General features: G+C 44.3%; 1 protein-coding gene and 2 long non-coding RNA genes across 4 annotated transcripts; 1 reads left to right on the forward strand and 2 right to left on the reverse strand.

The window, feature by feature from the left end:
• Window positions 1–21,309: 21,309 nt before the first annotated feature.
• On the reverse strand, window positions 21,310–38,985 carry LOC109769301 (disease resistance protein RPM1-like). Of its 2 annotated transcripts, XM_045232515.1 has the most exons (3): window positions 38,886–38,985; window positions 23,341–26,180; window positions 21,310–21,777 (listed from the first exon to the last, which is right to left on the reverse strand). In XM_045232515.1, coding segments are annotated over exons 2-3 (2,772 nt in total). In that variant the 5' UTR covers window positions 26,111–26,180; window positions 38,886–38,985; the 3' UTR covers window positions 21,310–21,775. The 2 variants fall into 2 exon arrangements, with proteins under 2 accessions (XP_045088450.1, XP_020183642.2); XM_020328053.4 differs by lacking the exon at window positions 21,310–21,777 and having other exon boundaries at window positions 23,027–26,180.
• Window positions 38,986–39,086: 101 nt separating this feature from the next.
• On the reverse strand, window positions 39,087–40,931 carry LOC123496988 (uncharacterized). The gene is made up of 3 exons (XR_006669205.1): window positions 40,862–40,931; window positions 40,684–40,758; window positions 39,087–39,894 (listed from the first exon to the last, which is right to left on the reverse strand). It is a non-coding gene; the product is annotated as an uncharacterized lncRNA (long non-coding RNA).
• Window positions 40,932–66,692: 25,761 nt separating this feature from the next.
• Window positions 66,693–68,315, forward strand: LOC123497312 (uncharacterized). The gene is made up of 3 exons (XR_006670975.2): window positions 66,693–66,918; window positions 67,762–67,822; window positions 67,932–68,315. It is a non-coding gene; the product is annotated as an uncharacterized lncRNA (long non-coding RNA).
• Window positions 68,316–72,089: the final 3,774 nt, after the last annotated feature.

A 72,089-nucleotide genomic window follows, 5' to 3' on the forward strand; every position in this document is an offset into this window, starting at 1 on the left:
GAGCGTCTTTTGCATTTAGTTTTCATTTTTCTTTTACGCACCATGCTGGTATGAGATAGTACTTGGTTGATTTATAGAATGCTCTTTGCACTTCGCTTATATCTTTTGAGTATGGCTTTATAGAATGCTTCATGTGCTTCACTTATATCATTTGAAGTTTGGATTGCCTGTTTCTCTTCACATAGCAAACCGCCATCTGTAGAATGCTCTTTTGCTTCACTTATATTTGTTAGAGCGTGGGCATATCTTTTGTAGAAAGAATTAAACTCTCTTGCTTCACTTATATCTATTTAGAGAGATGACAGGAACTGGTCATTCACATGGTTAGTCATAAAATCCTACATAAAACTTTTAGATCACTGAATATGATATGTTTGATTCCTTGCAATAGTTTTGCGATATAAAGATGGTGATATTAGAGTCATGCTAGTGGGCAGTTGTGGATTAGTAGAAATACTTGTGTTGAGGTTTGTGATTCCCGTAGCATGCACGTATGGTGAACCGTTATGTAACGAAGTCGGAGCATGAGGTATTTATTGATTGTCTTCCTTATGAGTGGCGGTCGGGGACGAGCGATGGTCTTTTCCTACCAATCTATCCCCCTAGGGGCATGAGTAGTAGTACTTTGCTTCGAGGGCTAACAAACTTTTGCAATAAGTATATGAGTTCTTTATGACTAATGTGAGTCCATGGATTATACGCACTCTCACCCTTCCATCATTGCTAGCCTCTTCGGTACCGTGCATTGCCCTTTCTCACCTCGAGAGTTGGTGCAAACTTCGCCGGTGCATCCAAACCCCGTGATACGATACACTCTATCACACATAAGCCTCATTATATCTTCCTCAAAACAACCACCATACATACCTATTATGGCATATCCATAGCCATTCCGAGATATATTGCCATGCAACTTCCATCATCATCATATACATGACTTGAGCATTTATTGTCATATTGCTTTGCATGATCGTAAGATAGCTAGCATGATGTGTCATTGCTACGCTAGATCATTGCACATCCCGATACACCGCCGGAGGCATTCATATCGAGTCATATCTTTGTTCTAGTATCGAGTTGTAATATTGAGTTGTAAGTAAATAAAAGTGTGATGATCATCATTATTAGAGCATTGCCCACAAAAAAGAGAGGCCAAAGAAGCCTAAATAAGAAAAAGGGGGGCAAAGAAGCCCGCAAAAAAGAGAGAAAAAGGGGCAATGTTACTATCCTTTTACCACACTTGTGCTTCAAAGTAGCACCATGTTCTTCATATAGAGAGTCTTTTGAGTTATCACTTTCATATACTAGTGGGAATTTTCATTATAGAACTTGGCTTGTATATTCCAACAATGGGCTTCCTCAAATGCCCTAGGTCTTCATGAGCAAGCAAGTTGGATGCACACCCACTTAGTTTCAGTTTGAGCTTTCATATACTTATAGCTCTTAGTGCATCCGTTGCATGGCAATCCCTACTCCTCACATTGACATCAATTGATGGGCATCTCCATAGCCCGTTGATTAGCCGCGTCGATGTGAGACTTTCTCCTTTTTTGTCTTCTCCACTAACCCCCATCATCATATTCTATTCCACCTATAGTGCTATATCCATGGCTTGCGCTCATGTATTGCGTGAGGGTTTAAAAAGCTGAAGCGCGTTAAAAAGTATGAACCAATCGCTCGGCTTGTCATCGGGGTTGTGCATGATGTGAATATTTTGTGTGGTGAAGATGGAGCATAGCCAGACTATATGATTTTGTAGGGATAACTTTCTTTGGCCTTGTTATTTTGAAAAGACATGATTCCTTTACTAGTAGGCTTGAAATATTATTGTTTTTATGTCAAATGATAGACTATTGCTTTGAATCACTCATATCTTAATATTCATCCCATGATTAGATACATGATCAAGATTATGCTAGGTAGCATTCCACATAAAAAATTATCTTTTTTATCATTTACCTGCTCAAGGACGAGTAGGAATTAAGCTTGGGGATGCTGATACGTCTCCGTCGTATCTATAATTTTTGATTGTTCCATGCCAATATTATACAACTTTCATATATTTTTGGCAACTTTTTATACTATTTTTGGGGACTAACATATTGATCCAGTGCCCAGTACCAGTTCCTGTTTGTTGCATGTTTTTGTTTCGCAGAAACCCCATATCAAACGGAATCCAAATGGGATAAAAACGGACGGAGAATATTTTTGGAATATTTGGAGAATACGAGAAGAAGAATCAACGCAAGACGGTGCCCGAGGTGGCCACGAGGCAGGGGGGCGCGCCCCTGACCCTCGTGGGCCACCCGTAAGGCGGTTGCTGCTCTTCTTTGGCCGCAAGAAAGCTAATTTTCGGAAAAAAATCACGGCGAAGGTTTCAATCCTATCGGAGTGACGGATCTCCATATATACACGAAATGGTGAAAGGGCAGCGACCAGAACACAGAAACAGAGAGAGACAGATCCAATCTTGGAGGGGCTCTCGCCCCTCCCACGCCATGGAGTCCAAGGACCAGAGGGGAAACCCTTCTCCCATCTAGGGAGGAGGTCAAGGAAGAAGAAGACGAAGGGGCCACCTCTCCCCTTCTCTTCCGGTGGCGCCGGAACGCCGCCGTGGCCATCATCATCACCGCAATCTTCACCAACAACTTCACCGCCATCATCACCAACTCTTCCCCCCTCTATGCAGCGGTGTAACGTCTCTCTTACCCGCTGTAATCTCTACTTAAACATGGTGCTCAACGCTATATATTATTTCCCAATGATGTCTGGCTATCCTATGATGTTTGAGTAGATCCGTTTTGTCCTATGGGTTATTTGATGATCAAGATTGGTTTGAGTTGCATGTTTTATTATTGGTGCTGTCCTATGGTACTCTCCGTGTCGCGCAAGCGTGAGGGATTCCCGCAATAGGGTTTGCAATATGTTCATGATTTGCTTATGGTGGGTGGCGTGAGTGACAGAAGCACATACCCGAGTAAGTAGGTTGTTTGCGTATGGGATAAAGGGGACTTGATGCTTTAATGCTATGGTTGGGTTTTACCTTAATGATCTTTAGTAGTTGCGGATACTTGCTAGAGTTCCAATCATAAGTGCATATGATCCAAGTAGAGAAAGTATGTTAGCTTATGCCTCTCCCTCAAATAAAATTGCAATAATGATTACCGGTCTAGTTATCGATTGCCTAGGGACAAATAACTTTCTCGTGACAAAAAGCTCTTTATTAAAACTAATTTAGTTGTGTCTTTACCTAAGCAGCCCCTAGATTTTATTTACGCGCTCTTTATTATTTTGCAAACCTATCCAAAAACACCTACAAAGTACTTCTAGTTTCATACTTGTTTTAGGTAAAGCGAACGTTAAGCGTGCGTAGAGTTGTATCGGTGGTCAATAGAACTTGAGGGAATATTTGTTCTACCTTTAGCTCCTCGTTGGGTTCGACACTCTTACTTATCGAAAGAGGCTACAATTGATCCCCTATACTTGTGGGTTATCAGATCTCATCCGGGACTCCGAACTATCTTCGGTCATGAAATCACATAACTCTTTAATACAAATCGTCATCAAACGTTAAGCGTGCGGACCCTATGGGTTCAAGAATTATGTAGACATGACCGAGACACATCTTGAGTCAATAACCAATAGCGGAACCTAGATGCTCATATTGGCTCCCACATATTCTACGAAGATCTTTATCAGTCAAACCGCATAACAACATACGTTGTTCCCTTTGTCATCGGTATGTTACTTGCCCGAGATTCAATCGTTGGTATCTGAATACCTAGTTCAATCTCGTTACCGGCAAGTCTCTTTACTCGTTCCGTAATACATCATCCCGCAACTAACTCATTAGTCACATTGCTTGCAAGGCTTATAGTGATGTGCATTACCGAGAGGGCCCAGAGATACCTCTCCGATACACGGAGTGACAAATCCTAATCTTGATCTATGCCAACTCAAAAAACACCTTCGGAGACACCTGTAGAGCATCTTTATAATCACCCAGTACGTTGTGATTTTTGATAGCACACAAGGTGTTCCTCCGGTATTCGGGAGTTGCATAATCTCATAGTCAGAGGAACATGTATAAGTCATGAAGAAAGCAATTGCAATAAAACTAAACGATCATTATGCCAAGCTAACGGATGGGTCTTGTCCATCACATCATTCTTCTAATGATGTGATCCCGTTCATCAAATGACAACACATTTCTATGGTCAGGAAACATTACCATCTTTGATAAACAAGCTAGTCAAGTAGAGGCATATTAGGGACACTCTGTTTTGTCTATGTATTCACACATGTACTAAGTTTCCGGTTAATACAATTCTAGCATGAATAATAAACATTTATCATGATATGAGGAAATATAAATAACAACTTTATTATTGCTTCTAGGGCATATTTCCTTCAGTCTCCCACTTGCACTAGAGTCAATAATCTAGTTCACATCGCCATGTGATTTAACATCAATAGTTCACATCACCATGTGATTAACACCCATAGTTCACATCGCAATGTGACCAATACTCAAAGGGTTTACTAGAGTTAGTCATCTAGTTCACATCGCCATGTGATTAACACCAAAAGAGTACTAAGGTGTGATCATGTTTTGCTTGTGAGAGAAGTTTAGTCAACGGGTCTGCCACATTCAGAGCCGTATGTATTTAGCAAATTTACTATGTCTACAATGCTCTGCATGGAGCTACTTTAGCTAATTACTCCCACTTTCAATATGTATCCAGATTGAGACTCAGAGTCATCCGGATCGGTGTAAAATCTTGCATCGACGTAACTCTTTACGACGAACTCTTTATCACCTCCATAACCGAGAAATATTTCTTTATCCACTAAGGATAATTTTGACCGCTGTCCAGTCATTTACTCCTAGATCACTATTGTACGCTCTTACCAAACTCATAGTGAGGTACACAATAGGTCTGGTACACATCATAGCATAATTTATAGAACCTCTGACTGAGGCATAGGGAATGACTTTTCATTCTTTTTCTATTTTCTGCCGTGGTCGGTGTTTGAGTCTTTACTCAACTTCACACCTTGCAACACAGGCAAGAACTCCTTCTTTGACTGTTCCATTTTGAACTTACTTCAAAAACTTGTCAAGGTATGTACTCATTGAAAAAACTTATCAAGCGTCTTGATCTATGTCTATAGATCTTGATGCTCAATATGTAAGCAGCTTCACCGAAGTATTCCTTTGAAAAACACCTTTCAAACACTCCTTTATGCTTTCCAGAAAATTCTACATCATTTCCGATCAACAATATGTCATTCACATATACTTATCAGAAAGGCTGTAGTGCTCCCACTTACTTTCTTGTAAATACAGGCTTCACCGCAAGTCTGTATAAAACTATATGCTTTGATCACACTATCAAAGCGTACATTCCAACTCCGAGATGCTTGAACGAGTCCATAAATGGATCACTGGTGCTTACATGCTTTGTTAGCATCTTTCGGATTGACAAAACCTTCTGGTTGCATCATATACAACTCTTCTTTAAGAAATCCATTAAGCAATGCAGTTTTGACATCCATTTGCCAAATTTCATAAAATGCGGCAATTGCTAACATGATTCGGCTAGACTTTAAGCATAGATACGAGTGAGAAACTCTCATCGTAGTCAACACCTTGAACTTGTCGAAAACCTTTTGCGACAATTCTAGCTTTGTAGATAGTAACACTACTATCAGCGTCCGTCTTCCTCTTGAAGATCCATTTAATCTCAATGGCTCGCCAATCATCGGGCAAGCCAATCAAAGTCCACACTTTGTTCTCATACATGGATCCCATCTCAGATTTCATGGCCTCAAGCCATTTCGCGGAATCTGGGCTCACCATCGCTTCCTCATAGTTCGTAGGTTCGTCATGGTCTAGTAACATGACTTCTAGAACGGGATTACCATACCACTCTAGTGCGGAACGTGCTCCGATTGACCTACAACGTTCGGTAGTAACTTGATCTGAAGTTTAATGATCATCATCATTAGCTTCCTCACTAATTGGTGTAGGAATCACTGGAACTGATTTCTGTGATGAACTACTTTCCAATTCGGGAGCAGGTACAATTACTGCTACCTCTTGAGCACTGCGTTGGTTTTCCCTTGAAGAGGAAAGGGTGATGCAGTAAAGCAGCGTAAGTATTTCCCTCAGTTTTTGAGAACCAAGGTATCAATCCAGTAGGAGGCCACGCTCAAGTCCCTCACACCTACACAAACAAATAAATCCTCGCAACCAACGCAATAAAGGGGTTGTCAATACCTTCACGGTCACTTACGAGAGTGAGATCTGATAGATATGATAAGATAATATTTTTGGTATTTTTATGATAAAGATGCAAAGTAAAATAAAAGCAAAATAAAAGGCGCAAGAAATAGCTGAGTGTTGGAAGATTAATATAATAGAAGATAGACTCGGGGGCCATAGGTTTCACTAGTGGCTTCTCTCGAGAGCATAAGTATTACGGTGGGTTAACAAATTACTGTTGAGCAATTGACAGAATTGAGCATAGTTATGAGAATATCTAGGTATGATCATGTATATAGGCATCATGTCCGAGACAAGTAGACCGACTCCTGCCTGCATCTACTACTATTACTCCACACATTGACCGCTATCCAGCATGCATCTAGAGTATTAAGTTCATGAAGAACAGAGTAACGCATTAAGAAAGATGACATGATGTAGAGGGATAAACTCATGCAATATGAAATAAACCCCATCTTTTTATCCTCGATGGCAACAATACAATACATGCATTGCTGCCCCTACTGTCACTGGGAAAGGACACCACAAGATTGAACCCAAAGCTAAGCACTTCTCCTATTGCAAGAAAGATTAATCTAGTAGGCCAAACCAAACTGATAATTCGAAGAGACTTGCAAAGATAACCAATCATACATAAAAGAATTTAGAGGAGATTCAAATATTGTTCATAGATAATCTTGATCATAAACCCACAATTCATCGGTCTCAACAAACACACCGCAAAAGAAGATTACATCGAATAGATCTCCACAAGAGAGGTGGAGAACATTGTATTGAGATCCAAAAAGAGAGAAGAAGCCATCTAGCTAATAACTATGGACCCGAAGGTCTGAGGTAAACTACTCACACTTCATCGGAGAGGCCTTGGAGATGATGTAGAGGCCCTCCGTGATCGATGCCCGGCCCCAAGATGGGATCTCACGGGTACAGAAAGTTGCGGCGGTGGAATTAGGTTTTTGGCTCCGTATCTGGTAGTTTGGGGATACGTAGGTATATATAGGAGGAAGAAGTACGTCAGTGGAGCAACGTGGGGCCCACGAGGGTGGAGGGCGCGCCCAGGGGGTTGGCGCACCCCCTACCTCATGCCCACCTGGTTGATGTCTTGACGCAGGGTCCAAGTCCTCTAGATCACGTTCGTTCCGAAAATCACGTTCCCGAAGGTTTCATTCCGTTTGAACTCCGTTTGATATTCTTTTTCTGCGAAACTCTGAAATAGGCAAAAACAACAATTCTGGGCTGGGCCTCCGGTTAATAGGTTAGTCCCAAAAATAATATAAAAGTGTATAACAAAGCCCATTAATCATCCAAAACAGAGTATAATATAGCATGAAGCAATCAAAAATTATAGATACGTTGGAGACGTATCAAGCATCCCCAAGCTTAATTCATGCTCGTCCTCGAGTAGGTAAATGATAAAAATAGAATTTTTGATGCGGAATGCTACTTGGCATAATTTTTAATGTAACCCTCTTAATTGCGGTATGAATATTCAGATCCGAAAGATTCAAGATAAAAGTTTATTGACAGAAAATTATTAATACTTCAAGCATACTAACTAAGCAATTATGTCTTCTCAAAATAACATGGCCAAAGAAAGTTCATCCCTACAAAATCATATAGTTTAGTCATGCTCCATTTTCGTCACACAAGAATGCTCTCATCATGCACAACCCCGATGACAAGCCAAGCAATTGTTTCATACTTTAGTAATCTCAAACTTTTTCAATCTTCACGCAATACATGAGCGTGAGCCATCGACATAGCACTATGGGTGGAATAGAATATAATGATGGGGGTTATGTGGAGAAGACAAAAAAATGAGAAAGTCTCACATCAACGGGCTATGAAGATGCCCATTGATTGATGTTAATGCAAGGAGTAGGGATTGCCATGCAATGGATGCACTAGAGCTATAAATGCATGAAATCTCAACAAAAGAAACTAAGTGGGTGTGCATCCAACTTGCTTGCTCACGAAGACCTAGGGCATTTGAGGAAGCCCATTGTTGGAATATACAAGTCAAGTTCTATAATGAAATTTCCCACTAGTATATGAAAGTGACAAAACAAGAGACTCTCTATCATGAAGACTATGGTGCTACTTTGAAGCAGAAGTGTGGAAAAAGGATAGTAGCATTGTCGCCTTTTTTTGGGCCTTCTCTTTATTTATTTATTTGGCCTTTCTATCCCTTTTTTGGGACAATGCTCTATGAATGATGATCATCACACTTTTATTTATTTACAACTCAATGATTACAACTCGATACTAGAACAAAGTATGACTCTATATGAATGCCTCCGGCGGTGTACCGGGAATGCAATGAATCAAGAGTGACATGTATGAAAAATTATGAACGGTGGCTTTCCCACGAATACTATGTCAACTACATGATCAAGCAAAGCAATATGACAATGATGAATGTGTCATGATAAACGGAACGGTGGAAAGTTGCATGGCAATATATCTCGGAATGGCTATGGAAATGCCATAATAGGTAGGTATGGTGGCTGTTTTGAGGAAGATATAAGGAGGTTTATGTGTGATAGAGCGTATCATATCACGGGGTTTGGATGCACCGGCGAAGTTCGCACCAACTCTCAATCTGAGAAAGGGCAATGCACGGTACCGAAGAGGCTAGCAATGATGGAAGGGTAAGAGTGCGTATAATCCATGGACTCAACATTAGTCATAAAGAACTCATATACTTATTGCAAAAATCTACAAGTCATCAAAAACCAAGCACTACGCGCATGCCCCTAGGGGGATAGATTGATAGGAAAAGACCATCGCTCGTCCCCGACCGCCACTCATAAGGAAGACAATCAAAGAACACCTCATGTTTCAACTTTGTTACATAACGTTTACCATATGTGCATGCTACGGGACTTGCAAACTTCAACACAAGTATTTCTCAATTTCACAACTACTCAACTAGCACAACTTTAATATCACTACCTCCATATCTCAAAACAATCATCAAGCATCAAACTTCTCTTAGTATTCAACACACTCATAAGAAAGTTTTTTTTACTAATCTTGAATACCTAACATATTAGGATCAATTTCCCAATTTAAGCAAATTACCATGCTGTTTAAGACTCTCAAAATAATATAAGTGAAGCATGAGAGAATAATAGTTTCTATAAAACAAAACCACCGCCGTGCTCTAAAAGATATAAGTGAAGCACTAGAGCAAAAACTATATAGCTCAAAAGATATAAGCGAAGCGCATAGAGTGTTCTAATAAATTCCGAATCATGTGTGTCTCTCTCAAAAGGTGTGTAAAGCAAAGATGATTGTGGTAAAATAAAAAGCAAAGACTCAAATTATACAAGACGCTCCAAGCAAAACACATATCATGTGGTGAATAAAAATATAGCTCCAAGTAAAGTTACCGGTGGAAGTAGACGAAAGAGGGGATGCCTTCCGGGGCATCCCCAAGCGTTGGCTTTTTGGTGTCCTTAGATTATCTTGGTGTGCCATGGGCATCCCCAAGCTTAGGCTCTTGCCACTCCTTGTTCCATAATCCATCAAATCTTTTACCCAAAACTTGAAAACTTCACAACACAAAACTTAACAAAAATTCTCGTGAGCTCCGTTAGCGAAAGAAAACAAAACACCACTTCAAGGTTCTGTAATGAACTCATTATTTATTTATATTGGTGTTAAACCTACTGTATTCCAACTTCTTTATGGTTTATAAACTATTTTATTAGCCATAGATTCATCAAAATAAGCAAACAACACACGAAAAACAGAATCTGTCAAAAACAGAACAGTCTGTAGTAATCTGTAACTAACGCAAACTTCTGGAACTCAAAAAACTTCAAACAAAATAGGAAGACCTAGAAAATTTGTTTATTGATCAGCAGCAATTGGAATCAATATTTTATCACGTTTTGGTGATTTTTAACAATTATTTTCGTGAACAGAAAGTTTCTGGAATTTTCAGCAAGATCAAATAACTATCATCCAAGAAGATCCTATAGGTTTAACTTGGCACAAACACTAATTAAAACATAAAAACAAATCTAACCAGAGGCCAGATCAAATATTTATTCCTAAACAGAAGCAAAAAACAAAAAAAAATTGGGTTGCCTCCCAACAAGCGCTATCGTTTAACGCCCCTAGCTAGGCATAGATAATTTTAATGATGCTCACATGAAGACAAGATTTGAAGTGCAAAGAGAGCATCATAAAACACGTGACAAACACATCTAAGTCTAACATACTTCCTATGCATAGGCATATTATAAGCAAACAAATTTGCAAGGCAAGCAAAAACTAGTATATGCAAGGAAGAAGAAAGTGACCATAGCAATCTCAACATGAAGAGAGGTAATTTAGTAACATGAAAACTTCTACAACCATATTTTCCTCCCTCATAATAATTACATGTAGGATCATAGGCAAATTCAACAAAATATCTATCACATAACATATTCTCAACACGATCCACATGCAAGCGAAGTTGACACTCTTCCAGAATAGTGGGATTATCATTAACTAAAGTCATGACCTCTCCAAACCCACTTTTATCAAAAATACCATAAGATTGAACATTCTCCAAATATGTGGGATCTAAAGTTGACACTCTTCCAAACCCACTTTGAATATTATTGCAAACACTATTATCAATCGCATATTCATCATGGAGCTTAAATAAATTTTTAAGATCATAAGAAGAATCACCCCAATCATGATCATTGCAACAAGTAGTAGACATAGCAAAACTAGCATCCCCAAGCTTAGGGTTTTGCATATTATTAGCACAATTGACATTAAGAAAATTTATAGTAAAATTATTGCAATCATGCTTTTCATTGAAGGAACTACCAAGTATGGGTGCAATAGCAACGATCTCATGTTTAACGTAAGGAATTATAGGAAATTCATCGTCATAAATATTGGCATCATGGCCACAAGGATAGCAAGCATCATGTTCATCAAGGGATATTTCAATCAAATCACCGGAATCATAATTATCTATAGATTCGTGCATATCATTATTTTCTTTAGAAGCAACGGTCATTCTTTCAATAAATTCTTTGACATAGACAATATGAGCATAGTTTTCATAGCAATATTCAAGTATGTCAAGATTTTCAGATTCGTAAAGTGTAGTATCATACTTTTCAAACAAAGAAGCAACTTCATAAGAACCCTTAAAAGCAACAAATTCTTCAATTTGTTCAATATCATAGTAGCTATAAACACCCTTAGCATAAGAAGATAAGATTTTATTTTCGTTAAACTCACATAGGTAGGGAAGGTGTTTTTTAGGGTTCTTAGAGCAACAAGTAATATCACAAATTTCACAAAGATTCCAAGCATAACACATCAATTTGTTTATTTGATTCCATAAGAGTTTCCCTTTTTCAGACAAACGGTGACGCACAAAATGAGCATGCTCATCTAAAGATTTCCCATCAACTAGTTGGGGTTTCAGCACGAGCGCATAAGGATCAAAGATGATCCAAGTAGAACACTTTAAGTGGATCCATATCAATAGATTTCTAGCAAGCAAAGATGCAAGCAAATAGAAGGCACGTGGAAACACAAACAAAAAGGCATACGGGAAGAAGGCGAATAAAACGGCAAGGGTGAAGTGGGGCAGAGGAAAACGAGAGGCAAATGGCAAATAATGTAATGCGGGAAATAAGGGTTTGTGATGGGTACTTGGTATGTTGACTTTTGCGTAGACTCCCCGGCAACGGCGCCAGAAATGGCTCGTTGTCGGGAGTCAAGTCTTGACTTGACTTCGCGTAAGCCTCCCCGGCAACGGTGCCAGAAATCCTTCTTGCTACCTCTTGAGCACTGCGTTGGTTTTCCCTTGAAGAGGAAAGGGTGATGCAGTAAAGCAGCGTAAGTATTTCCCTCAGTTTTTGAGAACCAAGGTATCAATCCAGTAGGAGGCCACGCTCAAGTCCCTCGCACCTACACAAACAAATAAATCCTCGCAACCAACGCAAAAGGGGTTGTCAATCCCTTCACGGTCACTTACGAGAGTGAGATCTGATAGATATGATAAGATAATATTTTTGGTATTTTTATGATAAAGATGCAAAGTAAAATAAAAGCAAAATAAAAGGCGCAAGAAATAGCTAAGTGTTGGAAGATTAATATAATAGAAGATAGACCCGGGGGCCATAGGTTTCACTAGTGGCTTCTCTCGAGAGCATAAGTATTACGGTGGGTGAACAAATTACTGTTGAGCAATTGACAGAATTGAGCATAGTTATGAGAATATCTAGGTATGATCATGTATATAGGCATCACGTCCGAGACAAGTAGACCGACTCCTGCCTGCATCTACTACTATTACTCCACACTTCGACCGCTATCCAGCATGCATCTAGAGTATTAAGTTCATGAAGAACAGAGTAACGCATTAAGAACGATGACATGATGTAGAGGGCTAAACTCATGCAATATGAAATAAACCCCATATTTTTATCCTCGATGGCAACAATACAATACGTGCCTTGCTGCCCCTACTGTCACTGGGAAAGGACACGGCAAGATTGAACCCAAAGCTAAGCACTTCTCCTATTGCAAGAAAGATCAATCTAGTAGGCCAAACCAAACTGATAATTCGAAGAGACTTGCAAAGATAACCAATCATACATAAAAGAATTCAGAGGACATTCAAATATTGTTCATAGATAATCTTGATCATAAACCCACAATTCATCGGTCTCAACAAACACAACGCAAAAGAAGATTACATCGAATAGATCTCCACAAGAGAGGGGGGAACATTGTATTGAGATCCAAAAAGAGAGAAGAAGCCATCTAGCTAATAACTATGGACCCGAAGGTCTGAGGTAAACTACTCACACTTCATCGGAGAGGCCTTGGAGATGATGTAGAGGCCCTCCGTGATCGATGCCCCCTCCGGCGGAGCTCCGGAAAGGCCCCCAAGATGGGATCTCACGGGTACAGAAAGTTGCGGCGGTGTAATTAGGTTTTTGGCTCCGTGTCTGGTAGCTTGGGGATACGTAGGTATATATAGGAGGAAGAAGTACGTCGGTGAGCAACGTGGGGCCCACGAGGGTGGAGGGCGCGCCCAGGAGGGGTAGGCGCGCCCCCTACCTCGTGCCCACCTGGTTGATGTCTTGACGTAGGGTCCAAGTCCTCTGGATCACGTTCGTTCCGAAAATCACATTCCCGAAGGTTTCATTCCTTTTGGACTCCGTTTGATATTCTTTTTCTGCGAAACTCTGAAATAGGCAAAAACAGCAATTCTGGGCTGGGCCTCCGGTTAATAGGTTAGTCCCAAAAATAATATAAAAGTGTATAACAAAGCCCATTAATCATCCAAAACAGAATATAATATAGCATGAAGCAATCAAAAATTATAGATATGTTGGAGACGTATCAATTACCTCATCAAGTTCTACTTTCCTCCCACTCACTTCTTTCGAGAGAAACTTCTTCTCTAGAAAGAATCCATTCTTAGCAACAAAGATCTTGCCTTCAGATCTATGATAGAAGGTTTACCACTATTGGAATCAGCAGATTTGCCGTCTGCCGACTCTTTGCCGTCAGCCAGCGGACGACAAAGGAAGGCTTTGCCATCAGCCACCAGAAAGCGGACGGAAAAGAGGCAGCGGACGGCAAAGATAGGGTTTGCCATCAGCCGTATCTTTGCCGTCTGCTAGCGGACGGCAAAGAAGCTTTGCCGTCTGCTAGCTGACGGCAAAGAGGGTGGGTGGCGGGCTTACGAGGACAACCTAATGGCCAGTTTCTTTGCCGTCTGTTGGCGGACGGCAAAAATTATTTGCCGTCCGCTAGCGCACGGCAAAGAGAAAGCACACCACGCGGATCGATCACACGGATCGATGACATGGCATGATCTGCTCCACACATGCATCTCCACAACGCAAAACTGATGCGGCCCATCCCACGCCCCCACCACCCACCTCTCTCCCCCTTATCCTCCTGAGAGCCACCCCCACCACGATCTGTCTCCCTTCTCTCTCGTACGCCTCTCCTCCCCGCCTCTCGTCGCCCCAGCCGGCTGCCGTCCCCGGCTCCTGTCGCCCCCTTCCAGCCACCACCTTGCCCGCCGGCACAGCCCCTTCTCTCTTCTCCCCCGACGCCGCCGTGCCCGGCCCCATCCCCGTTTGCCCCCGCCGGCCCCGGCCCCCATCGCCCCCTTCCGGCCACCACCTCGCCCGCCGGCGCAGGCCCCTTCTCTCTTTGCCCCCGACGCCGCCGTGCCCGGCCCCGTCCCCTTTTGCCCCCACCGGCCCCGGCCCCCATTGCCCCTTCCGGCCACCACCTCGCCCGCTGGCGCCGGCCCCTTCTCTCTTCGCCCTCGACGCCGCCATGCCTGGCCCGGTCCCCGTTTGCCCCTGCCGGCCCGATACCTCGACGCCGCACCACCTCCCACCTCGAGCAGCGGCGGCCTGCGGCAGCTCTGCCCGCAACCAAGGGTGCTGGGTGCTGGCCCTCATCGAAGGGAGGGGTCGCAACCGGATCCAGCGCCCAGATGAGTGTGGTGAGCTCCGGCGCAGCCGCGGGCGGATTGGAGCTCCTCGTTAAATCAAATCTCTTGTAATTTGTTCGTGTATACTGTAGTGTTTGTGGGTAATGTATTGTGAAATTCATTCGTCTATTCTTGGAGCAAGTGTTGATGGTACTGTAGTGTTTATCGTCATCCGTTCATTCCTCTCGTCGGTTTGTATTGTTGGAGTACTGCTCGCCGGGCACCGGACACGCCAAACGCAGGACGCCGGACAGGCTGCTCACCGAACGTTTTTTTTTTAATATTTACTAAGTTCTTTGCCGTCCGTGATTTTACGAGGCTGACGACAAAGATTGCGTTTGGCAGACGGCAAAGGGAGGGCATCTTTGCCGTCCGCCGCTGATGGCAAAGGCCCCTTTGCCGTCCGCTTCAAAAAGCAGACGACAAAGAAGCTCTTTACCGTAGCCTACTTTGCGGGAGCCTTTTGCCGTCCACAGCAGACGGCAAAGTAGCTGATTCTTGTAGTGTACCCAACATTTTCTTTTGGGTATCCTATGAAGACGCACTTCTCCGATTTGGGTTCAAGCTTATCAGGTTGAAACTTTTTCACATAAGCATCGCAACCCCAAACTTTAAGAAACGACAGCTTAGGTTTCTTGCCAAACCATAGTTCATACGGTGTCGTCTCAACGGATTTAGATGGTGCCCTATTTAACGTGAATGTAGCTGTCTCTAATGCATAACCCCAAAACGATAGTGGTAAATCGGTAAGAGACATCATATATTGCACTATATCCAATAAAGTACGGTTATAACGTTCGGACACACCATTAAGCTGTGGTGTTCCAGGTGGCATGAGTTTGTGAAACTATTCCACATTGTTTTAATTGAAGGCCAAACTCGTAACTCAAATATTTGCCTCTGCGATCAGATCATAGAAACTTTATTTTCTTGTTACGATGATTCTCTACTTCACTCTGAAAATCTTTGAACTTTTCAAGTGTTTCAGACTTGTGTTTCATCAAGTAGATATACACATATCTGCTCAAATTATGTGTGAAGGTGAAAAAACAATGATACCCGCCGTGAGACTCAACACTCATTGGACTGCATACATCGGTATGTATTATTTCCAGTAAGTCAGTGGCTCGCTCCATTGTTCCGGAGAACGGAGTCTTAGTCATCTTGCCCATGAGGCATGGTTCGCAAGCATCAAGTGATTCCAAAAGCCCATCAGCATGGAGTTTCTTCATGCGCTTTACACCAATATGACCTAAATGGCAGTGCTACAAATATGTTGCACTATCATTATCAACTTTGCATCTTTTGGCATCAATATTATGAATATGTGTATCACTATGATCAAGAGATTCAATAAACCATTAACCTTGGGTGTATGACCACAGAAGGTTTTATTCATGTAAACAGAATAACAATTATTCCTTGACTTAAATCAATAACCGTATTGCAGTAAACATGGTCCAATCATATTCATGCTTAACACAAACACCAAATAACATTTATTTTAAGTTCAACACTAATCCCGAAGGTAAAAGGGAGTGTGCGATGGTGATCTTATCAACCTTGGAATCACTTCCAACTCACATCATCACCTCGCCCTTAACTAGTCTCTGTTTATTTTGCAACTCTCGTTTCGAGTTACTACTCTTAGCAATTGAACCAGTATCAAATACAGAGGGGTTGCTATAAACACTAGTAAAGTGCACACCAATAACATGTATATCAAATATACCTTTGTTCAGTTTGCCATCCTTCTTATCCGCCAAATATCTAGGGCAGTTCCACTTCTAGTAACCATTTCCTTTGCAGTAGAAGCACTCAGTTTCAGGCTTGGGTCTAGCTTTGGGCTTCTTCATGGGAGTGGCATCTTTCTTGCCATTCTTATTGAAGTTCCCTTTCTTTCCCTTGCCCTTTTACTTGAAACTAGTGGTCTTGTCAACCATCAACACTTGATGCTTTTTTTTGATTTCTACCTTCGCCGATTTCACCATCGCGAAGAGCTTGGGAATCGTTTCCGTTATCCCTTGCATATTATAGTTCATCACGAAGTTCTAGTAACTTGGTGATAGTGACTAGAGAACTTTGTCAATTACTATCTTATCTGGAAGATTAACTCTCACTTGATTCAAGCAATTGTAGTACCCAGACAATCTGAGCACATGCTCACTGGTTGAGCTATTCTCCTCCATCTTGTAGGCAAAGTACTGTCAGAGGTCTCATACCTCTCGACATGGGCATGAGTATGAAATACCAATTTCAACTCTTAGAACATCTTTATATGCTCCGTGGAGTTCAAAACATTTTTGAAGTCCCGGTTCTAAGCCGTAAAGCATGGTGCACTAAACTATCAAGTAGTCATCATACCGAGCTTTGCCATAGGTTCATAACGTCTGCATCTTCTCTTGCAATAGGTCCGTCACCTAGCGGTGCATCAAGGACATAATTCTTCTGTGCAACAATGAGGATAATCCTCAGATCACGGAGCTAGTCCGCATCTTTGCTACTAACATCTTTCAACTTAGTTTTCTCTAGGAACATATCAAAAATAAACGGGGAGCTTACATCGCGAGCTATTGATCTACAACATAGTTATGCAAATACTATCAAGACTAAGTTCATGATAAATTAAAGTTTAATTAATCATATTACTTAAGAACTCCCACTTAGATAGACATCCCTCTAGTCATCTAAATGATCACGTGATCCATATCAACTAAACCATGTCCGTTCATCACGTGAGATGGAGTAGTTTTCAATGGTGAACATCACTATCTTGATCATATCTACTATATGATTCACGCACGACCTTTCGGTCTCAGTGTTCCGAGGCCATATCTGCATATGCTAGGCTCGTCAAGTTTAACCCGAGTATTCTACATGTGCAAAATTGGCTTGCATCCGTTGTATGTGAACGTAGAGCTTATCACACCCGATCATCACGTGGTGTCTCGGCACAACGAACTGTCGCAACGGTGCATACTCAGGGAGAACACTTATACCTTGAAATTTAGTGAGAGATCATCTTATAATGCTACCGCCTTACTAAGCAAAATAAGATGCGTAAAATATAAACATCACATGCAATCAAAATATGTGACATGATATGGCCATGATCATCTTGTGCCTTTGATCTCCATCTCCAAAGTACCGTCATGATCTCCATCATCACCGGCATGACACCATGATCTCCATCATCTTGATCTTTATCAATGTGTCGTGACATGGTCGTCTCGCCAACTATTGCTTTTGCAACTATTGCTATCGCATAGCGATAAAGTAAAGCAATTATATGGCGCTTGCATCTTATGCAATAAAGAGACAACCATAAGGCTCCTGCCAGTTGCCGATAACTTTAACAAAACATGATCATCTCATACAACAATTTATATCTCATCACGTCTTGACCATATCATAGCACAACATGCCCTGCAAAAACAAGTTAGACGTCCTCTACTTTGTTGTTGCAAGTTTTACGTGGCTGCTACGGGCTTAGCAAGAACCGTTCTTACCTACGCATCAAAATCACAACGATTTTTCATCAAGTATGTTCTGTTTTAACCTTCAACAAGGACCGGGCGTAGCCACACTCGATTCAACTAAAGTTGGAGAAACTGACGCCCGCCAGCCACTTGTGTGCGAAGCACATCGGTAGAACCAGTCTCGCGTAAGCGTACACGTAATGTCGGTTCGGGCCGCTTCATCCAACAATACCGCCGAATCAAAGTATGACATGCTGGTAAGCATGTATGACTATTATCGCTCACAACTCATTTGTGTTCTACTCGTGCATATAACATCTACGCATAAACCTGGATCGGATGCCACTGTTGGGGAACGTAGTAATTTCAAAAAAATTCCTACGCATACACAAGATCATGGTGATGCATAGCAACGAGAGGGGAGAGTGTTGTCTACGTACCCTGGTAGACCGTAAGCGGAAGCGTTATGACAACGCGGTTGATGTAGTCGTACGTCTTCACGATCTGACCGATCCAAGTACCGAACGCACGGCACCTCCGAGTTCAGCACACGCTCAACTCGATGACGTCCCTCGTACTCTTGATCTAGTTGAGGCCGAGGGAGAGTTCCGTCAGCACGACGGCGTGGTGACGGTGATGATGAAGTTACCGACGCAGGGCTTCGCCTAAGCATTACGACGATATGACCGAGGTGTGTAACTATGAAGGGGGGCACCACACACGGCTAAGAAATCAACTTGCGTGTCTATGGGGTGCCCCCTGGCCACGTATATAAAGGATAGAGGGAGGAGGAGGCCGGCCCTCATAGGGGGCGCCCAAAGTGTGGAGTCCTACTAGGACTCCCTAATCCTAGTAGGATTCCACCTCCCACATGGAATAGGAAAAGGGGAAGGGAGAAGGAGGAAGGAAGGGGGCGCCCCCTTTCCCTAGTCCAATTCGAACCAGTCCATGGGCAAGGAGCGCGGCCACCCTTGAGGCTTTTCTCTCCTTTCCCGTATGGCCCATTAAGGCCCAAAACGAATTCCCGTAACTCTCCGGTACTCTGAAAAATACCCGAATCACTCGGAACCTTTACGATGTCCGAATATAGCCTTCCAATATATCGATCTTTACGTCTCGACCATTTCGAGACTCCTCGTCATGTCCATGATCTCATCCGGGACTCCGAACTATCTTCTGTCATCAAATCACATAACTCTTTAATACAAATCATAATCAAACGTTAAGCGTGCGGACCCTACGGGTTCGAGAATTATGTAGACATGACCGAGACACATCTCGAGTCAATAACCAATAGCGGAACCTAGATGCTCATATTGGCTCCCACATATTCTACGAAGATCTTTATCGGTCAAACCGCATAACAACATACGTTGTTCCCTTTGTCATTGGTATGTTATTTGCCCGAGATTCGATCGTCGGTATCTAAATACCTAGTTCAATCTCGTTACCGGCAAGTCTCTTTACTCGTTCCGTAATACATCATCCCACAACTAACTCATTAGTCACATTGCTTGCAAGGCTTATAGTGATGTGCATTACCGAGAGGGCCCAGAGATACCTCTCCGATAGACGGAGTGACAAATCCTAATCTTGATCTATGCCAACTCAACAAACACCTTCGGAGACACCTGTAGAGCATCTTTATAATCACCCAGTTACGTTGTGATGTTTGATAGCACACAAGGTGTTCCTCCGGTATTCGGGAGTTGCATAATCTCATAGTCAGTGGAACAAATATAAGTCATGAAGAAAGCAATAACAATAAAACTAAACGATCATTATGCCAAGCTAACGGATGGGTCTTGTCCATCACGTCATTCTTCTAATGATGTGATCCCGTTCATCAAATGACAACACATGTCTATGGTCAGGAAACATGACCATCTTTGATAAACAAGCTAGTCAAGCAGATGCATACTAGGGACACTCTGTTTTGTCTATGTATTCACACATGTACTAAGTTTCCGGTTAATACAATTCTAGCATGAATAATAAACATTTATCATGATATGAGGAAATATAAATAACAACTTTATTATTGCCTCTAGGGCATATTTCCTTCAGCAGCCCGACAGCAGGACCGAGCTCGTCTCGCGCCCAGCAGCAGTACCGAGCTCGTCTCGCACCCGGCGGCAGGACCATGCTCGTCTTGCGCCCGACGGTAGGACCGAGCTCGTCTCGCGCCTGGTGCCGCAGGACGGGTCGATGGCGGCCAGTTTTGGCTGACCTTTGGGTCTCGACACTGGGGGTAGCCCAGGGGTGCGAAAGGAGGGTCATTTCCGCTCGTATCTTTGGTTGGGGTAGCGGCGGGTCTCGGCTGAGGTGGTGTCAAGGTCTTGGATGCCGGGGCGGCGACCCTGATGGTGGGTCCGCGGTGCTCATGGGTAGAGCTCATGGCTTGGTGCTGCCCGGTTGCCACGGCCGTGTGGGACGGCATGGTTGCCGGGGTGTGGCGTTCGGTGGCGGTGAGTGGTGGCCGGAGTGAAAACCTGCTCTATCTTCGGACGGACCGGCGGCGGCGAAGCTCGTTCCCTTCTTGAAGCCGTTGTCGCGGCTCTCATTGCCCATCGTGTTGCTCTAGGGGAAACTCTGATCCTCGGATCGGGCGGTGGCGGCACTCCGGTGTCGTTCCCTTCCTGAAGGCGCCGCCTTGGAGCCCACGGTTCGTCATATGCAGCTTCACTTCTTTGCGGTGGCGTGCTCACGGCTGTAGCCCCCTGCTGCTCTTGTAGTGCTAGGGATGGTGTTGCTGCGCTCAGCGCCTATGTATTCTACCTTGGGTGTGTGTGCGCGTGTGTTGTGGGGTGTGTGTTTGTATCAGGTGCTGTTGATCGTTGTTTTATATATAAAGCGGGACAAAAACCATTTTGGGTAATAGGCCCACCTCAACTCAACATGCAATTATGCATAGGAAATAAACCCGCTTCAACATGCAAACATGCATGAGAATTTCCATTCTGCATGCTATTTATGTTTAATAAATATTTCAAAACTATAAAATAATCAAACTTTAAGTTTCAGCTCTCAAATTATTATATCAAATATTCATGTTCCGTACAATCAAATATCACTGAAACATATTGCAAAGTACTCCCGCAACAAGTGCGGGCAGATATACCTTAATTTTTAATCTTTTTACCAAGATGAAAAACATACAAGCAGTAATAAAACATTCAGTACACCATGTTCACTGAATGATACAATACTTGGCTGTAACATTGAAGGGCAATTCGCTCCATGAATGATTCAACAGTCGTTGGAACAGTATATGCCAGTGGGGTGCCATACCCACCAAATTATTAATTTAATTCAAACCAAAATATGAACATTTTTATTCTGCACGCAGAATACACCAAGAACTTAAGATAATAGGAACCCCGCAATTATTTCATATTGTTCATGCACCAATATTGGAAAGGATCATCGAGGCAGTTGACAAGTGGCCGTATGCAGGATGCTGTAGCCCAGACTTACGCAATAATGGTGTTCTGCTTGAGGAGACCAGGTTAATCCTGAGAAGAAGAATTGTTAATACTTTCATATTGACTAATCATAAAAATAAATGGAGGACCATCGAAATTTTTCTCTGCATATTCCACGGGAAGGATTTACATATACTCCATCCGTTCCAAAATAAGTGTGGCTTTGTACTAAATCAACGGCACTTATTTTGGTACAGAGGGAGTACATTGGAAAATTTCTCTTAAGTTTATCACACATCTTTTTTTTAGAAAAGGAGGATGACCCCTGGCCTCTGCATCTGGGCGATGCATACGACCACTTTATTAATTATTCTCACAAGACCTTACAAAGTCATACAACAGTAAGACTAAAGCCGCCGTCTAAGCAACAAACTATCGCTACACCTATCTAGTTGATGAAGGGGCGCAGATAGCCTGGGCGTAATACCAAACAGACATCGCAGACAAGCCTAACATCTAAGACCTGAGACCCCAACCTAGCCACTTGCCGGGTCTGGGGCACACACTGCTCCGGCGTGCTCTCAGAGGCCGCCGCCGCCAACTGCCACCGCTCCATCTTCAGAACTGTACTGATGCATCAACCTTGCTCGGTCTAGCGATCGTCGACGCCACCACGGCGTCCAACGGCACCTCCTCCCTGCGCGCAGACAGCTGAGCACGTCGCAGTCGCCACTGATACACCTCAGCGCCATGCTGCCAAGTACCACCAGCCAACACAGCTTGAAGTCCTTGAAAGGTCTATCTTGCGTAGCACCTGCCGACCAGGCATGACAAAGCGTAGCACCTGTCGGTCAGGCATGACTTGACATCTCCACCAAAGCTCCGTGCAAGACAAAGCCGCTCCACCTTCTGCCTCTGACTTCCAGCGCTGCTTCACAAACGATGCTCCCAAAAGAGAAACGACACCGCAGTGCCGCCATCGTCCGATCTGGAACACCAGATCCTAGGGTTTCCCCCGGAGCAGCACGAGTGGGTCGACAGTAGTTACACGACGATGCCTCCATCAAGGTAACGGCGAGAACGCCGCCATCGCCTGCCGTCGGCTCGGTTTTCACCGGCAACCATGTCTCCCCTACTCGCAGCCGGGACTAGATGATGGATCTCGAGATCCGATCACCAAGCCTCTAGCCGGCCATCTCTGGAAGAAGATGACCACCACGTCCACCAGCGTCACCACGCCGGGCACTCGTCGGCGCCGGCATACCCATGGTGCCTAGAGGCCGACAAGCCCCGACGAACACCACGCCACATCTGTTGCAGAGAAGTTTCAGTATCGCTATTTTTTTTTTATTGAACGGGAACCATGGACATACTGAGCAAAGGTTCTAGTGAAGTTTCAATTAATGATGTTTGGCGGTATTTCTGTTACCCTGAAGGAAGCAATTTTGTGTGTGGATATTCTCTACCTTAGATCCTAAGCTACTTGATTTATTTATTACTCCCTCTATATCAAAATGCAAGACGTTTTTTTTTGGTTTAGATCGAGACTAAAAAACATGAAACATTTTGTTACAGAGACAATACAAGATTTGCTGTTATAACAAAATGTGCTGTAAAAAACTGTAGAGACTAACTAGTTGATGAGTGACTTACATTTCCTTGTCACAGGCTGATCTTCTATAGAATACCACACCGGGATCTCCTTAATCCCAGAATATTCATTCAGCAACACAAGGAACTCTTCAGTGATATGGAGAAAACTTAGACTTTGGAGGGTTGTAAGAAACTCAAGGCCAGCTGGAACATCCTTCAATTTTCTCAGGTTCACTAGCTGCAAAATATGGAGGCTTGCCATGGCACCTTTCTTTATCTTTAGCTTATTTAGAGAAGGCAAGTCACGCAGTTTCAGAGACTTCAAATTGGGGAACCATCCCTTATTGAATGTTAATTTTTTCCCGACGAATGCTTCTGTAAGATGCAGCTCTGTCAGGTTATCCAATCCTGAGATGGATGGGAGGGGATCTTCTGGCAGACACGACCAAACAAGATATAGTCCACATAGCTTCTTTCCTCCTTTCTGGAAAAGAGGAGACTGAAATGTCTCTTCTGCCAATCTCCCTCTTAGAATGAGTTTCTGAAGGTTGAGGGGTGGGGTTTTCAGCTCATTCAACTGAAGAATTCCATCCTTGTCACTCATGGTAATATGTAATTGATTCAAGAGTTGCATCTTCAAGAGGGACTTGCAAAAAAGCGCACAGTGGGTTTCCTTCAGGTTACTTATCCTCAAGCTCCTTAGTTGCTTCAGCTCCCCCAGCTCTTTAATAGAATCTTCTCGTGCTTCAATTGTATTCAGCGTCTGCAAATTAGTCAAATTTGATAGACCCTTCTGGATGCGCATACCATGGCGACATATAAAAGCTCGATGTGACGGATCTACAATTCTCTCAACAAGTAAGTGCCTTAAGTTCTTCAGCTTGACAATCCCATGAGGCAATTCTTGTATCATATTGTTGAAAATATCCAATGTCAACAAGTTGGAGAGCTTCTCGATAGACTTTGGGAGGATCTTCACCTTTGAATCGCGCAATCCAAAATAACGCAGATTAAAAAGACACCCAACAGCACTTGGTACTTGCTCAATGGACGACAAGCCACGTAGTTCCAGGACTACAATGTACTTAGACTTATCTGCTACAGAATCAAGTATTCTGGATGATGGCATGGCCTTATCAAATATGATGCAAGATCTAAGACGAGGTAGCTGTAAATGTGACAAAATATCAGTGCTGCATTTAGATACAACCAAGCGACGAGTGTTTGTGTCCAGGATACCATGATTCCCATACTCATATGCAAGACCAAAACTTCCTTTCTGGGATAAATCAATTGCCAACTCACGAACAATGTCATGCATTTTGAAAGATCTTATTCTGCCAAATGAGTTGCATTCCAGAGGCTGCAGCATATTTCTGTGGACAAGCTCGTTCAAATAGCCTTCTGCAACTTCTTCCAATGTACTATGACCCCTTTCCTCAATGAACCCCTCTGCAATCCATAGTCTGATGAGCACCTTCCTGTGAAAAGTGCAGTCCTCTGGAAACAAGGCACAGTACAGAAAACAACTCTTCAGGTATGTAGGAAGGTATATGAAGCTCAAATACAAAGTATTCCTCACATCATCAAGCCCTGGGTTATGCGCTAGCTCCCAACCTAGCTGGTCATGGATTCGTTTCCATTCTGTTGGATTCTTCTCGCGCACAAACAAGAGACTTCCAACCGAGACAATAGCAAGGGGCAAACCATTACATTTATCCACTATCTCCTTTGTGTGGACCTCCAGCTCGGCAGGGCAATCATCCATCCGAAAAGCTTTTTTACAGAAGAGTAACCTTGACTCATCATATGGCAAGCATTCACTTTTTAGTGCACGTCCTTCGGACGCCAGCTTAGCTATATCGTCATTGCGCGTCGTAATGACTATTCTGCTTCCTTTAGTATTTGGGGCAAGTCCTCCTAGCAAATCATTGAATGCTTCCTGTTTCCAGACATCGTCCAGCACAATCAGGTATTTCTTTTGCTCTAGAAACTTGCTGAGTTTACCTTTTATATAGATCAAGTCCATTGTATTGATCTCGGTCGGAGCAGTTTCCCCATCACGATGAAGTTCCTTAAATAGTTTCCACAAGAGATCTATTGGCGAATATGTTTGTGAGACAGATACCCATGCATGACAGTCATAGTTTTCTCTCTGCTGTTTATACACATTTGCAGCTAGAGCAGTTTTGCCAAGGCCTCCCATGCCATACAGTACTACTGTAGAGCCTTCCATCTCATTATCTGTTACTGTTAGCCACTCCAGTAGGTCTTTTTTGTTTTTCTCAACCCCCACAAGATCTTCATCACTAATAGAATGAGAAGTGCTTGCAAGATGTTGGGACCTCTCAACAATATAGCCAGAGTTATCAGCAGGGCCGTTGTTTGCCATTGGAACCCATCGGTCTTTTGCTTGGAAGAGGTGCAGAAGACTGGCCTCTGCTTCCTTTATCAGAGAGACTATCCGGTTTAAAGAAAGCAAAGCTTCTGGTTGCTTGAATCCTTTCATCAGATAAAACCTCCATCCAATGTCATGTCTCTGCCCTACCAGGAATAGATACTCATCTACTATGTCCTCAATCCGGTGTGCTACTTTCTGCACTTCCTCCATCCAAATTCCATATACTTGGTCCTTCCGATTGCGTATATCCATCGTACAAAGAAACTCATGCATCAGCCTGAGCTCGCAACTTATACGGCTCATTCCACCTTGGAGTTCTCCTACCTGTGCTTTGAAGTTTCTGAACAGCGGACCAGCTTTGTTTATCACTTCATTTCCCAGAGCAGTGCCAATCTTCGTCACCGCTAAAAGAATCACCCCCTCTGCCATTATTCTCTGTGGCAGTTAAGCCACAGAATTTCACTGCTCAAAAAGGGCACATCAGAATATAGCTTGGAATCTGCAGACAGAGTTTGGTTTGTGTTAGTGCCTTTTATTTTGCGCAAGCACTTGTGTGTTTCAAAGACAAATAAAAATGCCATACTGGCTATCAGTAGAAATCATACACTCCCATGTGGTGCTACCAAGCCATCCCATAAAAAAGATGAGAAATTAGACCATCAGCTAACGAGATCGTCAAAAATTATGGTGTCTTGGGGCTATTGCAGGATTCACTATTAAAAAGAGAGCAAAATATAATAAATATTATGATGCGGTCGCTGGAGAATCTTAAGCGACCATAGTTGATCCGTTGCAAGATTTATAAGTCAGATGACATTTTGAACTTTATAGATAGGAGAATAGGCGTGAGTAAGTTGCAGGTAAAAGATCATGGATCAGATATGAGGACTGTGGGATTAACCACGACGTGCACTCCTTGTCCGGTACGGGCTTGGAGGCAATCACCGCATAGGATAGATATTGGTAGTTTAGCTGCTATTTATACCTATGTAATCCCACGTTGTAAACTAGATCATCGAAGCAATGAAGAAAAAGCCAGGAGCAACACGCCCCTGTGGCTAACCAAAAATCTCCGATCTGTTTTTTTCGTTTGCAAGTATGCGAGTCGCCACGAGACGTTCTGCCAAGTTGAAGCTAGCCTCTAGTTCAAGTATACATACGGCAAGACACGCACGTACTGTTGCTAGGCAGGAAATCAGTCAAGCTGCTTGTGTGCTTGTTTGGAGCTAGCTTTGCACGTACATGTGCTGCATCTGGGTGAATCCAGCTAGCGTTATAAAACTAACAAGGACAGGATCAGATATGGAACTGCATGAACTGGATGGAAAGAGAAACTAAAATCAAGATTATGTTTTAGAGTTAGAGTCACACACTTGCATTTTGTACTTATGTTTTTCACAGGAGTATTATTCTCTCAATTAGGGTAGTGTGTCTTTGTTTATTGGGGTTAGATCTAAGAGGTGAGTAAAATTATATTTGTTTATTTATGTCTCTTGAAAGGCTGCTAGTCCCACATGTAGGTAGAAGTACATTTTTTTATTTAGTATGTGAACTCGCCATCAACTCAAACATTTATAAGTACGAAAGATATCTGACAAAAATATCCACATTAATAGAGAGTGAGGGTGTGGCATATACTGCACATTCCAGTACTTTAGCAATTTAGTTCATAGTAAGTTGCTTATGCACAACGAATTATATCAGTTCTATTATCAGTGTGTTTTACAGTTGTTAAGAGTGAGAAATATGCAACTTGTATTTTCAATAGGCCATAGTCATAGCATAAATACGTACATGTGTGTTAAATATGCAGAAAACTCCTTATACAACAATGATAATTGAAGGCACATCTAACCCTTTGGGCAATTGAATGTTCGTCCATTCCCCAAGGTAGATTTTGGTAACTAATTTCAACATATCTCAAGAAACTAATGCCTGCTACAAGATGATTTCGGGAAAGTTTCTTATGTTGCAACGAAGGAAATGGAAGGTGACCCCCACAAATCAACATGATGACATGTGTTAGTCAAGCTCAAGGATTCACCATTGTCATTTGAGTGATCCAAGATCACATCGAGTTCTTAGGCATGCCAATACTATCAAAAGGAGATGAGGAAGCTATAATGAGTTTTTCTCGAGTGATTGAAGGTCAACTCCATAAGTCCTCAAAAGTCTTCATTTCTCCTCCACTATGTCTACCTATCTTCCATATACATCGGAGCTTCTGAGCTCTGCCGGTCGGATCCGCTGAACAATGTACCAAATATAGAGATTGTAAAACCCTGGCCATTCAGAGCTGCCAGCCATTGCATTTGGAACCACAGAAGCATTTGGTAAACCTTCTATTATCCCATCGAAATTCCGGAGCAATCCAGTCGGAATTTCCGAAGTGGTTACAAAGAGTGTGCCACTGCCCAAGTGTGTGTTTTGGAGCCTCCAATTGACTTCATTCGAGATTGACCGAGTGATTTTTATAGTGGCCTCTTTTATTAACGTCAGAGCCTCGGAGCTAAACACTCTACAACTTACGAGTTGTGCAATATTGCCGGTAACAGTCAGATTTCTGGTCCAGCCTATTTATACCCACCTATCCCATCAGTCCACTTGAAGCAAACTCCCCTCATATCATGTGTTTTGAGATAGAACACCACCTCCTTGTCCTAATTTTAAAGGGTTTTCTACTTCAACATCCAATCCTTTGGATCTAAACCCCTCTTTGCTTCCACTCCTACTTCTCAAATGCTAAGCCAAATCTTGTCAAAGTTTGAGTGCAAGAGGAGATTATGTTTTGAAGCACAAGTGTAAGAGATTCATGGGAGCTACCTCATCTTATAACTTTTGGAGGGTGCGTGTCTCCTAGATCGGCTACCTGTGCTTAGAAGTCTTCAACTATTGTGAAGCGCCCAAGAAGTTTGTAAGGGCTTGGAGATCGCCTACTTCGTCAAGATCTACCATAGTGAGGCTAGTCCTTCGTGGCAGTACACCATGATGGGATAGGTAGGTTGCTTCTTCGTGCACCCTTCATGGGTGAGCGTCCTTAGTGGACCTTGTTCCTTCATGGTATCTCGCAACCAGGATTATTGTGATCTTAGATCCTCCGTGGATCAAAGCCTCCATCTACATGGATGTAAAATAGCGCAAACTATCCGAACCACAGAAAAAATCTTCACCGAGCCAACCCATGTTTGCATATCTCTAATTATACCTCTTACATGAACTTGAGTGTCTTTACTTTCTGTTGTCTGTACTCTCTAGTAGACTTTCATGTGTAGGGTGATACATAGAACTACTCTACGAAAGCTTAAAATTGCCAAGGAACCCCCCTCTAGACATAATCCATCCTACAATAATATACACCTAATAAGCAAAAAATATATATTACTCAACCCCCTTAAACTCATGGAGGATGAACATTCAACAACATTTAATTTGGAGAGGAAGAAGTCGTGTTGCACTCTAGTCTGGTCCTTTGTCTAGAAATTTACTAATTGTAACTTGGAAGGCAAATATTGTAGAATGTACATCAATCACATGATCTAGCACTCGGGACCGCATGATGCAACATCGACACCAATTTTCTTGGTGAGCTCATGCTTCACAAGGTCACGTGCAACACTGGTAGCACAATATGTCTAATAAAAGATGAGTTCATGTAGAGATAGAAAAAAAATCTTAAAGCAACCACCATAGCCAAGTCACCTCTATTGTAAGAAGAGTTGTAGCTTGCTCGCAACTCAATTACTACACTTGAATGCAAAATTGTGATCTATTTCTTCATCTTGTAGGCAATGAGAGGATTGTCAAGAAAAAACACAGTAAGCAGAAAGCAACCAAAAATCTTAAGGAGTGTCGATAGAAACGATGGGGACAAATAGTCCCACGAAGATGTCACAGAACCCAAGGGGGTGACCGTGTCTAACCAGAGTGAGAGTAGGTATGATCTTAGTTGAAATGTGAAATAGATAGAGGTATCCGGACGAGTGACAACTACTTATAAAGAGGCCCGTCATTAAAATCTCAAGACTGGACACTGAGCTCCCTCAAAGTCTCAACATGGATGTACTTGTGAGAGAAAAAATCATCTAAGGTAGAGGAGACCTCAATCCCAAGGTAGTAGCATAGAGTACCAAGATCAGACATAAGAAACTGCTCATTAAGATGAGCCTTTGTATTCAGAGTCATTCTTAGTGATGACCATGGCTTCAAGATATAGATGTTAGATACATAGACTGTCGATGGCATGAGGAATAAAGCAAGGACAGATTAAAAGAATAGTTATTCCATGCCTCCAGGGCGAGAGCTTCTCCCTAACCATAGTACACAACACAGAAGAAGAGTTCGACCTTAGGATGGAAGGAGGACAAGGAGGGGGCATTATCATGGTTTGCTCATAGGAAAGCTAGCAAAGGTGAAACACCCAAACCAGGCATGTGGGGCTTGCTTAAGGCCATAAAGAGAGCTTTGAAGATGATAGGCCATGCCCAGAAAGGTGGGTGCATGTAGACCTCCTCATGCTACCAACCATTAAGAAAGGCGTTCTTGAAATCAAGCTAGACATAGTAATAGTGAATAGAAGCCAGGACAAGAAGGGTGTGAACAGTGGTCATGTGAGCCATGGGAGGGAAAGTTTCATCGTAGTCGCGGACATGATCCTTCTGAAAGCCACATGCCACAAGACGAGCCTTGTGGCCCTAAGGGATTGGAGTTGGTGTTTACCTTGTAGATACAATTGGATGGCCACATAGAGGAAGAGCGACATATCTCGCTTGCCATTGTGCTCAATGGCACCAAGCTCCCCCGCATTACACATTGCCATTTCAGATGAACAACAAAGTCTCAATAAGAACTTGGCTTGCTAATAGAGGCACTACACATCGTTCAGCCTCAGGAGCTCGTCGAAGTCCCCTTGCTGGAAGGCCTGGATGGCCTAGGCTTGGAGATGTTCTCAATGGAGTTTAGGAGCCGATTCTAACAATTGATGTATTCACAGATCGACTCGTCATCCTTCGGGATGCAATTCCAGAGGTCATGCGCGATGGCAGGCCTCGCGTAGGTGCCCTCAAAGTTCTTAATGAAGGCATCACGCAGGACATCCCAATCGCATATGTTGTCCTCGGGCATGCTGTTAAGCCACGCCCTTGTGGAACTCCCCAACATCAATGGGAGATAACGCAGAGCAACACTCTGGTTGCCCCCACCAATAATGCAAGCAATCGGCCAGTCAAGTTTCGGGCTTGACAATACCTTCATACTTATAATTCCATTGGTGATCCGAAACCGCTATGGAAATGGCACAATCCGTATGTGCCGAGTGAAGCACACATGACCCTGTGACCATGGGTTAAATGGCCAACCCACCTCGTCACGACGCTCGGCGTGCCGCCTAGCTGCTCGAACGGCCTCAATATCGCTCCGCGTGTCACGGCGTCCTTCTCTCCTGTTGGGAGGAGAGAAAGATCGACGTCGCTCTGTGTGGATTCACTCGATGTCTTCACGCACACCCACATATTTGGGGAACAGATTGACGAGTCCATGGTGATGGGGCGATAGTGATTTGCCGAAGGTTGGCGCTGTAGGACTTGAAGACAAGATGGCCACATTCTTTTGTTCTATGATTGTTTTGAACAGTTTGGTGAATCGACGATGATGTCTCACCTCGGGCCCATTAGTAGGCGAAGCGAGGACTTCATCGAGAGCCATGGAAAGCAAGAGGTGTCTGGCGGGAGTGCGGTGTAAGCGACGCCCTCCGATGCCCATGTTGTCTGGGAATCACATGCAACATGTCCTCTTGCATAATTGAAGTGGACTGCTGGGGGTGACAACGTGCCTTGTTCTCCTGCGGCGACTAGAACCCATGCTCTCGCACCTCAAGAACCGCTCTCTCTTCCGCGAGGCACTCCTGCTCAGTGAAAACATCCACATGAGTAGCCTCAAGGGCTCTCTCGGTAGGCATGTTGTCCATCAGTGGCATGTGCAGGAGTGCATCAACAATTTGTTGGGCTGTCGTATCGGCCAGAATTGCGCCATTGTTGGCCATGTACACCTTTTTCATGGGGGCGGAAGTGGACGAACTCTCATTACCCGCCGAACTAAAAAAACCAACGCGGAAAGATGGAGTCAAAAGTGACCATACCAACAAGCTGGGAAGCCACATTACCGGTGTGTGTCATTGGTGAAGATCTTAGGGATCGCCTGAGACCTGGCACCCTCAGTCGGGGAGGGACCTAGTGATGATGACGTGACTAGTGACGAAGTCCACACTCCTAGCAGCGATCAACATGCTCTGACAGAATGTGGCGCAGGCAAGATGCCATGACACATAATTGGTGATAAAGTGAAGATGGAAAAATGCACGAGCTACCCGGGACTAAGCTCACCAACGATTGTCGTAGAGGATCCCACTTGGATCACAATTCTAACGTGCGCATGCTCCCAGGATGTGCGCCAACTGTCTTGGGAATTACATGTCAATACTCTTGATTAGGGGGATTTGTGTGGGCAAGGCGCACGTGGAAGATCTAGGTACGGGATTTCACACGCTGTTGTAGGTGTAACACCTTACTCCTGCTTGGATGTTCCCTCTCTTGTATGAACCGGGTGATTACAACTATTTTGATCTCTGTCAAATCTTGTCTAAGATCTCCTGCCATACTCACCTTATATACCGTAATGAGGATGTGGAGTTACCAGTTATGAACCACGATGTAATAATAGCCATGATTACGACAGTTACAAATGCAATTAACCCCAACGCCATAATGTTGTGGTGATAGCGTAGCTGGTAATAGGGCTGCAAATGAGTCGAGTTCGAACGAGTTGGACTAGGCTCAACACAACTCATACTAAAATTCGAGCAAGCTCAAAATGAGCGAGGCTCATGGTCGAGCTGTAAAATGTGGCTCGTGCTCTAACGATCTCGAGTCGATCTCGAGCTAGTTTCAAGCTAAATAAGATGAGTTTTAAAATAATTTAAGCAAATTTTAAAACAAGATAAGCCACAACATAGATTTTTTAATATAAAATATGACTTATTATTTCTCAACTGAAGACTAGTATTTAATAACACAAGAGATCGTGGATGAGCTAGCAAGAGAAGAAAATGAAGGTAAGTCTGCTCTCAAATTTTGGCCGGAAATCATATTGAGGCTAAATTTTGTCCACGCTTAATATCCATGTTTGCTAGTAGGTAAAATGAAGAGAAAAAAATCATACACAACATATATGGCAATAGATGATCTAAATCTTTGTAATAGATATGAAGATTATTTAACATACTTTTATGATATCGAGCTATCGAGCTAAAATCGAGCGAGCCAATGCTAGCTCAAGATCAGCTCGTTTCTCGATTGAGCTACATAAAGTTATCACAATTAGCTCATTTATTTTCGAGTCGATCTCGAGTCGAGACAAAATACGAGTCGATCTCGAGCATCTCACGAGCCTCGAGCATTTCTTGCAGCCCTAACTGGTAACATCCGCCTTGATTGACTATGTATGGTCTAGTCGGATGGACATGAGGGTATTTAGCTTGATGGGCTCCGATATGTTCAATCACATGGGCTTGCTGATACCAGCCCGCCCGAGTGATTCTTCTACTGAAGACTCGGGTCGTCTGGCTGCTAGGCTTAATCCTTGTCACGGGCCTACACCGGGGGGATCCCACTGTCGAGATCCAATCTGGACATCCTGTCTACTACGAAAAGGGTTCCCCCCGCTTTAGATTATAAAGCAACGTCGAACCGATACAACCAGCTTGCTGGGGCCGCAACACAAACAAGCACAAAAGAAAAAGGAGAAAAAAAGAAACAAATGCCGACGCCGGCAGCTCAACTAAGCAAAGATGGCCGACACCCGCTGTACCCTCCGGAGAAGTACCACCGCCCGTCAAGCACTCCGAAGCCTCGCGTACCAAGCAACATCTTCATGAAGAAATGTGACGACAACGACGCTGCTGCCCAGACAAGTCCTAGGGTTTCCCCTGGTACGCGGATGGCAGTGGGGAAGGGGTATCACCGACGCCCCTCAGGAGGGTCCGGCAACGCCCATGGGCACAGCCGCGCCGGTGGCGAATGAGCCGCCAGAGATTTCTCCCGCCCCGAAACCACCACCGCCACCCCCAGACAATCGGAAGCGCACCGCCCAACATGACGCCCACCAGCCTGTGCCACCACGGATACCGCACCATCTTCACCGTTTCACTGAGGCCACCAACACAAGACCTGGAGGTAGGACCAGAGGACACCAGGATCGGAGGCAACCAGAACGCAGTCGACAGGAGGGAACAACCTCCACCTCCGCGCGGAGCCGACCGGACGTAGCGACAGGGACTTGCTAGGCCACCACCGGCCCGGCCGGACCCCAACGGGCCCGGACAGCCCCTGCAGCCACGCTGCAGCACGCCGGCCGCCGGAGCCACCACCACCGCAGCCATGGCCGCCTCGTCTCACCACCAGGGAGCCACGCCATCGCGCCCCGGACCGCAGGCCCGCCCTAGCCCAGATGGGGCCCGAAAGGGCCCAGATCTGGGCCGAGCGGGCGTCGCCGGCCAGCCGTCCACCGCGCCGCCCCGCAGCCAACGGCTACGCCGCCATGTCAAGGGCATCCGAGGCCCGCAGAACTCCGCCGCCGGGCAGGAGGGAGCCCCGGCTCCTCCTCCAGGTGCGCGGGGAAGGGACGCCCGCCGCCACCGGCGCCACCCAGGCACGCTGGAGGCTGCTGCCGGCGGCGGCGAAGGGAGATGGAGGAGGAGGGGGTCGAGACAGGGAGGAGCGTAGGGGGGCGACAGGAGCGCCGGGGAAGGGGGAGGAGGAGGGGGGAGAGGGAGGTGGGCCGGGAGGCGTGCACGACGGCGACTGGCAGCGGGGGGGGGGGGGGGGGGGGGAGGGGGGAGCAGGGGAGGAACCCTAGCTCGCGGGTCGCCCCCTTTTTGATGTTACCTTATTCTTTGTACTGCCAAACACGAATAGATTGAAAGTTTCTCGAGGGCGTGGATGGGTCCAACTCCAACTCCGGCAACTCGACTTGTGACTAGCTATTGTGCACCCCATTGTAATGTGTCTTGGATATAATCCCATATAAGAAGTAGGTTCTTACTCACCATGTGAAGGCCCAAACCAGGGGTATAACTTGTGTCGCGTGTCCATCTGGTATCTGAGGTGACGACTCACTGTCACACATATGCACGTATGTTATTAGTATATTGTTATTAGGTACATTGTGAAACACTATCGATAGACATCAATCCGTGATTTGGGTTTGCGTTGCCACTAACCACCCAACCATTTTATGGGCAGGGACTACGACTGTTAGACAATAGAGCCCTAGGCGATTACGGAAATTTCTTGGATGGTTTTGCATGCAAACCTGAATGAACCGGTGGTGATCTCCTAAAAAACATGGTTTTGACCCACTGCCTCAAGCTAGTGTGTATCTAAGCATGGTTAAATAATGATGTCTCTAAATGTGTTTTTGTGGTACACATGCATCTAATTGAACCCAATGCCAATATCTAAAATGATGGACCTAACGTATATTGCCACGCATCTAGATAATGTGTGATTTACGCCGCTCGATATGAGTGGTTAGCTATATAAGAAACAATAGGGTTTGTTTAGGGCGCATTTAGATGTGAAATAATTATGTCACATCTAAGGTGACATTATCTTTTTGTTGGGTCGGGTTTTTAGTAAGTTGAGTTGTTTTGTGGGTTATTGCTTCGCTAGGACTGTTAGTCTGGGCTTTTCTTCTTTGTATTTGTTGGGTTGTGATGTACATATAAATGACGACATGAAAACAATAACAAAAAATGAGTTGACAAAAAATGAAAATGAAAAAATGCATAAAAAAGTAGCAGTTTTGTGGACATGCAACTAGCAGACAAACCCCTACCCAGTTGTAGTCACATGGTGGGCTGTGACGTTATGGTCGTTTTGCAATGCTGACATATATATGTTGGATATGCAACTGACTGATAAGCCCCTCTTTGCCCAGTTGCAGACGTGTCATGGGCCACGCAATTTGTAATCGGGTTGCATCACTTGCATGTGCATATCTAGTGGTGGACATGCAACTGGGCGAAAACTCTACCTCCCAATCCCACTCCAGTTGTGTCGGGGGCCATGCAGTTGTAGTCGCATCGGGGGCCATGCAGTTGCAGTCGAGTTACCACCCTTGTAGTTGCAAGTATCATGTTGGACATGCAACTGGCTATCAAAACCCTACTGGCCCGTTGCAGTAACATTGGGGGCCATGCAGTGGCATGTGTAATCGGTGGACATGCAATTGTCTGACACCCCTGTCAGCCCACATTGAGGTTCGTACAGTTGAGAACAGAGCTTAGCTCAGTTGACAAGGTGCGGGAGTTCACAGCCAGCCCACCAGGGTTCGAGTCTCGGCTTGAGCGCTTGGTGCTCACGGAGTTTTTTTCTATAGAAAAAATGTCAACAAGCTAGTCTAGCCCGGATTGGTCTCGTTTAGGTTCATACAGTTGCAGACGGGTTATACTTGCAATTGCAAGTCTAGGATTGCAACACTCGCAGGGGCGGCGCTACACGTCACTGACACGTGGGTATACTGCTGCTAGCTCGATGTACATTGCTATGGCCTCGCTACTGATGAATACGAAGGAGGAAGTTCCTGCCTCTGCCACTGCTTGCAGTTGCATAATTTTAATATTTTTTGCACCTTCTTTGTTTAAAATGCATTCCAGTTGACCCATTTTTGTTTTACATAAAAAGAAGGTACTATGGAATAAATAAGTAAAAAATGTTGATTGGCAGATAATGCACAGGCATTATGCATTTCCCCATCGTGCATTGACTTGGATAAGAGACTTGAAAACACTAAAAAAGACAACCACTCTCCTCTAACTATACAGCAAGTCCCAAACAAGCAAAAACAAGGGAAATGACATGCGACCCTCAACTGGAAGCTACAGCCCTGTATAGATAAGCCACTACGAAGAAGGCCCAATGCACAGAACACAAAATGTCTCACGTAAAAAAACCTGTTGGGACTGGCTATTTCCTGAGCAACAAAAGGAACACGAACACAACTGATGTGAGCCTGCTCGGAAACACGAATTCTGATGCGTGAATATCTGACTGCTTAGAATTTAGATGAGAGAACTTTGTTAATTCTCATCTAGATGAGATTTTTCTCCTCGTGCTCTACATGCGACGCCGTCTCTCCTGGAGAATGGGGTCATCTCCAAGGTCGTGGCTCCAATTCTTTAGATTATGCCTGAGTTGCAGGAGCTTTGTGGGGAATCATCTATGGTGTTACCGATGGAGCCGAGCTCATTGGAGTCCTTGGTGGTGGCCATGACACCCTCACTACCTCAGCTGCCCACCTTTGCGGACAGTGGAGACTTGGTTGGTTCTATCACTGCTTCATCTATGGCCATCGGGCATGTGGCATCTTTGAGTGGAGAGGTTGATGAGACAGGTGTGTTGACACCTAACTCTAAGGCTCTGTCATGTGAGCAAGTGAAGACACCTGAGTCCATCGTGTCAGTGCTACCTGTGACTGATGATGTTGAGGCGCTCGCCCCTGTGGAGCGTGGAGGTTCCGATGTTGCGGGCACCCACTCGCACGTGATTGTTGGGCAGGTTTCTGTGCGTGACAAGGTCAATGAGATTCTCTTTCAGATAGAGCTTCACAGCTTGCTCAAACGTTTGGAGAGGGTGAGCCCTGGATCTGGAACGGCGATCGTGGAGGAGGCTCTTAGAGCAAAGAAAAGAAGAGTGGCGCCACAGAAAAGGTGTCCGTATGTGCTTGATGGATGGTTACCAGTCTCTTGGGTTGTCCTTATAGCCTGACTTGTCTCCGTTGATTTGGTGGTGCCTGTAGTCTTCGGCTAAGTTACTTTCGTTGGGGTGTCTTTGCGATGTATTGGTGGTCGTTAGGTGTTGGGTTTGGTTGTCAGGTTGCATGCTCTGAGAGTAGTCTACGTGTGGTTTATCTGCATCGGTGGTTTTCCGTTAATTAACTGTGCAATTCTTTTTTGCTTAATTAATTGATGAGGCAAATCTTTTGCCTCGGTTTCAAAAAAAAATAGCAAATCTAAAAATAGTATACTTAACTCTAACTAGGTGGTAAGACCACTCTCTCCTCTAACTACATGTTAAGACCCAAACAAACAAAAACAAGGAAAGGAAAAGGACATCTGACCCTTAACCGAAAGCTACAACCCTGTAGCAATAAGCCAGTAAGGAGAAGGCCCAATACACAAAACACAAAATGGCCCGCGTAAAAAAAAACCCTGTTGGGACTTGGGACTGGCTATTTTCTGAGCAACGGACGAACATGAAGACAGCTGATGTGAGCCTGCTCGGAAACACGAAACCTTGATGCGTGAATATCGAACGGCTTAGACTTCAGATGAGACTTTGTTAAGATATACTAACTCCTCAATGGGTCGGATCTACAAGTGGATCTAACCTTTCGATTTGATCTTTCATGCACCATGCTAGCTAGCTTGGTCGATCTTTGCCATGTTCCAGCTCTGGTTAATGCCGTATTGAAGTTCTGGGGTGTGCATCATTCCGTGCATGGATTCCTGCTTCCCCGGTTGTCCACCTCCTTCAGCCACCGGCTTGGTCCTGGATTTGGGCATTGGGCTTTCTTTTTACTCCAGGGGCGACCGGAACCACTATTCGTTTGGGATCTGGTTTTCTTTCTCGAATTGGCTGGTTGGGTTTGGTTGGAAGTTGGAACATGCTTTTGTTAATTTTTTTCTCTTGGAGCATACCGCGATGTCGGCTTGGGGGGCGCGAGGAGACAGCAGCAGAGATCACAGATGTTACATCTGGTCGTCTGGGAGAGAACTGCTTTCCCATTTTCCTATAACAAATTCGACTGAATTTGCACACAAAACTTGCAGAAGCTCTGTATGAATGTCGAGTCACTCCGAAGAGCACTAGATCTACACTGAATGGTACTACCTCTGTTTCTAAATGTAAGACACTTTGGCAGTTTAAATTGAACCGCCAAAACATTTTAGATTTAGCAACAGAGGGAGTACAGTACATCCCTAGAAGCACGAGATGTGCACTAGCTCTATATGAATTTCCCATTTTCCTATAACTAAATAGTACACAAAATTTGCACACATAACAATTGTGGATTAACATCATTCTAGGTGATTAAGACTTGATTGAGTGATTGGATTGTACAATAATTATGCTAAGCTGGATATATGTACCTGCTGCTGTCTACATGTTTGACGGATAATCTGGCGTCCAATCAGGAACTCAGAACTTAAGTCATTGTGAAGACCTCCAAGCTGAAAGAAAACCCTACAAAGCACAATGCAAACAAGACTAAGCACGTAGCCCATTTATACAAAGCAAAGAAAGAATTATGGGCAGCTTTGGTGGGTAACAATACCTCCAATAAATCGCGCGATGAGACCAAATTATGGAACTATTCCCATCCTTCTCGCGTGTCTCTAGAACAATGGCTGGTTAAGACTTGGGAACTCACCTTCTCACATGGTTTTGTGGGGCTGCAAGTCACTAAAGAACATAATTAATCATTTGTTATTACTTAATGGTAGATGCTTCGTTAGTTCCTTTCTTCCAACTGGCAAGAGCTGACTATCCACAATCATTAGATTTAAGTCTTTAAGATAACTAGTATTTCAATCGTGTGTCAGACCAAGCATGTTACATAACAACAACGATCATAACAACAACTGGCAAGAGCTGACCATCTACAATTATTGGGTTTAAGTCTCTAAGATAACTAGTATATCTATCGCGTGTCAGACCATGTTACATAACAACAACGACCATTCAGAGTCACTTAAACAAATGTTTAACGTCGACCTCGGTGCAGATGCAATGGATGCTCTATTTTCTATGTTAACAGTAATAGGGTTCCCAAGTGATACAGTGAGGTAAAGAAGACTATGGTAGATCTGGAATCCGATTATATACAGATACATGCATGCCTCAATGGCTGCATCCTATACAGAGAGGAATATGCTGAGCTTCCATCTGAACCCAATGCCAGTATCTAAAATGATGCATCTAACGTTGCCACACCATCTAAAAGTTACAATGAAGAAAAAAAACACTATGGTATACAAACTCCAATGCATTTGTAACTACAAGTGGATCTAACCTTTCAGTAGGATATTTTCGTGGCTCACGCAGCACAACTTGTTCCACAGGGAGATAAGCTTTGCTTCAAATCACCGAAATGCCGCCCTGACAGGATCACGACACAATCAACACATAATTCACTCGAACTAGCTCTATTTACTCATGGATACTCACTTAAGTTTGGATACAGTCGAGGATCTAGCAAGTAGTTCTACGGTTCTATGCTAGAGCTAGCTATTACAACTTGGGGAAAGGGTAGGCTAGCGATCGACGGACCGCAGGGAAGGTCTAATAGGGAGGGAGGAAAACGAATCACGCCAGCTAACTGAGTTCACTGTAGCTACTAGGAAGATGATGACGACATCAGCGTGAAATAAACAGAAGAGTTCTCGAGTGCTGCTGGCCGTTTATGTTTACTTGTACAATCAATATTGATTGGGGATTGGGGATCTGGTTCTCTTTGCTCTCAATGGGAGATTGGATCTAGTTGGGACATGCTTTTGCTATTTATTCTCGTGGAGAATGCGGCGACGTCGGCTTCGGTAGAGATGTGGCTGCGAGGAGACAACGGCAGAGATGTGGGCTAGCTCATGGAGCATGGAGGAAAACGTCGGCCGCGGGGTGGTGAGGCGGGATCAGATTCGACTAGTTTTCTCCTATAACGAACTAGCTGATCCCTTTTCCTATAACGAACTCTGACTGAATATGCATACAGAACTTGCAGAAGCTCAATACGAATAGCAAATCGCCCCGCAGAGCACTAGATCTGCACTAAATAGTATTACTATGTACTACTACATCTCTAGAAGAACAGTGAAGATTCAAACTCTTGTGGTTAAGACTGGATTGAGTGATTGCATTGTACAATAATTATGCTAAGCTGGATATATATACCTGCTGCTGTCTACCAGTTTGGCGGATAATCTGGCGTCCAAGCAGGAACTGATCAGAACTCAAGCCGTCAGTAACCTGAACGAAAACCCCACGAAAAGCAATGCAAACAAGACTAAGCAGGAAGCTCATTTGCACAAAGCAAAGAAAGAAATATGAACAGCTTGGTGGGCAACGATACCTCCAATAGATCGCACGCGATGAGACCAAATTACTGAACCACCATTCCCATCCTTCTTGCGCGTCTCTGGAGTCTGGAACTATGGCTGGTTAAGACTTGGGAACTCACCTTCTCCCACGGTTTTGTGGAGCTGCAGGCCACTAAAGAACATAATTAATCATTTTATTATTATTTAATAATGGTAGAAGCTTCATTGGTCCCTTTTCCCCAACTGGCAAGAGCTGACCATCCACAATTACTGGGTTGAAGTCTTTAAGATAACTAGTATATCTATCGTGTGTCAGACCAAGCATGTTATACATAATAACAACGACCATTCAGAGTCACTTAAACAAATTTTTAACGTCAAGTGTCTTTCTGACCTCAGTGCAGATGCAATGGATGCTCTATTTCTATGTTAACACTAATAGAGTTCCCAAGTATTACACTGAGGCAAAGAAGACTATGTCAGATCTGGAATCGGATTATATACAGATAGATGCATATCCCAATGGTACATAGATAACTATACGTATTTCTACCGTGTGTCAGACCAAGCATGTTAGTACATAACAGCAACGATCATTTAGAGTATTACTTAAATTGATGTTTAACGTCAAGTGTGTTTATGACCTCAGTGCAGATGCAATGTATGCTCTATTCAGAATATTACTTAAATGGACATGGCTAGCGGGCGCCCGAGCGCCCACTGGTAGGAACTAGCGCTCATCTAAATATGGAAAAGAGCAGCTGACGCGCACGGCCGTAGTTCACTAAAAAGGAAACCATGTCCTCGCGTGCATTTATTTGGGGATCCAAAAAGTTTAAAAAACTGTAACTTCTGATTTAAGTGTCGAAATTCAATTTCGTTTTCACAGTTGGCTTTCTCGCGACGAGTTCTTCGAAACTAGATCTCACATAGATATGTTTCGTTAAACTTTTTTTCGAGGCAACTTTAGGTACGATGGAGGCAGCTTTAGTGCTATAGAAAAGCAACTTCATTTTTTCCCAGTAGGACAGCCTATTAGGTTGGTTTGTGTAAAAAAATGAGAAAATCGCACACAACATGAGGCACCTTTAGTGCTACATATGGAAAAGTCTAAGTTCATCATTGATGGGGCTATTGGAGGCAAAACAAGGACAATAACTTTCAGATCGTTATGCACTTGAGTATCACATAAAAAATTAGCAATTTTGGGGTGTTTTCGTGCAATTCCAGTGCATTCAACAAGCAACTCATGTGTGTTTCATATTGGTTGGTTTGTGTAAAATGAGAAAATCAAGAAAATGTGTGCAAGTCCAACTCATCTTGTGTGTGTATGCAACTATATACATCTGCGTATAGCAATTGTTCTAGCAAACTCTAAGCAACTGCCCCCCCCCCCCCCCCCCCTAGCAGAAATCCACACAACTTTCTAGCAAGATCCAAAGCCACTATTCCTAGCAAAAAATTCAAGCAATTGTCCTAACAAATCCAAGCAATTGTAATACCAACACAATGCAAAATTGTTTATACCAAAACCAAGCAAATGTATTACCAAACATCAATGCAAAATTATTCTAGCATAACCAAGCAATTATCCTACAAAACTAAGCAACTGTACTATCCAATCCAAGCAACTGCATTACTAAATAACAACTATGAAAAAATTATCCTAGCAAAACCAAGCAACTGTTCCTAGCATTCCTAATTAGATTGTCTACTTTAGGCAGAAAAAACGTATGACCAACTTGAATAGCCTTTGTGGACAACTATCTTACCCCCTCCCCTCCCCATGCAACTTATCTATTCTAACAAAAATCCAAAACAAGTCAATTACAAAGAAAACACAAAATGAACATTGTTGTAGCAAAATAATCCAAGCAACCGTCTACCAGAACAAAGCAACTATATTACAAAAAATACGAATGCAAAAACCTGTTCAAAACGAATCCAAGAAACTGTCCCAACAAATCGCGAGAACTTGACAATGATAATATAGTCTCTAGAAGTACTGAACCGAGTGGATGGATGTGAGGGAAAAATTGACACAGTGGAGAATTTAGTCTCTAGAAGTGCCCAGATTCGGAGTGATATGTTCAATTACCTGAAGGAGCTCGAAGGTAAAAATTACCCACCCAGCCAGCCCTCAAAGCCCCACTTCTATTGGTCCTGCGCAATCAGTCACTAAAGAGCTTGACAAATCACAGCAAACAGCTGAACTTCTTCAGGAAATTGACACTCAGATAGAAAACTTTGTTAAGTTAAAATTGCAGAAGTTCATGGATTGTACTGCAGCAGCAAGAGAAACTACCAAACAATTACCCGAACAGGACAGGAACAAGGAAATAGAGACTCAAGTTCAAACACAATCCCCCATATGCAACGCCCAACAGTACTCTTCAAGTTCACTACAAAACTGACAGAGCTACCCAATTTCTCAAAAGCATTGCCAAAGGGCCTAAGATGGACTTCCCTTGTTTCTCTGGTGAAAATCCTTTGGGCTGGATCAGACAAGTTAACGAATATTTTGAGTTGGCTCAAGGTCCTGAAGAATGCAAAGTTGATCCGGCACAAACATATATTACAGGTCGAGCTGACAATTGGCTCAGAAGTGCAAAACTCGCCAATGTATCAATGCCATGGGATGATTTCTGTAGACTGATCTGCAACAGATTTGCTGAGTCAAGCATTTATGAGATACTTGAGGAATTCCATTCAGTTAGACAACTGAACATGTCAGTTTCTGATTACACCAACAAATTTGAGGAAATCATGGCAATAGTCAGAGAGGAACACCCATATCTGCAAGAGCATTACTATGTTGTCAGTTCCATCAATGGATTAAAACCCAGCATCAGATGTAATCTCAGACCTCAAAGATCCAAAACACTAAGTGAAGCATATTGGATGGCCAGAGATTATGAAAGTGGACTACAAGCTAAAATTCAATCCTTTGTGGCCCAGAAAGAAAAACAACTGCAAAGTTACAATACTCAGCAGAGAAGCTATAACCCTGCCCCTCAAGGAATTAAAATTCCAGCACCTGCTCCTGCAGCAAGGAAACCAGGAGTTTGTTGGAGGTGTGATGCTGCTTGGATACATGGACATAAGTGTAAACAAGCCCCCAACTTACATACTATCACCAGTGAAGTAGACTGGACAAGCAACGTACAAGTCTATGGAGAAAGCCACAAAATAGCTTCCTCGTGTTGTGATGTTCATGCATGTTAGCTAAAGTTAGTTACAAAAAACCGAAATTGAATACCACTAGGCAAGACCTTCAACACACAAGACCATAGATGTCCAAAACAGATAAAGAAGGACAACAACAACAACAACAACAACAACAACAATAACAATTGATGAACGGGAACACGACCATGGCGCGTTGGACAGCCGGCACGGTGGTCTCATGTGTAGATGGTAGGTTAACCCTCGGATTTGAGCGAGGGGAAACCAAATCGTGCCGAGGGAAGTCTACAGTCTATAATGAGGAGGAACAGCTCTATACCTCTCTGGACAAGAATAAGTGAGTGTCAAAGGGGTTGCCGGAGCCAGGGAAGAAGCTCCAAATTCGGGGTTGGTTTCTGGATCAGTTCAGTTCGCCTTCCTCCTGGCCCGGGTGCGGTTCGCCTTGCTCACGGCGGCTTTCGACGGTTTGGGCGTTAGTGCCGCTCGGGTGGGCAGGAGGGAGGAGTTGGGTTTGGCTGTGTGGGGGAGGACCGGAGGAGGATGGTGGGGTGTGGGGAAAATATCAGGTGCTCCAAGAGCTTCTCGGTCATTGGATCTGAAATCCAACGGTCATCTACAGATGCGCTGGACCCGATTTGCAATAATAAATTTCTGGGGGTGTTTTCTGAATAAAAGCATGAGCTCTCTCCTTGGCCTTCGGATCTCAGATCTAAAAGTTGAAAAACTCCTGGAGCACCTAAGATTAGGTGCTCCCGTAGCACCAGATATCCTCCCGTGGGGTGTGGGGGCCTCTTATATAGGCCTTTGAGGGCACGCTGCTTTGAGCGCTCGTGAGCAGGTCGAAGCCTCGAAGGACATGAGACCATGCATCCGACAACTGTATGCAAATTGTTATTCTCCCCAGTTTTGCTAAATTAACGGTCAGGTGCCTGATTTTTTAGTTTGCGTCAGTTAAATTTTTTTCTTCTGTAGCAGGCCATGTAAAGGCATAGGCCAGTACTGGCTGGTTCAAGTACTGATTCATGTACGTGTTCGTATTTATTCGCAAAATAAAAAGTACGTGTTGGTGTTCTTCCAAAAAAAAGTACGTATTCTGAGTGTGTGTTGTGTCTTGTGTGCGTGACACAGGTGTGTGCATGCATATGTTGTGTGTGTTCGCATGCGCGCGTGTCTATGAGTGTGTGCGTGATAGAGATCCCCAAAATCTGGTAAGAGGAGTAAAATTCCGGCTTTACCGGGACCTAACGGATCCCCTAAATGCTATAGCGGAGTATATATTTTACTCTACGCCGACCCGAGCGAGTAAACTTACTCGACCTCTCAGCCGCGGAGTAGAGTTCCGCGCACCTCTCTGCCTCTTCTCCCTCCCAATCCCTTGGTGCCCACATCTCACCAGCGCCCTCCATGTTCCATAATTAACATAAAAAATATTTTAAAAACGCCGCCGCGCGCTCCAGCCGCGCCCGTCGATGCCATGGCCCTCGCCGTCTTCAGTGGCCGCCGGTGTCGTCGTCGTCGCTGACGAGGTCGACGTAGGCCGGCGGCGTCCAGAGGTGGGACGGCGGCGCGTGGTACACAGGGGCGCCCTGGAAGGCCGGAGGTGCCTGCACCACCTCCTCCCGTGGCGAGGCCTCCTGCTCCGGTGACCGCGGCGGCATGGGGCACCTGTTCATGCCCCCACGGCGTCGGCCATCTCCGGCGCGGTGCACGACCAGCTCCATTGCTGGCCCACCAGGCCGGGGTGGAACGCGGCCACCGGCTCCACCTCCATCGCCTCCTTCCTCCTCTCCTCCTTCTTGACGGCCACCATCTCCAGCTCGGGGATGGCGACCTCGCTGGCCGCAGAGCGGGCCATCATCTCCTCGAGGCCCTCCCGTTGGCGCTCGTCGTGCGTGAGCATGGAGTCCTCCATGACACGCGCCATGAGGCGGGCCTCCTCCTCCGCTGTCATGCGAGGAGGTGGAGGTGGTGACGGAGACGGGGAAGGGGACGGCGTGGGCGTGAGGCCGCGCACCCGCGTACGTCCGCGCACCTCTCGACGTGGCCGCGGCGGCCCCGACACCGTGCCGGCGAAGTAGGACGTGCGACGCGTGTCGTGCTCGTCCTGGAGCCATGTGTCCCAGAGCACGGAGTCGGGGGCGTACCTGTCGTCGTAGTACAGGTCATCGGGGAGGAGGCGGCGGCGGCGCGCGATCTCATCGCGCCGGGCACGGCCGCTCGCCGGCACCGGCGGGATGGGGACCCGGTCCGCAGAGAGGTGCCAGTTGTTGGGGAGGTGCACGTCGCTCCACGGGACCGGCGTCCTCGTCTCCCAGTACCGCCAGCACACATCCACGGCCAGGTACCGCCGGTCGCGCTCGCCGACGGCCCTAGGAGCGATAGTGAAGGGGGCAGGCACGGGGGCTCGAATGGAGGAGCGCGGCGGTGATGCGGGCTCCTCCTTCTTGACGGAGCCGCGGCGGCGTCCCGAGGAGGAGCCGGCCTCGCGGTCGTGCTTCCCCTTGCGGCTGTAGTTCCAAAGGCCCATGGCTGCGGCCGGCCGGCGAGGTCGACGACGGGGAGTGGCTAGGGTTTCGAGGGGGCAGAGAAGGGCCGGAGTGGGAACTGTGGACGACGACCGGTCCACGGCTTCCCATTTAAGAAGGACGGCGACCCTTCGCTGTGCGGATGACAGGTGGGGCCACACGCCCGTGCGCATTTATGTTGGCGGGTGGAAGGTAGGTGGCCGCCTGCCACGCGGCCCTGACGCGGACGTTCGAAGCGTCCGTTCGCTGTCCGTCGCGACCCAAACCCGGCGCAATTTGCTTTCGAAATGGGTCGGCCCGGACACAAAACGGACCAGATGGGTCCAGGCCGTCGTGCGTTGGGCCGCCTCATTTGTCCATTTTACCTCAAACAGACGGGGCCGGATAAAATAGGGTTCGTGCGGTGGAGTTGGCCTTAGCAACCCACACCATACTGTGACAAGACGAGAGACGCGATGCGAATAGTGGGAGATCCTCGCCAAGTGAATCTAGCTAGGTTCCTTTACGGTGATGCGTGTCCATGTACTAGTGGTTTGGTTTTTCTTTATTACTATCGGTCGAGGACGGCAACAAGGAGACCCCTGGTCTGACAGCTTCCTTTCTACTCCTTGTATTATTTAGAAATGAATGTCTTCCCCCTGTATTATACTGAAAAATGTCATAACTTGTGTGGTTTCTACGCTATAAAACTATATTCCTTTATAAGTCGTCTTCTTTACATAAGTTGTCTCATTATTATTCGATCGGGGATGGAGTTTTCTGTCTAAACAATTAATGACACGCTGATGAACAAATTATTCTATGTGGTTTTTAATAATAAATGTGGTTCTTCTCCTGTGCAAGTTATTCATGTATGTACGTGATGGCTCCGTACTTAGTCTATCCTGCAGAAGTCGGAGGACAGAGACCTTTTTATGATGGCATCTACACGGCTAGAGCGTACGGCCAGGGAGGTTTTCTCCCTCCATGAATGGCGGTGTAATCTCCGTATAGGATCTGCCCCACCCTAGGCTGGATTGATTTATTTCTGCTGTAAAACTATATTTAGTTTTTGATCTTTTGGACTTGTTGGCTGTATGCATCATGGTATGCAGAGGTCGGACATTCTTTAGATGCGGTTGTACCACCTTGATAAATTAATTCAATGAAATGTCCTTTATTGAAAAAATAAACAAATTGTTTCTATATGAACCCATTGCGTGGTCACCGAAGTGAAGTTTCTATTTTTGAAAGGGAGATTTTATAGCTTTCAGCCTGGGCACCAGTACTACAACTAACCAACAAGAAGTGCAATTTGGCAATATTTTAGCTATACCTAATAACCGTAGCATATTTGATATTTTGTGTTGTGCGTGGAAACCTCATTAGAAAAAAGAGATAAGCAATTCACTGTTGTGGAGAATAACTTTTGAGCTAGACGTACGTGCATGCAATTAAAATTTTGAAATGACCCGATATCTTCACACTTACTCAAGAAAGAAGTCTCAATTTGCAAGGCAGCAAATGAGAGAAAATATATCAGGAACAACAACTAGAAAAAGTAGGCTGGTTGCTTTGCTCCCTCCACACCCTCACCTTGCCCTCCCGACGAAACCCTAGTTGCGCCACCAGGCGCTCTTGCCCCCCCCCCCCCCCCCCCCGTGCGCACCGCCACCAGAGGGTACGCCCATGAAGCTGCGCGTGCCCTAGGTAGGTGGCGGCGGGGCGTCTCCCTTCGGCTGGCTGCTATCCCGGAGCACATCTTGCGGCGGCCGGTGGTGCGGGGCGACCCGGTAGTGCGCGTCGGTCCGATGATTGGTGCTGCCTGTGAGGCGTCGTCCCTCTTACCAGTAGGGTCGCCCCTGGGTCCCGGGTCTGAAGAAGGAGCTGAAATTTACACAACCCAGAGTAAGTAGTACTAGCTAGTTCCGTGCATCTCTCATTGATTCTAGTTTCATCAATATCATTATTATGCTTGATTATCAGTTTGATTGAACTCTATTCTCGTAATGTGCTTGTGGCAGGCACCCAGGACTAATTTACGTGGATACTACGTTTGCGAGTTCATTCGCAACATGACCCTTGAGCGGGGCTTCTCTGACGAACAATTTGAAGTACGTAAACAATATTCACAACTTTTTATTACCATCATTTGTGTTGACTTTCATTCATATATATGTATTGATCCATTCTTTAAATTAGATCTGGCGGATGCGGGATGAACTCCTTCCACATGATCGTATACGAGCAATTCAAGAGAAATTGGCGGGATTCTTTCTTGACCACGTCATACCTAAAGACGGAGAATACCATATGGAATTGGAAATGGATCTTAGGTAGATGATGTTAGCGATTGTAAGAGATGTTATATTGTATATATGTAATAGCGTCGGATAGATATACGAACACTTGTTGTTCGACCAAGCACGGAGAAAGAGAGGTCACTTCTCTCTATATATGTTCATGGCGATGTTGTGTAATTAATGGTTCCTTCATTTGCTTACTAACTAGCGTCGAGTTCTCTCTATATGTAGTTGTTAAATTAATCTAAGTACTAATTGGCTGATTTAGCCCGAACTGAGGAATGAAAAATGGATCTTCTCTAACCACGTGAATACAAAATTCAATCTAATGTGAAATTAGGAGTGTAGATTAAACCTGCGTCCGGAAACGCCATCAAGTCGATGTCGTCGATCAGAGGGCGTAGCAGCTTAGTGGTTCAGGCCTCCGGCCGGAGCAATGCTTTGATCTTCACGTCAATGGGCAGTGCTTCTAGATTGGATTTGGAGTGAATTTCGAGAGGCAGGTGACTAAATACGTTGGGCTGATCGTACGTGCAAGTCTGCCCCCCCCCCCCCCCCCCCCTTTATATATAATGCCCTGCCTTGACTATGGGACCTAACCATATTAGCATAATTTTAGCCCCCCAATCACAGGCTGGATTGGTTAATTACCATTTAATTTGTAGTAATCCCGAATTTAATTATTGGGCCCATATTAACTTATAGTAATTAATGTTTTGACCATTTGATTAGCTAATATTTCTAACATTCTCCCACTTGATCGAATGGTTCATCATCATTAGTCCATATCTCGACAAAAATACCATACCAAGGTAATGTATTCATAGTAATCGAATAGTTATTACTGGAACCCCATTATCTATAGCATCATACTCCATCTTGACACACATAATTATTCATGTTTGGGAGTTTGTATGTGCATGCAGGCATACTCCCTACTTATGGTCCTAATAGTTTGTTTCTTTATTAATCATCGTGTGCACTTTTTGAGCGAAACAAACTTTCTTATTGTCCAGACCAAAATTCGAGATCTCATTTATATAATTATCCCAACAATTAGAGGCCTTGAGTTATACTTATGCTAGCAAAATTAATTGTAAGCCTTTAGTTAGGGGATCAGCTACCATGCACTTAGTACATATATGCTGAATTTAATATTTGGTCTTGGACAGTATCTTTCAGAACATGATACTCACTTAATTGTTGTTACTCGTGTACTAATGTGCGGATTTCTTATCGCACAAAAATATTAGTTATGTAATGAACCAGTCTAAGTCCAGGCAAAATTATTAAGCCACAAGGCTTGCCTGGTTGCATCACAACATAGCTAAAATTCAAAAATGCATCGTTGTCAACTTAGACAGTAGGCTTAGTAGTTGAAAACTAATTTTATATGTATCGTACCATAAAGTACATAATGTGATATACTAGCTCCCACTCATCTTAGCGTGAAATCCAATTACCCTTCTTATTTCCTATATGAACCCAACAACTTTAGTTTTCCATTGCCCTCTTGTATATAGCTCCCACTGATGCAAACATTCTATAAAGATTAAGAGTGTTTGACGGTGGTGAATATCGGGTAACAATATTGAAAACTTTGTTCTTCTAGAACATGGCTGATGCAAATAATATAACCACTATAGTGTGACTAATATCAGATAAGGCAAGTAGATGAAGGTGTCTCTTAATTATGAGAGTGTTTAATTCTCCCCTTCGAAATATGGCTTAAATAATAGTGTCATCATTTCGATGAGCACTCATAATACACATTCAAGGATTCACAAGAGACAACACAACCAAAACCAACATGAAAACTCTTAATAACACAATATTTGTTCACAAAATAACAAATAATCCACCATCTCATAGAGAAACAAAATAAGGTCCCTCATGCTAGAACATAAGAGTATTATTAAGACGGAGGATGAACAATCACCAATACTTAAGGAAAAATACTAATCCATGTTCATCAGTCTCCTTGCCACTTGGAAATATAAGACTTTGATTCATCCTTTTGAATGTCCTCATGGAATGGAATCCCTGAAATGAGTTCGAAATGTGCAAGTGGCACTTGAGTCAACTCATCATTATTTAGGGGAAAATAAATAAATTGTTCTAAATCTTAGGAAATTGATTCATTACCCTTCTTAGCAAGCCATGCCTTAAAGCCATCACATTCTTTCATGACATGCCCATCTTCCTTACAGAAATGACACTTAGGACCCTTAGGCTCTGTAGGGATGACCTTGGTGCCAGAGGTCCCTAGCTTGCTTGCATCAATATTAGAGATGTTCATCTTCTTCTTAGGTTTCCCATCACACTGAGACTTTCTTTTCCCTGAGTTTATGGAAGTAAGATGAGCATAATCTATCCTTTCAACCTTAAGCCGCTCTTCTTCTTGAACGCACATACATGTGATCTCACTCGTGGAACACTTCTCCTTCTGAGTATTATAATTAATCTTGAAGGGACCATACTCCATAGGAAGAGAGGTCATAATGAAGCGAACCAGGAAGCCCTCAGAAATCTCCATGTCCATGCCCTTTAATTTCGTAGCCATATCATTCATAGTCATGATATGTTCTCTCACGCCGCTTTTACCATCATACTTAGTGGTGAGCATTTTCATGATCGGTGTGCTGGCATAGACTTTTGTGGGCCTTTAAATTGTTCCTACACCGATGCCAGATAAGTCTTAGAACATTCGGAATCGGGGATCGCTCCCCTAATCCCAAGAGTAATTGAGCTTTTCATGATCATCAGCGACAATCGATTGGAGCGCTCCCACTTCTCCTTGTTAGCCTCATAAACCTTAGTTTTCTCAGCAAGGTTTTCATCATTAGAGGACAAGGGAACTGGAGCCTTCTCCCTAAGTGCGTAGTCAAGATCCATGACCCCAAGGTTAATGGAAATCTGCTCCTTCCATGTAGGAAAGTTAGTCCCATTGAGGGCCTCAATTGAGTTAAGGAGCCCAGAAATAACTGACGGGTTCAAAGCTGAATAAAAGATAAATAACATGGATATCAAAATTATAAAGAAAATATCCATATTAAGAAAAACTTATTGCATGATATTAATCCTATGTTGGTCTGATTAATAACATGGCAATTTTAATAAGATCCTACTTCGCAATACCGTTGAGCAATAACGAACAGGGATCAAACGATATTAACATCATTGAAAAATTAATCACAATAATCATGTTCACAAACAACGTTGGTCGGTATGCAATCATGTATTACTAAAATTAGTCGTGGCAATTATCCCCAAAATATATAGCAATATTAAACCAAAATTTCTCGTTGGTTCCATTCTAATTCAACACTTAATGCTCATAATGACCACTGAAATGCACGTAGTAAAATAATAATCAAGAGTGCAATTTAATCAGCGGAATTAAATAAGCGGGGAGCAACCATTGTCTAATTATATGGACGTGCATCACCGCTTAACTCATGCAGCCCAGGAGAAAACTACACTGATGCATAACTAAAGCACGTGTAGTTTTTTTTTTGACAAATAACTCCTCCTTTATTCATTGATCAAAATAGTGGCATCGCTTACAAGAAAGGGAATAACCGCACTAGGGGCAGTATCCATCCAACAACTAGGAGAAGAAAACTTAGCTAACCTAGCCAATTCGTGAGCTACTTGATTGCTCTCTCTATTACAATGTTCATAAATGACTTGATTGAAATCTAATGACATGAAGTAACAATCATCGAATATAGCACTAGCAACTGAAGAAGAATTGCCCTCTTTTAAAGCTTCAACCACCTCTACACTGTCGGAGTTGATTTCAATCTTGCTACATCCAGCAGAACGGGCTAGATTCATTCCAAATCTTACTGCAATAGATTTTGCTGTAAATGAATCAAGGCATATGTCTATTTTTTTCATTTGCAGCAGCAATGAACATGCCGTTGTGATCATGAAGGACTGCTCCCACCCATCCTTCAAGTGTATCCATATCAAATCCAGCGTCCACATTCAGTTTAGCATATCCGTACCTTGGTCTACTCCACCTGCCTACCTTCTGTTTAGCTTTGGGTGTACATGAGATAATGTAGTTCGCCGCTAGTCCTCTCACGGCCACACTGATTTGAGCTGCTGTTTGGGTGGCCTCTCCATGAGTTAATTTCCGCCGTTCATAGCACAGGTACCATGCTGCAGTGGCTACTGTTTCTCTCAATTTAGGTAGGCCCAGGATATGAACTTCATGATCCTTCAAACACAACAAGTGTTCAAGTATCACTTCTCCAGCCCGGTCCACTCCGATAGCCTTTTTGATGATATCATCCACGCCTAGCATTTTCCACACATCCATAGCTAGCTTGCATTGAAACAACAAATGTTTGATGTTGTCCGGCCCTAAGTCACACGCAGGGCAACTTGGATTCATTTTTATATGCTTATTAGCAAGGATTGATCTGCAGGGGACCGCGCTATGAAGCGCCCTCCAAATAAAATGTTTTATCTTAGATGGACAGAATAAACTCCAAACTGAGTCCCATGAATCTTTTTGGTTAGAGGTCCCTTCCGAACTTTGAATTCTGCTGCCGAATTGGGATTTCCATATTCCATAGTACGCAGATCACACCGTAAAAGCTCCTGTTCTTGTCAGATTCCAAGCCAAAAAATCGTTCATCTCATGTAAAAGGTAAAGGAATTGAAAGAATACGTTGGACGTCCACCTGCCAGAAGGTTTGCCTGACAAGTTCTTCATCCCAGTCTCCTGTCGAAGGATTAATGAGGTCGCTCACACGAGATAGAAGCTGGTTCCCTCGAACAGTTATCACCTTCCTTGTTGGAGACTGTGGGATCCATTCATCTTCCCAAATCTTTATTTTAACTCCATCACCCACTCTCCATATGTGCCCAACTTTTAGGGCCTCCAATCCAGCCATAATGCTTTGCCATGTATACGAAGCTTTTTTCTTTAGGGTAGCATCCATAAGATCTACATCAGCAAAGTATTTCGCCTTTAGAATCATCGCACATCGAGATTCAGGATTATCAATTAGTCTCCAAGCCTGTTTAGCCAACAATGCCAAATTAAAGCAGTGAATATCTCTGAACCCCATCCCTCCTTGCTTTTTAGGAATGCACATCTTCCACCATGCGAACCAGTGCATCTTCTTGTGAGTTGCATCATCACCCCACCAAAAACGAGATATCGCATCCATGATTCCTTTGCAAATTTTTTTAGGAATTTTAAAGACAGACATCGCGTATATTGCTATTGCTTGTGCTACTGACTTAATGAGAATCTCTTTCCCTCCCGAAGATAGGCACTTTTCCTTCCAACCACTTAATCTCAAAACTAACCGGTCAATGAGATACTGGAAGCTGTCACTTTTATCAAGCCCAAGAGTGGCCGGAAGTCCTAAGTATTTGTCATTCAAGGCTTCCGTCATAATATTAAGGGAAGAGCATACCTCAGCCTTGATATTCACATCTGTACTAGGACTGAAGAAAATACTAGATTTGTCCGCACTGACCAGTTGTCCAGAGGCAGCACAATATGTGTCCAAGATTGACCTTAAGCACACGGCATTATGAACATTTGCCACGTGTAGTTAACTGATGATGGCGGCAAACAGAACTAATCCATGTGAACCTATGAAAATTACAGCAGTGCGCAGGCTATGGCGGAACAAGCTGCGTGACCTAGCGCCCAGGTGGCAAAAAAAAAAGGAAAATATTCCACTGAGTCATACAAATACTTTAAACAGCCATCAACTGCATTAAGAATAATAAGCAGAATTTCATGTATAAGAACGTATAGAACAATTAACAACAAATCTGCATGTACTAGTATGGGATTAAATTCTGAGGTTTCCCTGCTTGCCATTGCGTCGTTAGCCGAGAAACAAATACTGTGCCAAATGTACTAGGACTTATCGACTTGATATGCGGCTGAGTAATTTGTACAGCCCAAATCCAGTGGAACTGATTAGTTACGGGATGTGCGCGTACACCGAATCCCTAACATAATTAGCTTCCTAATGCGCCGCCCAGGCCAGCGAGAAAAATAGATCGAGTAAGTGGCGGGAGTGAGCCAGCCATGCAGGAAAGACACTGATGCGCGGCGGTCGCGGCTTAACATCACCCTGAGTCACGGGCTAGGCCTAAATGCATGATTTTATTTCAGGCAAGTTCTAACAGATTAATCTACGCGTTAACTCAAGAACTGATTCATGAAATTAGATCCAACGTAGCTACTGATACAAATTGTTAGATTAATCTAAATACTAATTAACCGATTTAGCCCGAACTAAGGAATGAAAAATGGATCTTCTCTAACCACGTGAATACAAAATTCAATCTAATGTGGAATTAGGAGTGTAGATTAAACCTGTGTTCGGAGACACCATCAAGTCGATGTCGTCAATCAGAGGGCGTAGCAGCTTAGTGGTTCAGGCCTCCGGCACCTTGCTGGAGCAATGATTTGATCTTCACGTCAATGGGCACCTTGCCGGAGCAATGATTTGATCTTCACGTCAATGGGCAGTGCCTCCAGATTGGATTTGGAGTGAATTTCGGGAGGCAGGTGACTAATACATTGGGCTGATCGTACGTGCAAGTCTACCCCCCCCCCCCCCCCCCCCCCCCATATATAATGCCCTGCCTTGACTATGGGACCTAACCATATTAGCATAATTTTTGCCCCCCAATCACAGGCTAGATTGGTTAATTAGCATTTAATTAGTAGTAATCCCGAATTTAAGTATTGGGCCCATATTAACTTATTGGTAATTAATGTTTTGACCATTTGGTCAACTAATATTTCTAACGGTAGTAGCTACCGTCAACCAAGCACGGAGAAAGAGAGGTCACTTCTCTATATATATAGTAGCTAGCTAACACAATATGAAACCCCTAACCACCACCCCCCCCCCCTAAAAAAACCCAATGCCTGCGAGCTGCTGACGCGTGGCTGCCTTTTAGTCACGGTTGGTGTTACCAACCGGGACTAAAGGTCCTTCTGCCTGGGCGCCCCACAGCGGCCACGTGGAGCTGCTTTAGTCCCGGTTCGTAAGCCAACCGGGACTAAGGATTTTGGGCATTAGTTCCGGCCGTTTTGTCCCGGTTGCAAAATCGGGACTAAAGACCCTCTGAAACCGGGACTAGTGCCCTGTTTCCTACTAGTGCATACCAAATTCAGATATATTACTCTGATGCAGTCACACAATACACAATGAAGTAGAGAAAATAATGACTCAGTCATACAGATACACAATGGAGTCGACAAAGTTCATCAAACAACACTTGGAACAAACATAAACTGAGGAGGCAGCACCTTCGACCCCGTTGCCTGCTCTTTCCCCATCGTCGCCGCCGGAGGCCAGCGCCAGGCAAAGCCTGTGCGGTGCTGGCGGCGGCGGGGCCTGTTCTGCGGCAAGACGACGGATGGGGGTTCCTTGCACAGATCTCGGGTTGCAGCAGGCGGCAGAGCACCGGCGGCGGACATCAGATCTTCGAACCGCTACAGGTGGGGTGTGCTCTACTTGGGTCAAAATACCCAGCGGCAACACACATCACAGAATGGACCCAAGCTGGGCTGGTTTGCCCGTCCAACATGTGATGATGCGATCTAGGTGACTGCAACATCCCTGCGCTATAGGTGGATTCGATCCAGCCACTAGCTCTCGGTTGTTTCGTCTGCCGTCTCGCAGAAGGACGCACTCCGCCAGGTCCAGGACACGCTGGCTCCTTTTATCGATCCGGTCTGGTGCCGGCGTCTGTCGATCTCTCGACCCTAGATTATGGTGCCACCATATTGGATCGTGTGGTGACCACTCCGGCCTGCGGCAGTGTATTCACTGCGAATTGCAGTGGCCACTAAAAGGTCTTCGCGAGAGTTTTCTTCTCCAGATCCGATGGTTGTCCTGACAGCTAGGTGAAATCTACGAACAACGGCTTGACACAGAGGGTATGGTTGTCCAGAGACGATAGTCACGCATCGCATGTAGCTGCTGGGACCGAGGAAAAGCGATGGTGACAACACATGGTGACTTTGATGGTGGTGCTACTTGAGCACTCGGTCTCGAGCTCCGAGGTGAAAACCTAGGTATGGTTGATTATACCTGGCAATGGCGATGTTTTTATGTCGTTACCTTGTTGGAGGCATTGCTCGGATATGCCAAGACCGTTCTTCAGGGTGAAAACCTAGAATCTGGCCTTTGATGGTTGGATCTGGTGACGGCGACGCTTAATCGTCGCTCTCTTCATGAAGGCGTTGCTGTTGAAGAATCTTGTCGTCCTTGTGGTGTCATGAGATAGTTGGTGTGGATAAGGTCATTGTCATAGTTTGTTGATCGCAGATTTGATCGCTTTGGTTTTTTTTCACACATAGGCATAGCTTTGGTCTTGTATGACTTTGCTACAGCCGACGTGTTTTTGTGTGTGTGCTTTGGTATTGGTTGTGTGCATCCTAACTATGCAGAGGCCGGGTGTGTACTCATTGTGTTTGTATCCTCTTGATGCTTCATATTGAGTCAATAAAATCCATCCTTTGTCGAAAAAAGAAATCAGAGGACTATATCAAGATTTCACATAATCGTTACCTAGGTGAAAATATGAAATGAGGATGGTACCTGCGAAGGAGGCGGGAGGGGGCGACTCCAACAATGTTGTACCCGTACATGACAGATTCATTCGGTGACCGAGAGGAAGCTCTGTCGTGGTGGCCTAGACGTGCGCAATGGTGTCTGAAGCAATCGTAGATGACCGAGACGGTGATGGGGTTGCGGTCGAGCTCGCTGTCGCTGGTCGTGTGCGTTGTACCTAATGTCCGGCGCAACCACACGATGGGATGGCGCATCGGTGGCTAGTCGCACGGTCACGAGGGAGGTTGTTCATGGTGGTGAGAAGAGGGGCGACGGCGAGATGTTGGCGCTGTCTGGGGGTATGCGATGGAGTTAAAAGGAGGAGACAGAGATGCATTAAAAGGGTGGGTTAGGTTATTACGAAAGGAGTTAGGGCATGTACAATGGTGGCATATGGATACAGATGCCCCATGACAAAAAATAGCTTCAGGCATCTATATTTATTTATTTTTCTTCCCAATGCAAGCTACTACTAGTGGACATCATCAAAGAATATAAAGTAGATTCTCACTACACATGCATCCCTACTCTTCACTTCAAATTTTCTAACTTTATGCACCGGACCACACTTTTTTCTCTCTAAGCACCCGCCTCCTGCAGAGGACCCCGCTTCCCTATCCGAACCTACTTGCCAACATCCGATCCTACATGGCATGTGAGACATCACCCTGGAGCTATGCATTGGCCATGCCGTGATGGTGTGGATAGAAAATCATGCTCTTTTTTTATGGAAAGGATGCTTTTTTTATGTGGAAAGAGAATCATGCTAGTTAGGAAACAAACATCAAGAGCATTTAGGAGGCAATCTGATTCTTAACCATGAGATGAAAAGGCACCGTGCGAAGGGATAAAAGATAGGCGGTCAGCGCAGGAGTGGCCTCAGCTCCTCAAGATATTTCGGCGGCCTCCAACTGACAGGACCTCTCACACGAAACGACATGTGAAACACATGGCGCGCAGTAGCCAACCATGTCCACATGGGGCCGATGCAGCGCGTGGGACGGACGGAAGAGATAACCACAGCACCAGTACACTTTTCAAGCCGGGGAGAGCCAACGGCTGGCACTGGGAACGCACCGGTTTGCCCACAGCTTCTTATATATACTAGCAGGGGGAGGCGCGGCGTACATATGTACTATCTCTTCAGGAAGTCCTTTGCAGCAGCAACAGCAGCAGCGAGATACTCCGTGGAAATCCTCTTCCCAGCCTAACTGCTACTCTCGTCTCTCAAAATCTCTCACAACAACAGCGCGGCACGTACGCCCGCAGCTAGCACAGGCCGCTGCAACTAGCGTTGCTCTGGGTACAGCAAGATCAGTAGGTGGCGCCTTGCGAGCCCGACGAGCACTAGGACGACGGCGGGCAGCGACCACCACCAGCATCCTGCCTCCATCTGCCACATGTTTTTTCAGGTTAGGATATGATCCGGCTTCCCTTCTGTCCCCCCAATTTGCATCTAGTGCTTTTTTTAGGGGTGGATCTCTGGTGCTGGTTAGCGGAGACACGGTTAATACCGACTACATATGGCTTCGACGATATTGTTTATGTCAAGCTAGTTCATGTTTGTTTAGTTTCATGTTCAAGCTAGCTAGTTCTTGTTGGGTAGTAGTGTATGTAATAGTTGTGCCAACTTTCATGTCTAGGGCCAGACAAACATGGAACGAGCGGAGGGACACAGACTCGTACGAGTATTAAATGTGAATCTCACGCCAGGGCGCCAGCCTGTGTTGGTTCTCTCGCATGGGTTTGGTTGTGACGAGTTCGTTTGGGACAATACAATTGCCCGTCTATGAAGAGATGTCTGGTTCAAGGAGAGCGGCGTGCTTTCGTACGATCTCGCCTTCTTAGGACAAGTCGGCAGGGAGTACTATAATGCCAATAGGCATAGGTATGAAACGCTCGATGGGTACGTCGAGGACCTCATTGTTGTTCTTCAACACTACGGCATCTCGCAATGCGTTTTTGTTGGACATTCTACGTCTGGCTTAGTTGGCATTATAGCCACAATTCGCCGCAGAGATCTCTTTAGCCACCTTATTCTTATCGGCACTTCCCCCTAGTGAGTAATCAACACACACTTTTTTTCCCCAATAAGTCATGCCATTAGAGATAGATATATACTGCTTGCTAATCTTATTCACAAGTATATATACAATTAATGCAACATGGTGGCAAAAAAAGACTACGTGGTAAGATACTCTAGGCAACATGCCAGTAGGAGGAATGCGCTCATAGGGACAGATTACGACAAGTTTGTAGAAACTTATATCCAAATAGCACTCCCTCAAGCCAAATAGAAAATGAAGGCAAAACTGAAGTGCATGTTGTGCGACATAGCACCTGATGTCTATCAATCAGTGTCGGCAACTATGTTCAACACTGACTTGCGACCCATACTGACGAACGTAACAACACCCTGCACAATCGTCGCAACAGTTTCAAATATTGTTGCATCTGCGTATGCACGGAATTGTTTGTTGGAGAGCATGGGCAATACAAGCGCCAGGATAGCAAAGATCAAGAGTAGGGGCACTTTCCACACCTAACCGATGGAGGGAGGGTTGCCAACGAAATTTGTAACATTCTTCAGGAGTCATACAGGTGAAGTGAACATCAACTATCACCCATAGATATCGTAGTACCTTTGGGTTTGTATGAGAGGTTGTTGGGTTTGCATGGGGCGTTGGAGCAGGATAATGTAAGACCCCAAGCATTCGTGTTGTTAAAGCGAAAGCGTGAAGCCCTAGTGTACCAGCAGCAAGAGTTGCCAGAGATGGGACAACCATCACAAAGTAACTCTACAGTGCCATCATCTTCGCAACCTAATGAGAGGCTACCGGAAGAGAATATGGTGTGTTGTCCTTTTACTCAGTTCATTCCTCTTTCTTGGTGAATGTGCATTGGACTTCACGTGTGTGCTAATTTTTGCCCCTTCGTTAACAGGAATTCATCTATGAAGGAAGCCCTGATTGGGGTCAGTTCAGTTGGTTGCTTGATGACAGTGAGGGCCAGTCAGAAATTCAGTTGGTAACTAAATTCATAAGTGTTATATACTAATATCTACCCTTTTAGTTCCTTCCTTATCACAAACACAAGTGCAAAAGCTAGCTGTTAAGCAAGTTTTGCAGGAAACACCATAGGCTGCATCGTACGGACAACCGCCACCATCAACGATGAGAAACTAAAGAAGATAGATAATATGAGGCCCTCCCTCCTAAAGAAGTTGCACCAGATATTCTTGTTCCCGGGCCGGAATGAAAAGGATTATAAAAATCCAGATAAGGACCCGGCAATGAAGAAGATAAACAAACACACCATGACCAAGTTTAGCGACGCGTTGGCCGCCTGGAAAGCAAGGGTGAAACATCGGATCATCAGCAAAAAGGAACCCTACTCCGAGATTGTAAAGGATAATCCGACAATCACGGAAGAGCAGTTTGGAATATTCAAGGCGGCTTGCGAGGCCGAAGCCGCCAAAAAAAAGTCGAAGTACATGAAGGGGCTTCAACAGAGGAACATGGGGTGCCACCACCTCGGAAGCTGTGGTTACGGCGGGAAGAGGTCCATATGGGCCAAGGAGGACACGGAACGCGAAAGTCTGGGCATCCCAGACCCCTTGGCGGACTTCACCATCCCATGGGAGCGTGACGTCCTCAGGGCACGGCACCATTGGGAATCAGTCAAGAAGGTTTTCGAGACGGACCCGGTCACGACGGAGTTCATGAGACTGCTGGTAATTTTAGTTTCTGATCAATTTGACTGCACGGTTAGTCATATTTGTAAACGATCCTTGTTCCTTTTGCAGAGAGAGCAGCACAGGATTGCGGCCGAAAGCGACTCGCCGTCCGAGGCGTTGGCGACGCCCAAGTGGGACACTCCATTCAACCGGGCGTTGAACATATTGAAAGGACTCCCGGTGGACACTCGGCCGTCGTATGGACGCGTGCACGGTGTCGGAGACGGCGCCACGTGGAAGAAGTACTACCGTGAGACCACGGAGGAGAAAAAGGAAAGACGGAGGTTAACTGAAGAAAACATCAACAAGAAGGTTGAGATTGCGGTTGAGAAGAAATCAACTGAGACGGTCGCAACAGCGGTAGCTGCCACAAAATAGGTGATTGCAGATATGTCTACTGTCTTGGTTCCGGCCGTTTTCAATTGGAGCAGGCAAAATCCAGAAAAAATTGCAGCGAACTTTCCCCTTGCTGACTTCTTCGGGAGCAGCTCGACTAGCGTTGCACCAGCACCTGCTCCCGCACCGGCTCCCGCCCCTGCTCATAGCAGCCCGTCCTCCGTCTCGGACGTGCTCGGCGGTGCTTCGTCTTTGGCTGAGCTCGGCGCCCTCACGGTATCTGTCACACCGGCCCTCTTCAATAAATGGATAATCTCCCGTTTCCGTTGCCTTTCGGATGTATCACGTCACAGACATGTCTTTACAGGCCGACGTAACCTCGTGCACCATATTGTACACCATCGGCGACCAGAAGGTGGACGTGGGGAAGGCGACGATAATGAAGCCGAAGGAACCATTGTTCCACAACCGGCCGATCCCCCCGACGTCTTCAAGGTTTCCGTGGTCAGTGTCAAACCGGGCCATGAGAATTTGGCTCCTTTGATACTAGGGGGGATGACGACGAGACCCCGCGGCGGCTTGGTGGTTGCAATGGGTGGGTCCTGTTGTGGCCAAAGAGTCTACTTCGTCTGGAGGCGACCTGGAGCACACCCACGAGCACGCAGCCTCGGCAAGGTATGAACATCAACACCGAACCTACCCAATTAGCGTCGGCTGTCGTGCTGGGTGATAGCGGACGGGGTGAGGAAGAGGCTCCATTAGTCACTAACGACGTCTCCATAAATGAGGATGAGGATGACGATGACACTGAACAGTATCTCAATACTGGCGCCTATGATGAGTACTCAGGGTTTGAGCGTCATGAGTCGGTGCCTGAATTGCCGCGTCCAGAGGCTGAACGTATTATAGACGAACTGCCAGTAGGAAAGAAGCATAGGAAGAGACGGAGGAAAGGCAACAAAGCTGCTCCTATGATCCAGCCGCCTCAGCAGCCTCGGGTTCAAGACCGTATACCTATCCCCGGTGCGGCAAAATGGCATATCGCCGGTGAACCAATCCTACCTAAGGCAGCGTTAGAGGCCACACACGACAATCTAAGGAGGCTTCATGACAATGTGTTGTGGAGAGAGAAAAGCCTCATCGCCATGGAAAATCCAGGATACCCACTCTATGTGGTTAACGTGCCGCGGCTAAGGTCGTACGTCCACTCATGCCCCGCGGACAAGTTCTTCCTTCGTTTCGATTACATCTTCGACATGTTTCACTTTAAGAAGCTGGATTAAAAAACGTTTGTCCACCTTTTTGCCTTGAACATGAACTACATCATCGGGATTCAGCAGATACCTTATATCTTTGTCGCTGACCTGTACTTCATGCACGAGGGCTTCTTGGCAGTCTGCGCTATGCACCGTGAATACGCGAGGGACTACATCGTCGATTTCATGGTCGCTAATAAGGACAAGGAGGCGATTCTCGTGCCTTATCATCCCCTGTAAGTCATCCGCGCGGATATCCTTCCTTCAATTTCAATCATTCATTTGCACGATGGAGGCTAATTAATTTGAGGTGTACTTATTTTGCGCAGCGGCGGGCGCGCCGTCCTCATCATCCTTTACCCCCGATACTCCCACGCTCTTTACTTGGACTCGTCGAAGAACATGAACAAAAAAGATTACACCCACATCAAGTCTGTTCTTGACAGTGCTATCTTTTACTACGACGCACGGGGTGGAGAGATCAAGGACAAGAAGAAAAAGGATGGCAGGCCCGCCTTCAGCCATAAGACCGACTTCTGCTGCATCCAGCAACCGAGTGATTCTCTTAGTGATGGATTCTATGTCCTACACCACATGCTGGAGTACATACGGGATCATCAGGACCTTCGCATGTCACCTAAATCTGGCGACGCCCATATTCTGCAATGGGCAAAGAACATAGGAGATACCCCGGATCATCGACTTCAAGATGAGTTCTATCACATCCAGCATGAACTTGCCCAAGTCATCATGAAGGAGGTCCTCGACAAAACAGGTATGTTCTACGAGGAAGGGCAAATGAAGCGGGAAGACGTTCGAACACGCTTAGCCGCTCAGGGTCTCGACCTGAAGCCTTCCGCTAAGCTCGGGGACTATCTCCCTGAGTTGGATGGATGGAACGACATGTTGGAGTGATTGTCGGTATATGACAATGTGTCCGTTTATTCCATACTTTCTGAATGACGAAACTTTGAGTTATGCACGACGAAACTTTATTTGTGATGTAATTAAACCATCCTCCTCAACTAGTGAAGATCACTCTGGTTAGGGCATTTTGGGTACGATGAACTTTGTTATTTATGCTTGTGATATGTTGCTTCTATTTTTGCCACGTCTGTCTTTTTCTATTGCTCAACTATGTATGTTGCATATCATCGACTCATGTGACGATGTAGGTGCATAGATCATCGATGACAAAGAAGTGCAACACCAGGAGTATACGACGAGTGCTCGGAGTGTCAGGCCCAGGTGTTAGTTTAGGTTCACGCTAATGCGAGAGAGGGATACAAACTCATGTACTGCATAGTTCTGCTCTCACTCATAGTGACAGCTCTTCTCGCGTATATCATTGTTTAGATGGATGACGATGTAGTTGCAAGTAATCGAGACTTGTATCGCCATTTTCAAGATGATGACAGAGAGACCACTTTGTGTTGGATGATGATTATGATGATGACATGATTTGATGCTATGATTACATTTGTATGTGTATGATATGCTAAAGATTATTGCATAAAGCATGTTCAAATACAAAACAAATATGTAGACAAAAACAAAAACTAATAAAACTAACAGTAGCGAGGGGAATAAAGTTACCAGTAGCGCACCCTAGTTAAAAGCGTTGCAGCTATTAGCAGTAGCGCGTTGAACTAAAGCTCGCTGCTGCTAGCCATGTATAGCAGTAGCGTGGGGCAACACGCGCTACTGATTCATGTTAGCTGTAGCGCCGTATCAGTAGCCCGGGACCCCGCGCTACTGATACACCAAATACCTGCGCTACTGCTAGGCTTTTCCCTAATCCAGATATATGTTACTTGGGAGAACATGGGCTCTCTCAGAGCTGAGCGACTCTCGGCCGTCGGATCGGTTTTTTGATGCGTTGTGAACCGTTCGATCTCGCGTCTGGAAGATCTGGGCCATTGGATCAAAAACGGACACTGCTATAATGAATAGTATGGAAGCATTCGTGCCACCGCCTATAAATAGCTTGCCCTGCCGAGGGCATTTTCGTCATTTCACGCTTACGCATATAAATTGCGTCGGCTCCGTGTAGATGACCTAGCCGCCTCTCCCCCGCACCCGCGCCCTCAACCCCCGTCCTCCCGCACCCCCGCACCCGCCCAGCTCGCCCCTGCCCTCTCCCCGACCTCTCCCTCCACCAGACCTCGCAGCCCCGCCCACTCCGCCGCCACCAACGCCCCGCAGACCTCGCAGCCCCGCCCACTTCGCCGCCACCAACGCCCCGCAGACCTCGCCGCCGCCGACGCCCCTCAGACCGCGCCGCCGTGGACCTCTCTCCTCGTCTCCCTCGCACCACGCCGCGAGATCCGTCGTCCACTGCACGCCGTCAATTCGACCGAAGAGCAGCGGGGGTAGAGACGCAGGGTGAGGAGCACCCGTCGGAGGCGCTTGATGCGGCTCCCCCGTCACTCCTCCTTCTATGCCCACTGCTGGTGCTCCCCCGTCGCTCCTCCTCCTCCATCGTGATGCGCTGCACTTGGCCGCAGTTCTACTCCAGGTTCTAACCCCCCCCCCCTCTCTGATCGATTTGTTATCTCTAGGTGCTCATCTAGGTCTTCTGTTGCCCCGTTGATGTTCTAGGGTTAGGATTTTCTGTTGGATTGGTGACTGTTGTGAGCTGGTAATATGTCATGCTCGGCCATCCCGTTGCAGGTGCTCATCTTCTCCCATCTTTCTCTGTTCGTGTTTTAGTTGAGCGGCTGTATTTTAAGCAAGGATGGTGCCTTAATAGATCTATCTACTATTATTGCCAGGCTTTCTTTTTTGTGTGGGGTTTGCTTATGTTCGGTTTTCATCGTTTGTGGCAGGATGTTTGCTGTCAAAATCTTGTGCTGCTGTGTACCAGTCATTCACCTATTTTGTTGATAATGGAGTATCTGTTGAGTATCTTTTTTGGAGCTAATCTTATATTTTTCTTCAGGTTGCCACCAATGGGAATACAGCCAGTGGACTGGTTTTGCTTGTCAGCGACCAAAACAAGAACAACTCAATTCTTATCTGTACATATTCAATTTGTGGATGATTGGAGGCTCTGTGTTCATAGTTTATATGGGTCATCTTTATATCTGGGCCATGGTGGTTGTGATTCAAATATTTTATGGAAACAGAGCTTTTTAACCTACTTAGAAGATTGAGCGAAGAGAGACAGCTGCAAGGGTTCAGGTTGCCGAACTGGTACCTTATAGGGCATTCTGATTATACTATTATTTTGAACCAGTAAATCGTCAATGAATTAGCTATCACCAATTTAATATATTTCAAATGTACATATATTCTTGTTGGAACAAGTTTTATCACACTTCTTCACGGCATTCTTAATCAGGAGCTTGATAATAGAATAACTTCAGATTACTTGATGTATAAGGTCGTCAGCAGCATAATAAAGTATCCGAAGTTTAATCGCTATTTTCCTTTATAAATTGCAGGTACGGCTCAATATATATGCCAGTATGCAAATAATTTCCATTGATGATGATCAGTTTAGAAACTTCACGTCATTTTAAGAATCTTTTTAGCTTATTACATTGTTCTAACATACTAATATGTGTAAAGAACTTATCGAAAACAGAGTAATAGACTGTATTCTGCACATGACATTTATCACCTGCTTGGTACTGAATTTTGGAGGGTGCTGGACAGTACATATAAAACTATGTAGGAAAAACTGTTTCTTGCACATTTATATAGATTGTGATATAACTGCATTGTTTGTTACTTTGTTTGCATCAGGTTAGTTAATAGGTCTGTGTTACTTTGTTTGCATCAGGTTAGTTAATAGTTCTGTGCAAATCAATTCTTGCAACCACCTATCTACTCTCTGACCTGGTTCTATAAATATCGATGTTTGTGCTCAGTATAAGCACACCATCTCCTTTGGTAGTTCCAATTGAGCAGATCGTTTTCAGCTTGCAGGGTTGTCATCAGTTTCCTCATTGGTGCCCTCAATGGATAGAGCGTCTCAGTGGAGCTGCTGAAGCTAGACGCTCAACCTGCACATGAGTGAGTGCTCGTGGAAGCGCGCTGCAAACATGTCGATGGTGGCTGCTGAAGCTTGACTTTGGCAACGAGTCCAGGTGGCCATTGGCACAGACATGTCATCCGTGAGCTTTAGTTCCAGGCGAGATTCCAAGAGGTTTGCTCTATTATGCTTGCAAATTTGATTGTGAGAATTACAAGATTGGACTGATTTGTGAAGCAATGGAGTTTATTGTTTGCCTTGGGTGAATTAGGTTAATTTGTACTACAGAAAAAGGAATGTCTTGGTTCAGTTTACACATTTCAACTCACACCTTTTAAAGAATATAACATGTGGTTGAAAATTGATTAATTGAGAAGTTGAGAATCTGAAAATGTTTGTCTATAATGCATCTATTTGTGTGTCAGGCACTTCTCTTTTCTCACAGAACACAACCTTATAGTATGTTTTTGGGACATATTTTGAATCCTCACACTAGATCCGACAGTATGTTTTTGGCACAGATTTTGAATCCTCACACTAGAGCACAGGCAAAAAATTAATAGTTGCATTAATTATAGGAATTATAGGGCCACAGTTCAGGTACATAAACTCCTAAAGCCAATAGAGAAAGGTAGAAACACAAATGTGAAATGTTAATGTTTTGGTTCTGAGGTGTTGGCTCTTGTCCCCATATGGTGTAGTTTCATCAGACAACAATTCTTATTAACTGACTTTGGTCTAGCATTAGTTGGTACCACAAAAGTAATTTAGCTAAGGCTTCAAAATTGGATGTTGTGTTTTCCTCTTCCAGTGCAGAGCCAATAAGATGAAAAGGTTGATTTTAATCTCAGTTATGCATCTCCCGTGTCTCTTTTATGCTCATTGTTGCTACATGCTTGCTTCAGAGAGGACTATGTTAGTTTACTTCCCACTGATGTTGTATATAGTTGCATGTTTTCTTAGACTATTTTATTTGACCTACAGAAATGTTCCCTTGCTTTGATTGGATGGGTGTAGGAGCAGCAAGCATCGCCGCCACACGGAAAACTCCAGTAACTTCTTGCCCCTTCCAGCCTCGGTGAGATGGCATCATATTTTTTGTATGTGTACATTTCTGCTTGTGGTGGCATTTTTGCAATCCTTTACTTTGGGTTTTGATTTTTTTCGTTTCATGGTTGTTGTCGCAGGATCACGAACGACTTCAAGCTGAAGATGTTGAACCATGCGATGCAAGAATTATTATTTTGGGCTCCTATGGAAGGTATTATTCTCGTGCAAAACCCTATTCTCCCCTCTTTCTTGATCTATTAGGGTCATAAATCTGGAATCGTGGTTTACTACTTGAAAGTCCATGGTCAGTCTTAGCCTCATTCTCTTGATTAACAGCAGATTTATGCTCTTCCTGTTGTATTCAGTCAAGGAACGTACATAGATATTGGAAGCTATACACTATAATGGAATTTCTTCTGCTCTCGTATGGAAACCTGCAACACACTGAATGTTTTATTTGTCGATGACAATGAATTACTCATGTTTTGTCTAAAAAATGTGAAACAATTCTTATTTGCACTTTCTGCAGACTCATGTAATTGCTGTCAAGAACACTGTCAGTTCAGCGGTTGTCATCATGCAAGCAATTGGCCGCTAATCTGCTTCTGCTTGCTCTTTGTACTACTAAAGGTAAATTTTGAACAATTTTTACTGCCATTGTTGCAAGGAAAGTTGGTGACGCTGGCGTGTCTCAGTAGATGCAAAATAACATATGGTGGCATAGAATGAACCTATACTTTCCATAGTGTATTTGACTTCTATTCATACCTGTGTACAGCCATATGAACCTATATATGCTATCTGAATTTAGTGGCGGTTTATTTCAATTTATCTCTTGGTCAGTAAGTTCGCACCAACGAGATTGCATATGTGGTCTACTGAAGTTGCAGATATAAGTTCATTGCATCAAAAAGTTTCATTTCTTCACTTTTATGTAGTGATGCCAGTAATGTTTCAATTTAAAAAAATCGACTACATATGTGAGTGTGAATATATAGGTAGTGCAATTAAGTACTCTCAAGATATTAATGTCTATCTTTTCTGCACTAATTGTTTATTCCTTGTTTTGTTTGTACTGTTCCTTTGCCACTGACCCGTAAAATTGGATGTTCTTTCAAGAAGAGTCTCTCTTTTCTACACTAATTGACTTTTTCCCTCCCACCCGGGTATGAAAGGCAGTGTTTTTTCCCTCCCAGTAAATTACACTATTTTCAGGTGGCATCATACGGCGAAGCAGGGGATATGGATCAGAAGCCGCAATGGTGCGCGTGACGACATGTCTAACACTTGCCTGACTCTGGACTCTAGCTTCTTCTTGCAAGTAAGCTCATTTTGCTCTTCTACACCCCCCAACTCATGTGAGGATCTCTGGTTGGATTTGGGTAACCAGACCCCAAGAGATGTAATCCTATTTGGATATAAATTGTCTATGCTAGCTTGATTTAGTTAATAGGAGTAGATTTTATAGATGAACTGTGTATGCTAGCTTGATGGGGTATCCATTAACGTCTAAGGTTTCACAAGGAAATGAGTTTCTTGCATTCTCATGTTGAAAAGGATTCAAGAAACCTAGCAGAATATGGTTTCAAAGTTTTAGTTTCTTATTGGGTTCATCCACAAGGTTTGCCGAAAGTTATCAACTTGCTTTGTAAAAAGGCTTTGTATCATGTATCTTTGTTTGTGCAAGAAATCCAATTGAAATTGGTCTCTTGTCATGTGCATGTACTTTCTTTATTGCTTATATATTTCAACCACTTATCTAAGTTGTCTCTAAACCATTTTCGATGACTTAGGTTGACCATACTATTGTGAGAATCTCGGCCAGGATCATTCTTTATATCATGTTGGATCATCTTGGAATTTGTAGAGTAATTTATCGTCTAAGGATGTACTCACAGAACACAATCAGTGTGGTTGTGCTTTTCTACACTTCTGTCCAGAGCAATGGGATATGTATTATGTACTGTACGGCTACCCTCTAATGCATTTCTCAGACTTCAGTCTCTCTCTTTCTGCACAAATGACTTGGTCTAATTATTATGAAAGACCTGTGGAGTGTGTTGCTTTCTATATAAATAACTCGCTCTAATTCTGATTTATCATATTGCATAGCTTTTGATCTATTGCATTTTGCCAAACTTGATGCGTCAAGATTTGAGCAACTATATTGAAAGCAAAGGTAAAATTCCAATGCACTCTCCAGCAGCATGCTCATATCGCCTACTAATCCATTATGTTCCTACTTTTATTTACTTTTATCAAACTTAATGACAAGTGGTTATCTTTTGTGGTCTTATGAATATGCTGAACTCGATGTTGTCTTATAATCTCATAACGGTATTGAACTCAATTATGTGTTTCTTCTGTCACAAACGAATGTTTCTTCTTCACTTTATTTTGTTATCATGTTTGAATTCATGCGCTAAACCAAGATTTCTACTAACTTAGCACTACTTGCTTCACCAAAACGTTGGGACCGGCACCCTCGCGCCAAGGCGCGCTGTCGATCTAGTAGTGGACATTACCGGTTGTCTCAGCTGGCGTCGATGGAGGCAGTGAGTGTCGACGGCCAGATCTGTGTGCAGCGCAGGGAGTGGCGGATGCTGAAAGGGAAGGTTCACTACAGGTCACTCGAGTCGTCTATTGGCCGGATGAACTCTAAAGTTCCTGGATCTGGATGGACCAGAAGGTATGTTAGAGTTGAGTCCTACATTTCCTGAATTTCATCAACACACATCTGAAAAGTAGTCCTGGAACTTGTCTAGGATTAGTAAGTTCGTTCGGTTCGTTAGTGTGAAATTTCGGTCAAGTACTGCATTGTATGCTGCTAAGTTGAAAAGGCAATGAATTGTGGGGAAATAACCAATTGTTCCTGGGGACATGTGTCCCTCGAATCTCACCATTCATTGCGACATGATCTGCCTCCCTGCTATATGTATTTTGACATTTTCCTCTGTATAGCTTCCTACGTTTAATGGGCCCCTCCATCCCATTGAACGCGTCTGCTAATTGCCAACTGCCCAAGGGTCTTACACACTCCACCGGCGCCGTAGCCTTTCGGCCTCTGCTCGTTCTAGCTCCAGGTTATGGTCCTGTCCTCTACTTACTGGACACAGTTTATCCAGTCCGTCAATGCCAATTACCCATTAGGGACTGCGCACCATTTCTTTAATTCATGGATGCACGTATTACATGTCTCGATTAGTGGCTTAACTACAACATGCACGCTCACTCAATTCGCTAAGCAGCCAAGTCTTTTTACCACTCCTGTTTTGTAGACAGTATTGCCTGACTTAATTCATGGATGTATTACATGACTGGATTAGTGGCATAACATAATTTAAGAAGTCGATCCTGCCTTGTGATGCTCTTTGTTCTTCCCCTCCCAAGCAAAACTTGATTGGGACACTACGAAGGGGACGGCATTGTTAAAAAGCGGCTTCATTATAAATATTTTTCTTTAGATATTTGAATATTTAATTTTTAGAATATATATATTAAAAAACTTTTGGGATAGCAAAATATTTGGTGGAATAACTTTCATGACATTATTGGTAGAACGAAACAAAATTAACACTATATACAAGTTACCATTCACACTTTTTGTAATAGATTTTCTGTTTTTTTCCTCTAAAGTCGATGGGAGTTTTTCCTTCGCGAAACTTTTTATACTAGTACAAAAGAAAGTCAAGTTTATTTCAAAAAAAGTTTAAGATTTTTTTTTTACTTTTTCGGTAGTTACTAAAAAAATTCCCATATCGGATGTATATACAATTTAAATGAACAATCTTTGGTATTTGAATATACATATCCAAAAACTTTTGGGACAACAAAATAATATTTGCGGAACAACTTTCATGATATTTTTGGCAGACAAAACAAAATCAACTCTATACAAGTTACTACTCACACTTTTTTTCCTTTTTTTTTTTTTTTGCACTGAAGTCAACGGTACTTTTTCCTTCATGAAACTATTTATACGAGTACGAAAGAAGGTCAAGTTTATTTCAAAAACAATCAGTTTTTTTTACTTTTTCCGTAATTAATACAAAAGATTCCCATATAAGATGTATATACACTTTAAATGAACAATTTTTGGATATTTGAATATTAACTTTTCAGAATATATATATATATACATACATATATATCCAAAAACTTTAGGATAAAAAAATAATTTTGGTGGAATAACTTTCATAATATTTTCGATGGAACAAAACAAAACCAACCATATCTGCGTCAATTAATTTTGGTTGGAGGAAGTACTACATTATTTATTTTCGCCGTGTCTTCGT

Source organism: Aegilops tauschii, chromosome 2 (assembly GCF_002575655.3).
Source record: "Aegilops tauschii subsp. strangulata cultivar AL8/78 chromosome 2, Aet v6.0, whole genome shotgun sequence".
Lineage (NCBI taxonomy): Eukaryota > Viridiplantae > Streptophyta > Magnoliopsida > Poales > Poaceae > Aegilops > Aegilops tauschii.

Bases quoted from the DNA above. Each gene is read 5' to 3' on its own strand.
- LOC109769301 (XM_020328053.4), bottom strand. From the start codon at position 26,110: ATGGCAGAGGGGGTGATTCTTTTAGCGGTGACGAAGATTGGCACTGCT.